This window comes from Onychomys torridus, chromosome 1 (assembly GCF_903995425.1).
Source record: "Onychomys torridus chromosome 1, mOncTor1.1, whole genome shotgun sequence".
Taxonomy (NCBI): Eukaryota; Metazoa; Chordata; class Mammalia; order Rodentia; family Cricetidae; genus Onychomys; species Onychomys torridus.
In genome coordinates, this window is record NC_050443.1 from 179,463,449 (window position 1) to 179,535,537 (window position 72,089).

At 39.2% G+C, this 72,089-nt stretch overlaps 1 protein-coding gene across 4 annotated transcripts; it reads right to left on the bottom strand.

Annotated features, from left to right (window-relative positions):
• Positions 1–3,158: 3,158 nt before the first annotated feature.
• Rab11fip2 (RAB11 family interacting protein 2) lies at positions 3,159–43,249 on the bottom strand. 4 transcript variants are annotated; one of them, XM_036174227.1, is made up of 7 exons: positions 42,845–43,249; positions 37,306–37,748; positions 36,031–36,499; positions 31,420–31,461; positions 13,200–13,245; positions 7,197–7,404; positions 3,159–5,839 (listed from the first exon to the last, which is right to left on the bottom strand). In XM_036174227.1, the coding sequence occupies exons 1-7, from the start codon at positions 43,195–43,197 to the stop codon at positions 5,826–5,828; spliced, it is 1,575 nt and encodes a 524-aa protein (XP_036030120.1). In that variant the 5' UTR covers positions 43,198–43,249; the 3' UTR covers positions 3,159–5,825. The 4 variants fall into 4 exon arrangements, with proteins under 4 accessions (XP_036030120.1, XP_036030111.1, XP_036030129.1 ...); XM_036174218.1 differs by having other exon boundaries at positions 3,159–7,404; XM_036174236.1 differs by lacking the exon at positions 31,420–31,461 and having other exon boundaries at positions 3,159–7,404.
• Between the last annotated feature and the right edge of the window lie 28,840 nt (positions 43,250–72,089).

Here is a 72,089-nt window from a genome sequence, read left to right on the forward strand (position 1 = left end):
TGAGCAAAATTTTGCTGAAAGAGGCTGCAACTACAGGTCCTAATGGAACTTTCTGAATTACCTACTCTCTTGTCTAGCACCCTAATATTAGGTTTCAATGAGAGACAAACCTAAAGAGGATACCAGAGTTGTCAACTAAGGGTTAGCCTAACTGATGTAAACACAGGTCTCTGAGTATATTCACACTGTTAATGTCACCAACATTATTGTGATGAACAAATGATGAATAAACTCTTGTCACATGTGGCTTTCATCACTTGCACAACAACCTTTTCTTTTGATGAGACATAGACACTTCATTCTATATTTCTACTGAAAAAGATTTCAACTCAGTTTTAACTTTTCATTTTTTGATTTGTATGGGTGTCGGCATGCACACCACAACACATGTGTGAAGGCCAGTGGACAACTTGCAGGAGCCAACCTCTCTCCTTCTACTTGTACATTCTAGAGATTGAAGTCAGACCATCAGGCTTGGTGGGAAGTGCTTTTACCTGCTGAGCCATCTCTTTGGCCCTTAACTCAGTTTTGATTATGAAAAGAATAGAAAGTTTTTATGAACAGGTTGCTCGACAAAATGATAGTGACCATCACAAAGTCAGGAAATGGCCATTAAGCAGAACTCCCACCTAAACTTATCAGCTGGCTTCATTGATGGGGGAATGTCTTTCTGTTTCTCTGATTGGTTGATTAATAAAGCAGTTTGGCTTATGGCAAGGCAGCTTAGAGGCAGGCAGGAAATTCAAAGGGAGAGACAAGAAGAAGACAGAGGGAGATACCAGCAAGCTGCCCAAGAAGCAACATGTAATGGGACACAGGTAAAGCCATGGAACATGTAGCGATACACAGATTAATAGTTATGGGCTAATTTAAGATATAAGAGCTAGCTAGCTAAAAGCTTGAGCCATAGGCCATCTAGTTTGTAATTAATATAAGCCTCTGTGTGTTTACTTGAGGGATGTGAGTGGGAGAAGTTTGTTACAACTGCAGGCCAGCCGGGACATAGGAAAACTTCCAGCTACACTTCATCATTCATCTTAGTGCATTTTGGATTTAAGTATATATATATTAGGTATTTATGCAACACATTTTCTTACCACATTGAATGTGGACTGTACCCTGTTCTTTTTCCTATGCTAGTATCTTTGACTTCACTTATGACCTTTTTAAGGCTGGGGAAGGGCCTGAGAATTCAAACCATTAAGTTCCTAGATGCTGATGTAGGACAAGGCTGTGAGCACCAATGACTCAATTCTGCCATATCTGCTCATCTGGGTAGATGCAAAAGTATGGTAGAATTTTAAATAGCTAATATATAAAAATGTAAAAATTCTCAAAAAATATTAAATGGAGAAATGCCTCAGCTCTTAAGTGGAGGACCTAAATTCCAGCAATCTATGTCAGAAGGCTCACAACCACCTGTAATTCCATCCCCAAGGGATCTAATGCCTCTGGCCTCTAATGCCCTCAAGCTGAACAGTTTCAGAAAAGGGGTTCTGGTTTGTCACTGTCCCCATGATATCTATGCTCTTACACTTGCCTTGTCATGTGTCATAACTTCCTGGCCCAATGTGTATGGTGTAGTTACTATACTGCTGCTATGAAGCACTGGTGAGTACATTTGCTGGGTGAGCCTCAGTCTCCTGTGCTTCTACTATTAACAAGGGTACAGCAGAATCTGAGTGACATTATAGCAGTTATAATCTTTGTTATGCTCATTTCTTTAAAATAATTCACCAACTTTGGTATTAATAGCACTAACCAGACATTATCTTGAATTTGACCACCACACAGCAAAGTTGAAAACACCTAAGAAATTTATGATCTTGTTTTCTGCCATGAATTCTGGCATATGGTGGGACTAATGAGTAATGAAACCACTGAACATTTAAGCATGAAACTTTAGTATGTAAGAAATATGAGAATATGAAGCACTTTGGGTTCAAATATTTCACTGTGAGCAACTGTATATTCACAAAAAGATAAAAGTGTGAAAATGTGTTATGCAAGATTACTTGAGGAAAGCATAAAATGTGAGGCATTTGGATGTATCATTTCTGAGACAGGAACTGAGACAAAAACTACCATGAAAAATGACCACTTCATGCCGCTGGCTTTCGGCTTCCAAACTGCCCTCAAATGTCTTTGTCTGTGCAGACTGAGAGTAAGACTAGAGAAAACACACCATCCAAGAGAAGGGGCAGGTTAAAGACCCTGCAAAAATCAAGAACTATTAGAGTAGGAAGATATGCCACTTTGCAGAGAAAGTTCTTGCTCTATAGGGACCCAACTGACAACTAGGAAAACGCATGATTCACATCTCCTAATCTAGACTCTAGATTCTAGAGCTTCACAAGTGCTAGATGCACTGCTAGCGACATGTTCAGACACACATGTGCATTTGCAGGTACAAGAGCCAGTCTCTCTCAGATGGAACCTCAGATGGACTGGTGTACATTTAGACGGCCATGAGGAGAGCCCTGGACATGTGTGGCCTCAGCCATAAGTGGAGGTAAGTAGTTAGAAAAATCATGTGTTTGCCAACCAACTGACTCTTCCTTGACTACAATTTCCTCCAGAACCCTGTGTCTTCTTTGCCTGGGATGTAAAGAATAAATGAAGTGGCAGAGAAGAAGAGAGCTCTTGCCTTGGGCCTCAGGCTGAATGCCAGCCCTCTCTCTGGGAGCAAGGCTCATGGCAGAGTGGATGTATCTCCACATGTGCTGAAGAAAGCTCACTCTTAAGTTCTTAGAAACTTTTCTGGGACTGGGTAGATGGCTCAGGGATAAAAGGGCCTGAGTTTGATCCCCAGAGTCCATGTAAAAGCTGGTTACATCAGTGCAAGTGTCTGTATCTCAACATGCCCCTATGTAGAGAAGGGAAAGACCTATGCACATGCATGCCTATGAATATGTTCTCCCTGCTCTACACACACACACACACACACACACACACACACACACACGAGTAAGTTAAAAGAAAAGGTACTTGACTTCTACATGACTGTTCAGAACCACATTCCCTACAAGGCAGGCCTGGAGGCCTTATTGAACACTTGCCCAACACAACCTGTCTCATTATCAAGAGACAATGAAGAAGCCTGTAGAAGTGCATGATAGGAACAGCTTTATCTACAATAAGAAATTCTGATGACTGGATTAAGTTTAAACACTTTAATCAACTATAACAAATCAATTATATATAAAAATTCTGACTCATGCATCAGATCACATAAATTATACAACTGTCACATTATACAATGTTTATATACCTTTGTACCTGCAAAAATGTATATGAGTTACTAAGCATTTACTTAAGAAGGTAGGGATAATACTCTTTGATTATAAATAATGCTTACATCATTCAAACACTTGCTAGGAACATTTCTAGATCTGCAGCATTTTTTTTTATTCCTCACAATACATACAATCTAGAAGCTTTAGAAATTAAAAGGCTCAAATGTACCATTAGGTAACAGATTTCAAGTCCATTGTAAGGGTTGCTTTTTTTTTTTTTTTTGACAGAGAAAAGTAAATGAAATAAAACGTCAACTTTAGTTTAATGCTTGAAGAACTTCTACACATCTTATTAAATACATCAGGAAGCCCTTCATATGCAGATTAATTAGTGAAGGTGCTACCTATTGCATATTAAATACTTCCAAGGACAGCATCTGGATTATTAAAGTTATAGATCTGTGAAAGTGGGGGCTTTCGGTATGTGCTGACAGACCCTCTCCAGCACCACCAGGAGCTTGCAGTGCAGTCCTCCTTCCCTCTGTTGGAAAGAGATGAGATGACTGGGCATGCTCACACCTCACCCACACAGGAGTGACACCTACTGCACCTTCAGGAAGATGAGCACGCAGATGGCAAGGAGTTTTCGCCTGATTCCCTAATCCAAGGTAAGCTGCTTTTATGTTTTAGGGGAAATAACACTATCCAGGAAAACAAAAGCTTTAGTGTAACAGTTACTATAGATACTTAGCATCAGCAAGTCTTCCTTTTTATTTTTCATTTAAGATTCTTCTTGTAAAGAATAAGCACTCACATGGGGGTGGGGGTCAGATGCAGCAGGAGTGGGTAGGATGGTAATGGGAACATGAAAAAGCAGGGCTGTCACTAATGAGCTTATTTACTTAGGTTTCCACTCGTGGAATCCTTTTAAATACAGTGACATTTTCACAGCTGGAAAATTACAACTAGATCTTGATTTACTGCCAAAAGCATTACACATAGTTATGTATAATCTATGAATGATACTACATTCACGGGGGGGGGGGGGAGCAAAACTAGGGTTGATGCAGAACGCAGCAGCAAGGCAATGCTCCCAACACTCACATTAATGGGTACACGGCATCTTATATACAAATCTGAGCAATGACCTTGGTGTTCGAGGAACGACCCTTAAGTCCCAGGAGACAGGTGATGTGGTAATACTGTCGCTGAGTTTAGAACTGGGAAGAGACTGGTTGTAAAATACTGTTGTTGTTTTAAGAAACAGTTTAATTATGTAACAGAAGTGTGTTAGCTTAAATCAGGCTCTAGAGAAGTATTGATTCTGTGATTTTAAAAAATCTTCTTGTCAGTAGAAGTGATTTTGAGCATGTATTTTTAGGCTAAAAGTAGAAATAAAATGTCCTTAAAAATCTATTGTGCATGCACTGTTTACTGAAGCATATATTTTATTTCCACTTCTAAGTTAATAAAAAAAATAAGCCACTAGAATATTCTGTGTTACATTTGGAAAATGGACCAATCATCTTCCCCCCTTCTTTCTGCAGTGCCCGGCTCCCATTTATGCTCAGGCACCACCACATGCTATGTCCACTTCTTCACTTCTAGTCTGTTATGTTGCCTGATGACAAAAGCACTAAATTTATGAGTGAGCACAACATTTTACAGAGTGTAAATGGCTACTTTTTATTTGTCTTAGACTTTTGTTTTTAATTTAGGAACAATAATCGTTCCTCAGATAAACCTCACTGCCTATAAGACTGCCACTGGACAAAGCTTCATTTCAGATTCTGAAGAGGCAAAGACCGGTTCAGCCTGGCCAGTCACTAAGGGCAGATGAGTCCACAACATGGATTCTTATGGAGGCAAAAACTGCCGTATAACTTAGTTCTCATAAAAAGGAGCAATGGCATTTGAACCATGCTTTTCAGATGAGATTTATGGAAAACTTATTCCCAAGATAAAAACGACAGACAGCTCAAGTTCGCTCTAGAAAGAACACATTTGGCTAACGCGTGTCACCGCACTTGCAGATTATCTGTCACAACACTGAAAACACAGATCTGCGCTCTTTAAAATGTTGAAGAGTCTCGACAATGCCGATGGAAATACGCTAAGAATTTTAAGAATTTGGTAACGTCTAATAAATGATAATTTTAAATGGCACCATTTAAAAAATAATATTTACCAAGACCTCACATGGGAAAATCAAATCTATATAAGACTTTGAAGTTTATTATGGAATCACTTTAGTTATAAGTGGAAGGAAAATTGACTTTAAAAGGCCATTTCTACTTCCCTATTTTAATTTTAGAAAAGTATCTAAGTTTGTATTTGGGAAAAATTCACTTCAAAGCCCATGTTTTCTAGAAAACCACAGAAACTCAGAAAATACAGGTAACAAGGGATTTTTGTGACTAAAAAATATGAAAATCAGCAAAACTATAATCTCTGCTTTCATTTAACTTTCAGTGAAGTCTTTCTAGAGGTAAATATCAGAAGAATGCGATTCACTGCAGGGCTGACGACCATCCTCAGTGTCAGTCTGTGTGCAGTCCTTTCAGTCTCTACTCAGAAGGTCAGCCTGTGTCAGAGTGTTAGGTCTGAAAGGTTAAAATACCAGCAGAAGATCAGCAATACTCTTATGTCATTGCTTTTCATTTTAAATTTTAGGGTAATTTTCTACAAATACACAAAGCTGACCCACAGAGGAACTTCCATTCTATGGAGGCGGGCTTAAACAGAGAGCCCATAACTTGGTGACAAACCGATTCCTCAGGAGTGGACATGGGGTGCTCCATGTTGTGATGCTGGTGAAGGGCTGCTCTCAACACTCACTGCCAGTGAGTTTCTGGTTCAGGGCTCAAAGGCAACCATCTGTTCTACGACTAATGAAATTGAAACCAAGCCCTTCATTCCTAGAACTTGCCGTTGCCTTGGGTTATTGGGCAAAGGACGATCAGCCCTCACCCCAGCTCATTTTCAGATATAACTTTGCTATTGTCTTTGTTCATGATCCACAGTCGAACAAACTGTTCTAGCCTATCTCCTGCTTATCCTTCCCATAAACTCAAATACTAAAGCACTGGCTGAAGGAATCTATGCTTCTGTGGAAAGAATAAAGAGCCCTAAATTTTGTCATTCCTTGAAAAAACTTGAGATCATCACATTTTGGGGGACAGGGCTTTGGTGGGGGTGATGTTGGAGGCTGGAGGTGGAATGTGGTGAACCCCTTCAAAACCAGGGTTCAAAGAATCAGGAGTGGATTGAAGCAGCTTCGGCACTGAGGTGGGGGTGGTCCTGGTGACAAGCAGTCCTGGGTGTACACTGCAAATGTGCATATTAAACTATGAGATTGGTATCTTAACCTTAGAGGCAACCACTTGTTTTTAAATGTCATAAAAACACATGTGTATATGAGGTATATGCATGTACTTTATACACAGAGACACTCGAACATACATAGTCATAGATATATGAGGAACTTGCTTTTTTTTTTTTTTTTTAGTAATGATTTATAATGAGTAGTGTTCCTGATGCTAAATGTGTCTAGACTGACTTCTAAGAATCCAACAATAGTATCAATTCTGCTTTATGGAATCTATTCCTGAGGAATAACTCATGGGATGTTGAAGATATTTCTAGGCCTATGGCAGACAGGGGTCCAGAACAAGCACCCAAGTGATGCCATAGAACTCTTCACTCATCAGTACATGGCCTGTTTTCAGTGTCAGAGTGCTTCCCTCGCTCCAAAGGTCACTCTAGATAACACCTATGAATATGTACAGGACCAACACCTTTTCTTAATGATGGAGGGGAGGAGGTGAAACCTGACAGCGTGGTCTCCTCCAGCAATGCACTCCCTCCCTCCCTCCCACCCTCCCTTCCTATTCCCGCTCACTCTCTCTTCTCAACTATGAATACAGTCCTGCTGGCTCCACTAGCTAGTGGTGAACTTGCCAGCTTTCCTGGATGGCTCGTAGGGCACTCGCAGGATGCTAGGTGTCTCCTCCATCACCCTGACAAGGAGGTTGTCAATGTAGTCCTCTAGTTCCCGGATGTGGGTGTCCTTCCTCCGAAGAAGTTCTTTGTGCTTCACCAGCTCCTGCAGCACCTCTTCGTAGGTCAGACTCCGGTACCCAGCCGTGGCGTCGAAAGGATTGTTGTCCTGGAATTAAATGCAGACTTGCTTTAGCAGGTAGGACGCAGGGACAGACATTAAGAGCTACTCAGAATTTCACCTTCTGGTTTTGCTGAGGCTGAAAAAGTTTCTCTCCAGCCATAGATAGAAGCAGGGTGTCAGTTCCCAGGTGCCAGCTAGTTCCATGAAGGAAAGAGAGCAGACAGATGAAGCCTGATTCAGCTCTGCACTGGAAATTCCTTTTTACACTGGAAACAACTTCCAAGTGCAGAGCCTGTCCATACCAGTGAGTACAAAACCACAACCAGAGGCTGAGGTATGGCTCAGTGGCAGAGTACTTGCTTAGCATGCAGAAGGCCCCAGGTTCCATCCTCAGCATGCTGGAAGGGATAGATGGCACATGCTCTATAATTTCAAACTACAAGTTAGCCAATGTAATGAAAATAGGTTAAAACTAAACAACTGTAGGGAGTTAGCCAAAGGACTGGCAAGAATCTACAGAAAGTGAACATGTAGACATTGTACATATAGACACTTCCCATACAGACACTGTGTTCACAGAACCACTCCACTAAATTCAAGATTCCCACTTCTACCTGAGCTTTTTACTGATGATGGCTGAAAAACAGAAATACAATCCTGCTTCTCTAATTTGTTGAAAATGATGAAGGCACTAAACCAATGATCATGGTCCATGGGTATAACTTCTGTCTTAGCTGATCAGCAAGGTGAGCTTTTTCCCCTGAGTAATTTCCCATAAACAACATTCATTTGTTTGATGTTGTTTCCATTTTTTTGCCCTGTTATCAGGAAGCTCAGAGCTCAGCTACAGCCATATTAATACTATGGTCAGGACAGCTACATGGCCTCTCATCTCACTTATTTATTTTGCTAACAATATTCTAGTGGCCAAAAAAAGAATCAAGCAAAAGTATAAACATAATCAAAAGATATCCTTGCTTTAACTTGTTTTAACAGTGTTGTGACTACAAAATCTGAAGAAAACAACTTGTGAGGATGAAGATGAGACCTGCAATACTCGTTAGATCCCAATGCTTGGGATTTAGATCTCCGTTGTGTATATATCTAGATACAAAGCAGCACATTTTATGCCTTGAAAATACAGTTCTATTCCTAAACCCAACAATTAGGATGATTTGCATTACTGTTAACCAAAACACTTCCATTTTGCTTTAAGAAAATCAACTAAAATATTAAGAAAACTAGTTTTCTGGTTCCTAAGGCAGGACTCGGTCTGTCCATCACAGGATGGGCGAGGCCTGGGGAATGCAGAAAGATGCTTGTTCTCCCATCTTCAGCATCCTCTTTGACTCTTATGTGTCTGGAACTTTCCCATTAAAGCCAAAGCCAGAACTTCACCATATGCTCCTACTGTGAGACCCCAGGCAGAAGCCAGAGTGACATCGCAGTCATCGAATGTGCCTCTTCTTCCTGGATATACAACTTTAGGCTGAGAAGCTTCTCAAATACCCAAGGCCTCAGGGCTCGGGTGGTGACAGCTTGCAACAGGCTTCACACTCTCCAGACAGAAATGGGCAGTGTGATGGGCATGGACAATGACCAAACAGGGCTCAAGATCCAGTGGCCCGCCACAGAGAGACCAGACCAGAATACAAGTAAGAGAGGCTCTGGTGATACCCACTGTGCCATCAAGCATGGGCAATGTCATCCTTGAAGACCTGTAGCATTTTTCCTAAGGGAAAAATACCACTGAAGGTTTCTAAGCAGAAATGAATCATTTCTTGGCTTTTCTGTTATGATCAACTGTAAAGCAGAAATATCTTTGAGGCAATGTTCTAGGAAACTAACATGGCAACTACGGGTAAGATTGTCTGGGGGAGCAGAGGCTATTTCCAGAGCTATTGAAATACTGAAAACATGAATTTGGATGCTATAAAAACCTTAACCACCTCTATAATGCCATGATAAAATATGCAAAGAATTTTTTAACATTTAATAAATGTTCATTTAAGATGGTACCACTTAAAAAAATATTTACCAAGACCTCAAACAGGAAAATCAAATCCTTTACTAGATATTAAAGTTTATTATAAACTTACTTTAATAATGAGTCAATAAACATAATATTTAAGAAAAGTGAGTTTCAATTCTGAGATATATTTTAAACAACTTATTTTATTTTCCCTTAGCAAATAGGAAAAGTTGAAACTTTCTGAATTAAATTATATATGCTCCAACATTTCAAATGTTGGTCTTATAAGGATAATTCTGGGGTTAAGTGGTGGTTGCCTCCTTCTGTCTTGGATCAACTAAGTGTATAACATAGTATATCAGTCACCAATTGTTTAGAGGTAATTATAAATTTGTTAATTATATTCTCATAAAATATACATTGTATTATGCATTTTTCTATAGTAAATATAAGATAAATTATAGAGATATTTTTGATTTGTCAGAAATAAGATAATCTTTGTACCTTAGCACAAGTAATAGTATATAAAAATGAGGCTGGAATTAGCCAGAGTCTCACAGCCCTTATTTGGTGAGTTATCTCCACCCCCTTCCAACTCCAGAATTCTGTTATCTACTGACTATTTTTTTTTTTTCTGAACTGCATTTTAAAATAATAAAGTCCAATTCCTGTGATTTTACTTCTCTAACAAAATATTTACGGGAAAATCTGAGAATCCTGGGGGTCATGAAATTAAACTAAATGGGCTGTGTTACTTTCAGGTTTCCAGCTTTATGTTATTGTTGTTTTTAATGAATTTAACAAAATGGCATCTGTTAAGACTCTCTAATTTTAATCAAATTATATATAAATACAATGATTTTTCAAATTACAAGTGATGACATACATTTAAAAATCATTCCCATGGTTACATTTAGTACTGCACTAGTAATACTGGTTTATGTGGTTAATATTTTAACATTTATTTAAGGAAGACAAATGACATGCCAAAAAATTTCCATTCTGATATAAGTGGTCTAAATGCCATGACAGGAATCATCTTAGTCTCACAAGATCACCATTATTTACTGTTCAATACTTTACAGCCAGAATGAACAATACATACACATATTCTTTATCCCCTTCACCCCAATCTACTTCCTAGAATAGTTTCTGTTATTAGTAAAGTTCTCCTGTCTTCTTTTTAAGTGGATTATTTTACCCAAAATTCAACCTCAGGTTCCTGAACATGAAAACATCTTAGAGACACATGTACCATAAACTACACTCTGGTAAAGAATAAAATAATTAATATAACTCAGCCTTGGCTCCAGATTTTACTCAATATTTGAGAACCATGCAAATTTTCTAATTTTAGGCTTACAGTTCTTAAATTGACATGTTACTACACACACACACACACACACACACACACACACACACACACACATTTACAACTTCAAAAGAAGTAATAAAGATTAATATTAACTAATATAAACAATGTTAAAATGTTTTCTGGTTACAAAAAATAGTTTGCTTAAAGAGGAATAATACTCTCAAGCAAATACGGAAAGAGTTTTTCAAAGGTACATTTATCTTTGAAATATCTAGGAAAACCTGAAAACTCCAACCTTGAAACTGGGGGAGAGCAAATGCAGCCTGCAACAGCACTCCCACGAATCCAGTATTTGTTCCCACATTTCACAGCACACGTTTTGAGAGGTTTTGAAATTTAACATAAATTTTCCTTGTCTCTTTTCTTTCACAACTAATCCTTTCTCTTCTCTTCCTCATGTCTGCTAAAAGTCAAGTCCCTGATGCAGACACAAAGACAGAGGGCTAGGTAAGAGAGGAACAGTCCTCTATGAAGTTTTTAATCAGAATGTTAATAATAATGAGTCATGTGGAAGATTCTCAGAATTATTAGCTATTTTTACCTTATACACAATCTAGCCTTTTAAACTAGGAAATATATGTGTGTGTATATATATATATATATGTAAATCTTACAATATTTAAATCCAGACAAAAGCAAATTGTCATGACTCAAAATAACTGAAGATTTAAAGAAAGGTTGTCCTGGTAACCAAATATTGGTGGGGTTCTAACTGACATCCATGGTGACTGGGGGAGAGAGAGAGAGGAGATGAAGGCCTGGTGTTCTCGGATCATCTCATTATTGTCTAATGAGGAACTCTGCTCTGGGAACATCATCTCAGCTACTTTCACATCTTTTGTCCTCCTCTCTTCATCTCCCTTTCAGTTCTTAATTAGGCCTTAAAGAGCTCACACTGCCCTTTCAACTGGCTACTGCTCCTGCCTAAACACCGAGCCTCCACAGACAGGTGTTGGCACCAGTATAGCCGACATACAAACCTAATTACACAATACTCCGTCCAGAAGGAGAGAAAATAACTTGGTGGATAGCTATTACTAGAGAACTTCATGTAAATTACTTCAAACATCTTATAATCTTCAACATAAAAATTGTTCAAATACGTCTCCTGAAAACTAGTCTGTAAGGACGCTTTCTCCTCTTAATTGTATCTTGCAGTACATTAGCAACACCTAGTAATCCTTTAACTGTCATTTAGAATAGTTAGATTCCAGAGAAAAATAATCACACATCAAGGATTCTTTTATCACCTTTAAATCCTTGAACTAAAACAATTTTCACATTTTATTCTTTAAAGATGTCTGAGGATGTTTTAACAGCAATAAATTATAAGATTTGGAAAAGTATATCTACAAGCACACAAAAATTGTAATTAAGGTTACCTAATAAACAATAGCTACATATTAAATCGATTTTTGATGTTGTATTTTGTTTGAGATTAAGTAACAGCCCAGTAGAATTTATTTCACTATCTGATCAAAGGCTGACTTCATATAATCTGACATTGCTTCAACACTGCCATATTATAAAGACTTGAGTATTTATGAAACATCAAAACTTAAAAATCATTTACATAAAACAGCAAAAGCATTATCTAAAGTCTGTGCATCCAAAGTGTCTTCTAACATTCTTTAGACACACATCTGCACTTAAAATGGCTTATAAAATAAACTGTAACCCCACCTTGATTTCTTTTAGATAAACAATATACTGGAAATTGTAATATGCAATTGTTAGACAAATATTTAAATACACTAGGATCACACACATTAAGGGCAGATGGTTGAAACCACCAGCCTCTTTCTGTTACTCAGTAAGAATGTAATTTTCCAGCAAGAACAACTGTCTATATTTTTATAAAGTGATTTTTCCCCAGGTCAACATATTTAGAACACTCAGATGCAACTGAACTTTCCTGTACAATCCTGAACTTCAGATAACAATAAAACGAAGTCAAACTATCTCAACAATCGCTGCAAACTACATACATCCATTTAACTGACTGCTGCCAATCCTGGGATAGCTCTGGTTTGGATCTGACTTAGAAGGTAAGTATTCTTAAGTATCTGTCCTTCCAAAGCCTTGCCTGGTAAACTCTGGTCTCTTATCACACTGCTTTCCTGATGTATATTATAAGCAGCTTTGTTTTATATTCAATCCCTGTCCAAACAACAAATGTCAGTCTACTATTACAACTATAATATTGACTCTGATATACAGCTTTCACATTGAGGTTACAAGTGGTAAACAAACATGTATATACTAGATAGATGTTGACTGTAACTACATCAGCTTGAACTGTCTCTGAGCACATACAGAAGTCACACTTGCTTGTACAATAAAGACAAAGTCTCAGTTTCACATTCTTTTTTCTCCCCAAATCACCACACTGATGAACAATATTTCTGCCACTAAGGAGGTAATTTGGGAAATGTGTGCTATGGAGAAGCCAGGCTTGCTCTCTGGAGATCTTGTAACCCCTTGTCAACTTACCGGGACATTCCTGAGGTCTTCACTGCTTGTTGGATTCATATGAAAACTAAGTAATAAAGCATAAAATAAAGGTTAAATGTGGCACAGTCTGTATGGTAAGAAAAAAGCCAGAAACATTTTAGGCCACACAGCAACATATCTGTCTAAAGTCCTAGCTTAGGTAAGTGAGATTCAATTCAAAATGTAGAAAGCAAAACAGTATTTACTTAACATCCTTAAAGCATTTACAGGTTTAAACCATAAAAGAAAATCCCCCAGTTATCAGAATCAAAGAACTATCAATCTTAAATACATAGTTTCTAAATATCTTTAAGCATAGTGACTTTACCAGCAAGTTACTTCATAAAAAAAGAGTTCTTATAATATATTCCTCATCTTATATAGACATACCCTCAACCCTTTTGATATATTACTATGGAAAGCTGAGTAAATTTAGGTTTGGAAAGGTTATAAAATAAAAGAACTCAGGCACCCTTTGTTTAAAATGTCAACTTTCAAACCTTACCTTGTCAATGAGAATGAGTCCACAGTGGCAGAAACTATTTCTGTCATTAATGTGATTCTAAGTATCTAGCTTCCAAAACTTAGTCAGAAACAGACCAAAACAAAAGAAATCTTGTTCATTTGGAGACATCACAGCAGAACGCCACAGCCACTTTCTCCTTTGAAACATGCCCATTAGGAAGGAGACTGCAACCACCCCAGAGAAGCTCAACTTCAAAGCCAGCTGATGAGTAAATATGTCATCAGTGCTCTTCCACTTTAAATTGTACCCAGCATCTAAGACACTTATCCCCAGAACAGCTACAAAGCATATTAATGTCCTAGGAGTCTTTTTTATTCCACATATACATACTAAAAAGAAGACTTAACTATAAGACATATTTTCCATTATCTGCATTCTACATAAAAAAAAAACAAAACAAAACAGACTCCTCTGAAGACTTAGGGAATTCGCTTTTAAGATCTTGACTGTGAGACAGAAAGTGTGGACACTGGAAATCTTGTCTGGAACATATCCGTAATTATAGGTCATGTCCCACACGACAACCCTAAAAGGCATGATACTTGCAGAACCACAGCAAGAAAATTCCTATGTAGTCATGATACACTCAGATTTGCACAGCTAGATTATAAAAACTGGGTGTGGACCTTTCCCAGGAAGAGATCCTGTGGAAGCATTTCAACATTGCAGTGGGGCTGAGTGACTAGGCAGACAACCATGAGACATGGGCTGAGCACCTGCAGTGCACCACTGACAGGCTTATGTGGCCACCACATTTCCCCACCCCTGTATGTCACCATCTGGTGTTCTGTAAGGTCCTTTACTAGTGTCATAGAATCATGCATGCCTCAAAACCCTGACCAGAAATGAAACAATAAGAAAAAAACCTACAGTGTTGTACTGTGGTAGCAACTGCTGATGGGTGGTTTCTTACTTTCTCCAGTTCTCAATCTAGGCTAGTGGAATGAAGGGGCCAGTGAAAGTAGTGTCTCCCTGCTCCATGACCTCATACATGCTTCCCGATAAGCACAACACTGCACTACACCCATATCCACTGGTAGACAGTCCTACAGGTATCATCGTTTATACTCAGGGGTACCAGAGAAAGGGTCAAGGGCTCTGGCGCTGTGGCTTTACCCCTGAACCTGCTGCTCTGTGACCTTGAATAAGTTACTTTGATTATATCTTGGTTCCTTCACCTGTAAAACCATAATGGTAAAAGTGTCTCTCAAACAAGACTGCTATGAATAGAGAACATGAATGGACTAACTCAGAAAACAAAGCAGAAAGAGCACGTTCTGTGCATGATTTCATGAATGTCTCAAATTCTTTATTAAAAATAACTGTTATTTTTCTGCCAATTAAGAGCGCCATGTGGTACCATATTCTATCTTCCATAACTTCATTTTAAAAAATAAGGGAAAGTAGGCAACGGGTATGAGTCCTTCAACTGCTGACTGGTGGAATCTGGCTCTGAGATCTGCCCTAATTGGGACACCAGCTCTATGCCTTTGCTAGTGCTGACTGTACTGCCAAAGCATCACACAGGCATTTTGGATTAAATGGCCAATCTCACTTTATTATGGGATAAAGCCTCATTCACAGGATGGAAGGGTAAGGTATCCTAAAGTTCTTAGAGCAAGTGTGAGAAAGTCACGTTCTCTCACTGTTTCATGGGAAAAGCAGGACTGACAGAGAGGCTTGGCTGTCTAGAAGAGGGCTCTGTGGAGACTTGGGGAGAGAGAGCAATGTGTGCTAGACAGTGCCATCACTACAAGACTTTGGAGCACAAACTGCAGGGGTAAGATGTTCCTGAAGGGTTCTAAGGCCAAACTCAAGAACATCAGACCTTATCCATGAAGCAGTAAGCACATGTTTCCCAACAATATTAGCCTCCTCTCAATAAGATAGCAATGTTCCACATTTGAGGTTCTGTTCTACTCTACTCCAAGAATAAAAGACCATGACTGTATCTAGTCAATGGTCTGTCTCAGGCAGCAATCATTGAACTGAGAAATAAAAGAAGCATGGGCATTATATTTTCAAAAGGATTTTTAAGGAACACATTTAGATCACAGATTTTTATCAAAAATTGCAAAACAATATGCACTGTTGAGTAATTTTTGCTCAGGAAGCTAAAATGAAACTCAAGAACCCAAGAAAGGGCTGAAAATTCTTGGAAATTTACACTGTAAGGGCTAGAAGGGCAAGGTATTCAGGGCAACAGCCCAGTCCCTGCCCTCTGTACCTGAGGATGTGCATGGGTATGAGCTTAGGTCCCTATTCTACACCATGTGCTGAGTATGCTACCACACTGGCATTGTCTGAAATCCAAAGGCTGAGCCCTCCATTGTGGTCTGCTTTGTATACACACACTGATGTGTCAAACACATGACCAACTCAGTCATTCATGACTGCCTTTTTAAAAATCTGTCCTTACATGGGAGAAAAAAAGAGTTAACTGAAATGGATTGAATTAGTGTGATGCAAAATAAAATGTCTCTGTTTATTGAAGTGTGGCACCAATTTGTGATATCTGTTTCTTTGGACTGGTATCCTCATGTCAGACAAGATATTGAATAACACAGTTTGACTGCTCAACTGAGCTGTTGACAAGTTAGGGATTTCAATCAGGTAGAAAATAAACCTGGATACGTTCATGACGAAGAGGAAGTCTATATGAACTAAACTCCAGAACTGAAGTTTAACTTTAGAAAAAGACTTGAGGAAGTCTGAAGGAGCCGAAGGATCCTAAAGTACTTTTTAAACAGATAAAGTATTTTAACTCATATGCTTAAACATATTTTAAATGGATAAAATGTCTTAAGCTTAACATAATCAAGTTTTCAGGTAAAAGTATCAATTTTTTATCTGCAAATTCATTTTAAAATTCTGAAAAATGTTTACAAGTAAACTCTAAATATTTGAAATATAAACTATTGTGCTTTTTAAATATTATTTTTATAGAAATCATTAACTTTCCCACAATATCATTTATTAATTTATCTTAAAGTTAGAGTAAGGAGTAAATAAATAATTGAGTAGAAATTGAAGTCTGTGTTATACTAGTCTTCCATATATAGGCACTAAAAATAAACCTGTCGGTATGAAGTGATGGGCAGTTGTTACAGTGGTGATTTGGGCTTCTGGTGGTACTCAAAATGTTTCCTTCTTAAAGCAAACACATTTTTTAAATTCTTAAATTTGGCACACAAATGGTGGGGAGAAATTGTTGTGAAGATTTTCTCTCCTAGAGAACATTCATGGTTCTGAGAACCAGACATTTATCAGACTGTGATTGCTTCAAACCACAGAGGAGGCACAAAAAAAAAAAAAAAAAAAAAAAAAAAAAAAAAAAAAAAAAGAACCATAACCATGCCTAACAACAACTTTGAAATTTTCAAAAAGATGACAGGATTCCACAATGATGATTCCACATGGACTATGGTAAAGCCATTAAGCTGATTAACACCACAGAAAGATTGACTTTGGACTACAAACTGCTTAGGACAATTTTGAGATGGCTAGCTGAGATGATCCAGCTTGACAGACTGCTTGAACAAGGACTTGAAACAAGCCCTGCACTTTCTCATTATGCATCGGCTGGACAAATGATACAGGACTTGACAATTAACCCAAAAAATAGTTTTTGTTTAAAAAAGAAAAAGGAGAATATAGATATGAGGTAGATTACTGAATCTACCCTGAGTAAAAAGATAAAGAAATAATAGGATAAATGGGTAGATCATTGAATCTACACTAAAAAAGCAAAAGGGAAAGATATAAAAATGACAAAAGGTAGATTATTGAAACTTTTATGAAAAGAAAAAAGAGAATATGAATATGATAAGGAAAAAAGATCAATTTTTGAATCTACTTTTAAAAAGGAACTACTTGTTTTAAATAGGATAAGTAATGAAATTTTTTTTGTCTGAGTTTATCAAATGTTACTGGACTAGACATTGCTAATATATATAATGGAATTTTTATCTAAATTTGTCAAATGTTAATGGTCTAGACATTGTTAATGTAATTCTTTACTGTATATATTGTATATACTTATTGGACAGTTTTGCTTGTATTAATTATAACCTTGAAATGTGGTGGTGGTATTGTGTTCCCTAAAATATTGTGCACCCTAGTAAATTTATCTGAGGTCAGAGAACAGACAGCCACTAGATACAGAGCCAAAAATGGTGACTAGAAAATGGGACAGAGCAAGCCATAGCAGAAGCTGGGTGGTGGTGCATGCCTTTAATCCCAGCTCTTGGGAGGCAGAGCTAGGTGCATCTCTGTGTGTTCAAGGACACAGCCAGCAGGGACACACACGCCTTTAATCCCAGAAACCCAGACTTTAATCCTAGGGAGGGACGGCAGAAAAAGAAAGATATTATAAGGAGTGAAGACCAGAAACTAGCAGCATTTGGCTGGTTAAGCATTTGGCTGGTTAAGCTTTTAGGCTTTGGAACAATACAGTTCAGCTGAGACCCATTTGGATGAGGACTCAGAAGCTTGCAGTCTGAGGAAACAAGACCAGCTGAGGGACTGGTGAGGTGAGGAAACTGTGGCTTGTTCTGCTTCTCTGATCTTCCAGCATTCACCCCAATAACTGGCCTCGGGTTTGAATTAGTAAGACTTTTAAGATTCCTGCTATAGCAGGAAGCTCTAAGAAAGGGGAAGAGCTATTCAGAATGTTAAAGCATGAAGCACTTGTAAAGACAACAGAACACCTGAGAACAAAGGTCTATTATAAGCAGATACAACTATGTAACCTCCAGGCTTTAAGATGGGAAACCTTCCAAGCAGGAGGCTATCACTTGCATGGACCATGCTCTCCAAAGCTTAGGGAGCATCTCATACTTCCTACTCTCTTTCTAACACTATCACTGCTCAAACGACAAAGTCTAGTTTGTCCTACAGCTTTCTGCATTTTTCCATTTAACATGTGAATCCAAATTATTGAAAACTTCACAGATATGATACCTGGCAGGGAGAGGAGGGCAGTTTCTTTTCTTTTTTTTTTTTTTCTGCCGAGGGCAGTTTCTTTAGACACTGGTCAGTATCTTACTATGTGAATAAAGCAAATGTAACTCTAAACTACCAAAGGAGAACTTCTAACAGTAATTACTTTCCAAGGTCAGCATCCTATTGATCCTGTCCTCTAAGTGAAGGGAGAAAACTCTAGGGACCCAAGCTTCCCTCAATGGCAAGGGTGGGTGGGAAGAGGTGCTACAAGAAGCCATTATGTATCATTAAATCTTTAACATGTATAAGAATATGAAAGAAACATGCTTCACAGCATTGGACTGGTATATACTGGAGAGTAGAATACAGACACCAGCCCTCAAAGCAAAAGGAAATTACTCTTCCACACTCTGTAATCCCCACACTCCCAACATTGCTTCTTTGATGACAAACTTCTTTTACCAGGGCAAATGCCTCACTTTCCAATCTCCTTCCATTTCACCAATGGCTACTCTTTGTTTTTGAGACTTTTTTTTTCTGTTCAGCCTGCTAGCCTGTTTACACCTGTACTCCCAATGCCCCTTTTGTTGCCATCTTCCTTTTTCTGTCCTTATGTGGGAAATGCCAGCTACTTCCTAGGAAAGTGGCCAGACCTCTCTCTACTCTGCCTTGATGGCTTCACATCGCCTGATGCTTTAGCTGCTACCACATCATGGATGAATGACTGAAATCTTTTTCTCTACAAACACAACTTCTTTATCCTCTAGAATACTGGGCTTACAGATGTCTTGCTACAGATTCAGAACAAGAAATCTACCTGCACCTCAAGGTGAATGTGCCTAAAGTATCTACCCCTTTGCCTTTTCCATCAACTGTCTCCTGGGTACCCAAAGTGAAACATCAGTCTTTAGCTGGCAAGTCCCATAAATCCATCCTCCTTGGGACTCTCAGCCTAGATCACATCTCCTTGCTGCTCACATGTGTGCTACCTGTCTGATCACAGGAACATGATCACACCTCTATTTATCCCATCTTATCAAATCTAGACAAGGCTCTGTTGGCAATGGTGGTATCTCAGATGCAAGTCTAACCTAATGATTTTGCTGTCAGAATCTCTGGCTTGGATATTCTGCTTGAATAATGATAAATTCTTTAGCCAAGGTTTCAATCCTACCACATTTTATTCAGCTATCTTTCCAGTACTCAGTGCCCAAGTACAAGCCACCTAACTATTCAAAATTTCATATTTTTAAATTTCAAAAAATTAACATTAGAAGAACAATAAAAGAAATTAGCATGACTATTATATACAGGAAACTGAAGCTCAACAGCTGCCTTTTCTAAATCTGGTCTCACCCCAGGGCTTCCCATGCCTTTTTACTGGAAGCCACTTGAAGGAATCATATCTCATTAACCTTTCCAGCCTTACCTCTGCCATGGTGTGTAAGGCATGGTAGGAGCATAAAATATGGATGCTAAATGACTTTTTTTTAACAATTTGTAAGAGCCAGGATGGTTGGCTGAGTAAGTCAATGAATGGTAAGACAATACAATGTCTGCCAACAAGACAGCAAGTCCCCAAGGTACAAAGAAAACCCTTTTCCTAAATAACAAAAGTTACTTAAGTTCATATCTGAGAGGACACTAGTAGACTGTTTTCAGTTCTTCTTAAGATGGAAAGATATATTCCGGCATTTACAGCTACGTCCTGATTAGCTTTTGTCAACACAAGCTAGAGCCATCTGATAACAGAAAACCTCTACTGAGAAAATGCCCCATAAGACTGTCCTGTAAGCAAGCCTGTGGGGCATCTTCTCTATTAATGCTCATCTTGGAGGCCTGTTCACTGTAGGTGATGCTGCCTTCTGGGCAGGTGGTCCTGAGGTATATAAGAAAGCAGGCTGAGTAAGCCACAGTGAGCAAGTCAGTAAGCAGCACCCTTCCATGGCTTCATTTCCTGCCTTCAGGTTCCTGCCCTGAGTTCCTGCCCAGCCTTCCCTTCATGGGGAACTATGAGCTGTAAGCTAATAAACCCTTTCCTCCCCACAATGTTTTTGGTTATGGTCCCTATCACAGAAAAATAAATAAATAAATAAATGAATAGGTAAACCAAGACAAAAGAGTTTAAATAAGTTCCACATTAATGGACTTTGAATGAAATTAAAATTAACTGGTTGGCTTATGAGCACACAACCTGCCACCACTTTAGCTGTTTGACCGTAATACAAATTAACAGAAGAACCCCTGGTAAATTCTAGAAAGTTACTCCTGTGCTTCTTATTTCATGTTCCAGAGTGGTTTCACACTAAAGGAGTTCTAAAAAAATTGTTAATAATCCTCTTCCCAAAGCTCAGAAACAATTTTTAATCAAAGTGGCCAAAGAGATTCTTTAGTAAGCACATTTTAATTATAATTATGTCTGTCACACAGGCAAATAAAGCTGAGGAGACAATATGAAACAGTATTTTTCTTTCTTTTTAGGAAAAAAGCAAGCAATATCGTACTTAGTCAAATTAATGACAGAATGGCACCAGGAACTACATGCTCTCTCCTGGGATGGGGCACACCCAACTCTCCAGTGACAAACCGAACTAATGCAGAAGTGTCTGTGGGGAGCAACAGCAATCTGCTTATTAATATTCTCATGAGATATCTTTTAGGAGATCTCAGAGGCAAGACAATTAAAAACCATGGTCAGTAACACCAAAGGTCATGGACAGCAAATCTAGACCAGCAGTGACTCTATAATGAATACTAACTGCTGCTGGAGGAAGGCCTAGAACATAAGGACTTGTAGATATCTGCAAAGGAAAGTCAGGCTTCGAAACTTAACAATCAAGTTTATCAGCCATGTTCTTCTGCTGAAGAAAATTACTAGGAATTATTTTATGTCTTTAAAATGTCAGTACAACAGTTCACTGATTCCCACATATAAGCCCATGGAGGCCAAACCCCACTCCATTAAAGCTAAGCCTCTCACATGTTTTTTCTCTTAAGTACCCTTAATACAACAGAAGAATAAACCCAGCAACACACATACAACTTTGCTGACATGTCAAGATGAACTTTAAAATTTCAGGCATTTTACTTAATAATTCTATCATGCCTCTCTTGATGTAAGATGATTCTTCTGTCACTGAGGAAACTGTATTGCTTATCTCTGTGCTCTGAGGAGACTTTGGCCTGCTACTGCTAGTGCCACATATCCACTAATAGTGGTGGCTGTGGGAGGGAAAGTAGTCTCTTTTAGTTCAGAAGCAAAACGGAATTAGGATGAAGTGATGAAAGCAAGGTACCAACATCCCCTCACTGGACTGGTACACTATCTCCATCTGCCTATGAAATCAAGGGCAGCTCAGTCTCCCTAAGCTGCCTGCTGTTCTGGGGAGGTTTGAAGAAAATCTGAACTCCTGAGGAGGAGCAGGAGGAAGCATCTGCCATCCTCTAAACCAGATTAGAAAGGCCACACCACTCTTGGCTGAAACACAAATTTGTTGTCTATGGCCGATACAAAGTCATATCTGAAGAAAAGCCGTGGTACCTCCTGGTTTCCAGGAAGGCTTCAGGTGTTCAAGAACAGCATGCAGGGAGGGTGTCTGCCCATAAGCACTCAAGGCTGCAGCCATCTTTGCAAAGCCTTCAAGAAGGGCTGTCCACAGCAGTGAATCCTCAGAGCCCCTTCCTTGGTGACAAAGCACAGCTGCGGGAACAACAGAGTTCTACATGCTAAGCTCCCAGGCTGAGAAGCCCAGCCCCTAAGGCATGCACGCTGACCAAGTTTGCCTCAACAAGATTGTAGAACTCCATGTCTGCCAGAAAAGAATACAAGGTTTTGCATGAAAAATAAAAAAAAAAAAAAAACCAACAACAACACTCGTTGCCCCTACAGACATATATAATCTCACTAGAAATTATACATTATTCTATCCCATTCAGATTTTCCTAAATGTTTCTTCATTCAGAAAACAGTTAAAACACTGCTTCCCACCAGTTCAAAGACTGCAGCTATAACCAATGCTGACATCTAAAGTTTCTTATGCTACAGTAACTTTCCCACTGCTGGGCTCCTCTAAGTTTTCTAATGAAAATTACACTACACCATACAATGTTGCTTTTTTGGGGGGAGGGGTTGCTTTTTCCAGAATCTAACACTGCACTTGAAATGTGGCCTCACTGGAACTTTGAAGTTCCTGTGTTTCTTCCTACTCAGGCCCAGGTGGCAATTTCCTGAGTTTTCCTAAATAGGATCTGGGCACCTCCTCCTGTGCTGAAGAATCCTCGCTCGATAGAGAACTGGGTGCTAAAAATCAAACTATAACATGCCAAATTCCCAGTAAGCCAGGCCCATGCACCACCACCTCCAATCACTGGCAGTTTTAGACACACTGGGTCCCTGAGAGCACTTTAAAGCATTTATCCTTCACCAGATCCCTTTCCCCATCTCTTTGCATACACCTATCCTTTGAGACTATTCATTCCCCCTTTCTATCATCCTCAGACTGACTAACTCTGCTCATTTACACTTCTGCACTTTTATTTTTACACAGGGTCTTGCTATGCAGACTCACCTGGCCTTGAACTCATGATCCTCCTGCTTCTATCTCCTGAACCTGGGATGACACATGCACTGGGACTCGTCTCACCTGTGATTTTATTTCCAAAAACACTTCCCAACTGTACCATGCATTAAGACAGTTTCACACTATGAATCCACCTGCCTACAGCCTTACAGACAGACTTCAGCTCATTTAGCCTTTGTCTCTCGGTAGCAGTCTCCTGTATGAGGAGAGAGAACCATCATAGCCAAGTAAGAGCAATAATCTTCCTTCATCCAGTGTGAAAACAAACATCTTTCTTTTGGAACTCTGGTAATCTAAATGAGCAGGCCCAAGAAGATAACATTTTAAGATTCTACTGATTCCTATAAAATGACCACAATATAAGCATATTTAACATTCAAATTCTCATTTTATATGTTTTCTGTTTGATGAGAAATGCTTATTATTTCTAAAAGCACAACAATAACAGAACATAAAAAATATAATCACCACTACACTAGTCAGATGAAGGAATTTTGAGTCCTGAAACTCTGTAAGCAGTGTAAGGGGACATACTGGTGCTTCCATGGATTTCGTAAAGCAGGGCTCTTCTCAAAAGGGACTCTGAAATGTTGCAAGTCCTCAATAAATGTCTTTTATCCTTCTTCTTATGACAGCTGGAGCTGCCTTCTTTAATAAACTCTAATATTTCTTTCAAGTAGAGCTTATACTCTACTTGGAGCATCTCCACCTAATACAGTTAGCACAATCGTTAAGTGTTCCGTAGACGCTGTGTGGTGAGATCACAGCCAGAGTGACCATTTCCAGTTATGTGTCCAGCACTGCCCTCAGCACTTTGTGTGCCACGTTAATGTTAATCTCTTCCCCATCAGGTTACCCATTTCACAGTGAAAGGCTAACATACAAGGCCCTACAACTTTTTACCAAAGATGTAAATAAACCCAAACCTGACTTACAATTCTGAACTTGTACCTATCCCATATTTTCAAAGTGTTCTATTTTCATAGTACATTGTGAAATCCTTTGCTGAAGAATCAAATATAATCCTGAATCAAAATGTAAATCACATTCAGTGTGATTTTCATTTTTCATAGCTTTAGACAATTCATTTCTTTGAAGATAAAGAAATATATGAAAAACCACATTTGTTATGTCTCTGATAAACAAAATACATGACTGTCTGGACACTCTCTTCCTACACCAAGCTCCCTAACAAAGTGTCCATGGTGCTTAAAGCTGAGCTGCTGCACCTACTAAGTGGAGCACTGGTAGTCTGCCGTAGCAAACCTGCTTCCTCAGGAACCTACCAGGCAGCAAATGACAGACATGGAATACAGCTCCCTAACTCTAGCTAGAGAAGAAAAGTGAGATTGCTCTGTTTATAATAAAGAACTAAAAATTTAATAGTATAAAAACCACTATTTAGAAACTATTCCTTTGAAACCTATCAAATAACCTTTGTTTTCCTGTTTGCTTTACTCATTTAGTTGTTTTTGAGACAGAGCCTCATTATGTGGCAAAAGATGGCCTTGAACTCATGATCTTGATGCTTCAGCATCTTGAGTGCTGGAATTACAGGTGTGTACCGCTACACATGGCTCTCTAAATACTTTCTATATGGTCTTCACTACTGTTTACTAAAATGGATGTGTCTATCCACTCACTTCCCAACTTATAAAGTCCATGTTCAGTGGTCAAGATCAAGGCCAAAGACATTTGCCATGAGGAAACCTTTCCCCAATTTTCAGTACACTGAACTGCTCCTTTCTCTACCTTTCCATGGCACATTTCCTGTACTTCTGTAGGGCATGCTCTATATTCTGTGTTGGTAACAGGTCATTTCTTTAATGACCCTCCCAATTACCTTGGCCATATAAATCATGCCCTCAAACTTCTACTCCTTGCCTTAGTGAAGCTTTACACAAGCCTGTAAAACCACACGGAAAATCTGGTGACATAAACTTTAAGAAAATCAAGCATGTTCAAGCATCAGCTATTTAAATGGTATTAGCTCCTTCATCAGAACAATTTCTAAATGTAAAATAAGTATATAAAGCACATTAAAACATCATTCAACATCTAATAAACATTTAGCTATTTATTCATAATTATATAACATTATACTCAAATTAATTCAAAGAAGAATAATTTATCTTTAAACAGTAAGTTCAAAGACATCTATGTCATATGCTCAGATCCTAATATTTCAATGGAGTAAGTGAATACAGTAACAATTTTTGGTCTATTTTATACATCACCATTAGATATTTAGATAATCTGGCTACAGTAGTTACTACCATAAATACATAATACATACATACATTGCCTGCATTTCAAAAGGGAAAGCGTTATCATCAATAAAATGAAAGCAGTATCAGGTGACCCAGTCACAGAGCACAGCTGGAAATGTCCCAGGCACAAAAAACAGAATCCTGCAGAGGAGGTGTGCACAAAAATAAATGAGGACTATAGGTGTAAGAAGCAAGGTTATTCCCACAGTGAAAGACTCACAGGAGATTAAGAAGGGCAAGATTTGGAAAAGCCAGAACCACTGGAGAGAAATGCATATAATCATTATAGCGATAAGATGAAAACACTTTAAATGCAGAAATCTTTAAAGTTACTGAAATTTGCATTCTTGTGTTCAAAGAAGCCAAAGATTATTCAAGTGTTGGAAAACAAACTTGCAAGAGCTGTTAATGTTTTCATACTAGCTTGCTAGTTTTAATTCAAAACACACAGTCCCTATTCTTGAAAAAGAAAAAGAGACAAAGAAACACCACCTTGTAATAAACAAAAACTAAAACCTAAAACCTCTCCATCAAGACTAACACCCTAAGTCTGATTCAGAAACCATATATACCTTATACTGTTCTATGAAACAAGACAGTTTCAAAAATGCTCTATCTTGTCAAATTTAGGACACACCATAGCCTGGGGAGTCAATTCAGGTGGTAAAGTACTTGCCACCCAAGCATGAAGACCTGAGTTCTGATCTCCAGCACACTCATAACAGAGGGGCACAGTCCCAGAATGTGCACCTGTAACTCCAGCACTAGGAAGGCAGAGATGGATTGCTGGGGCTTGCTGGCAAGCTAGTCTAGCCAAATTGGTAAGCTCTAGGTTCAGTGAGAGACCCTGACGCAAAAAGTAATGTGGAGAGAGATTGAGGAAGATACCCAGCAGTGTGGACCTATAACACACACACACACACACACACACACACACACACACACACACACAAGCACACGAAGACACGCACGCATCCTTACATCTTGGTTCCTTTTCTCCTCTTACCAATCCTTTGCCAATGTCTCACTCAAAAGCAGGAGAATGCACAGACGTGTTTCTCAGAAGGCACTCCCTTCCTTTCCACCCAAAGCACCACAATGTTCACAGCTTCCTAACTGACTAGTCATCTCCAGCCTTAGTCATCCCCTGACCATTATTTCCCCACAGCAAGTCCATGTTAGCTCTGGACTAAGACATTAATTCCATCCTATCACATCCCACCTTAAAATGCTCTAGAAGCCTAAGTGCATTCAATTTATGCAGGGAAACATAGCAGGAAGCCAAGAGCTCATCTCAACCACAAGCACAAAGCAGAGAAAATGAAGTGGGAGCAAGGCAAGTCCTAAAGCTTTCCAAATCCCACCCCCAGTTACACTTCCTCCAATAAGGCCTCACCTCCTAACTTCTCCAAACAGTGTCACCAACTAAAGACCAAGTATTCAAGTATCTTAGCTAATGGGATATATTCTCATTTAAAACACCACACTCTATCATGTGGAAAATACTGAAAATAAATCATAAAACTATCTCATTTAATTATCAGAGTTGAAATTCAGAAACATATTCATCTTGACGGCCTGTAGGAGCCATACTGAGACAGGTCATGCAACATCAGAAACTCATTAGATTTTAACCTTTGCAGGCACATCCAAGGTTTTGACATTGAGACATGATGTCATATACAGAGGTTGTGCTCAAGAACCACATAGTTAAAATTCACTCAGCCTACATGACCTGTGGCCACTAGTTGAGACATACCTACCAAATACAACATGTTTGTAATAAAATGCTTACCTGGGAGTTTTCTGAATTAAATCTACAGACACCAATACCAAAGTTACATGGAAATAACCAGACCAACTGGTAACAGCCTCTCTCAAACATGAAGGTAGAAGAGAGCTGAGTGAAGGAACCCAGGTTAGGATGTCAAAACTGACTGTCCCCACTGTGGTCTCATCTCTTTCTAAAAGCCTGGCTGTTTAAAAGTCATCAGAGGAGCAAGAAAATCTAGAATAGGTAGTTTTAGACAAGAGGACACAAGTGAAAAACAAACTCAACCAATGATGTTTAAAACAATTGAGAAACATACAATGTGTGTCCTTCTGACAGACTTTCCTCTAACTATACAGTTCAGTGCCCACCATTAAAAAAGATCATCTGCCTCCATCTAGGAAGCTCTTCTGTTTCTTGGTTTTATAAAGAAGTAATTCTCTCAAATTTTATCTCCAACCAAAAAAGTTTATGTATTGATTTATGAAAATTAGCATGCCAGTGTCATTGGGATATAATCTTAATACTTTCCTGTTGGAAAGCTCCAAAGGATGTACAGGCTCTTGCTTGCATTTGGTCATATCATAACGACCTGCTCTCTTTAACTATCGGACTCACCACGTGTTATCCTGTGTCCAGTGCCTAAGAGCTCGTTAATTACCTAAACTATATCTCCATAGGTCTTGTTAATTACCCGTCTCCTGTCTCGGAGGACCTTGTTAATAACTTGTACAGTCTTTCTAAAGAGGTCCTAACAACACATTAAAATTAAAGATGCTTTTCTTTTAGCACCTGTCAAGTGCTGTAAATTGAGAAATTTTCACATCAGTTTATTAGCCTACAGTAGTTTTCGTGGGGGTTCGTGGTGTGTTTGCTTCCTTTTCTCTCACATATAATCTCTCTGTATCTTAAGCTCTCATCTTAAAAAAATAAAGAAAAACTTAGCAAAGTTTGTCCTTTTTGTTACAGATTTTCTTTTGTTTTAAATTTTAAAGACCATAAATATCAGGTTGCATTAGAGAGTTAAGAAAAGGATGGCATGGATGGTATCTGCAAATTAGCCCAATGGGAGATGCGCCAATTAATGAGACCCATTATAATGAGTATTAGGATGACAAAGGGTAAAAAGTTTCAGATCGTCTCTGGGGAGTCACACATGAGTTCTAGTCAGTGCTGTGGGAACTAATCACACCCTTGCCTCTCACTCTCAGTCACTATTACATGGGAAACCCTGCAAATCCCTGGCCACTAATGGATTAAGGGCTCTAAAAAAATATCATCCAAAGTTGACATTCTCAGTCTCATCAACGAGACTGCAAGTTTTCAGACCCAGAAACGATATACAGACTAATAGGCAAGCCATCTTCATACAAGTATGAACAGAGTAAAACCTTATACACAGTAACATTTACAATACTGAGGTCTGCTTTAAATTCTCTCTCTCTCTCTCTCTCTCTCTCTCTCTCTCTCTCTCTCTCTCTCTCACACACACACACACACACACACACACACATACACACACCAAAAAAAAAAAAAAAAAAAACTGTCCATAGAAGACATTGGAAAGGAAGATGTAACAACTATGAATAAGACATTTTCTTTAGGATCACTTGTTTATTTTTTCAAGTAAAAAAAAAAAAAATGTAACCTTACAATAATAGTCCATTTTTATAGGCATGTTACAGCTTCCTGATAATGGCTACATGCAACAGTTTATAGTGATTCTTGCTTGGTCTGTGGAAGTTAGACACACTTAAACATACATTCTGGGTATCTAATTTTTTTTTGTAGTTCCTAAGAATGATGTGACACAATCACAAACAGGAAATGACCAGTTAATGTAGCTGGAGACCTTCTCTCCAGCCCCCGCCAAGCCCTGTTATTCTGACAGCCCACTTATAAAATAAACACACAGACATTTATACTATTTAAACTGCTTGGCCATTAGCTCAGGCCTACCATTGTCTAGCTCTTACTCTTATATTTAGCCCATTTCTATTAATCTCTACTTTGCCACGTGGCTCGTGGCTTACCTGTACCTCACATCTCGCTTGTCATGGCAGCAGCTAGCAGCTCTCTGCCTCAGCCTTTCACTTCCCAGAATTCTCTTCTCTGTTTGTCCCACCTATACTTCCTGCCTGGCTACTGGCCAATCAGCATTTTATTTAGACAGAGTGATATCCACAGCAAGTTAAGGGGTTACGGGAAGAAGGGAGTAAGGAATAGAGAACTACCTGATCACAAAAGGAAAAGGTATACTGTCAATTAAAATTGCAAAATATTAGTGATAAATATGTCTTCATCTTAGATACTATTTCTATACTTTCCTAAAAAATAATTGGTTTGAGCTCACTGGCAAAGAAGGACATGGGAAAGCTAGGAAGGCTCTTTGATAACCAAATACAAGTAAAATACACCACCTGATAAAATGAAAAATCCCAGAAATAAATATAAAGCTCACTACCAAGGAATCGTACAGCAACTGAGCAAGGGCTACCAGTGCTTAGGGTTCCAACAATACAAAGGAAGGAAGGAAACATGTTTTCTGTGCCAGTCACAGACAGACCTATGTTTCCAAGACAAACACAAAATGCCTTGCATCATATCTTGCTCTGACTTCATTAGCTCTTCACATGGAGCAGATTTTTATTATTTGCATTTTTAAAAGCTCAAAGTACCATCCTGATAGCATAGGTCCATAACCACAGCTACTCTGGAAGCTGAGGCAGGAATGTCACAACTGCAAGGTCAGCCCGGCCTGAAGGAAGCTCAAGGCCACCCTGAGCAACTTAATGAGACCCTGTCTCAAAGTAAAAAGTAAAAAGGAGGTCAGTAGTGGAGTACCCGCCTAGGATATAAGAGACAAAAGTGGGTTTTGTTGTTGTTTGTATGTTTGTTTGTTCATTAAAGACAAGAAGTAACTTTCTCCACATAATTAAAGAATTCCCAAAGCTAGATAGAGGTCTTACATTTTTCAGACCTCCTCAGGAAAACACACATCATGAGGTATACACATCATCTCCTCAATTGACTAAGTATGCTTTTGAGTCACTGAACACAACTTCACAACTGATGCCCAGTTTCATCTGTATCCTGACAAACAGTTCATCCCATGTCACAGGTCAGCTTTGTCTTCAATGCTCACTACAGCTCAGGTGCCTACCTATTTCAACATATGGAATCTCCTATTTGTCTGTGGATCTGTTTTAGCCAACCTGCGTTCCCTGCTGTGTTCTCTATCTCAGGTAGGGTTCAAATCTGAATTTATCAGCTCAATCCTGACTCCCAGCTGTCAAAACTGAATATGTATGACTTAGAGGGATACAATTTAGATCAGACTGGTCATCAGTGGGAAGTTTTAAAAACACTGATTTTTCCTTCAAACCCCACTGATGAAGATTCATACAACTATAATTTAAAAACAAAATGAAACAGGAGCCAATGTTGGTGAGTACTAGCCCAGGTGGGAGGAGGCTAGGGTTGGGGGCAGTCAACAAAACTGGCATGACACTCAAGAGAACATCCTAAGACCCAGACACAAGCACCTGATGGCAATTCCAACTTCTCTATCTGAACAAATCCAAAGGAGAGGAAACACTAGGATTCTACTTGGGAGATCATGAGTTCTTAGCACTGTGGACAGAAGGGTTTGTGACATTCCCTCCTGCCTGAGTCCAAGAAAGGAATGCATATGGCTGATGACATTCTTGGGGTAGAAGTAGAGAAGTCTTCTAAGGAAAGGAACTTCCTAAGATAAGTAGGGAGGTTCAGCAAAAAGAAAAGTCAGGAAGGAAAGGCTAAAGTATGATAAATACTAACATTTATAAAGTATTTGGAGTTGCTGTTTGGATCCACACTTCTTAAGCATTTCTGACCTAAGTTTTCTTAAACAGAACAGAAGGCATTTTGACCCACTGCTCACAGAGAAAGATAAATAATGGTAAATGTGACTGCATGAGAACATCTTAGCGACTTAATTCTGGGAGCATCTGTCTTTCAAAGTCCGACTGGTTGTTTCAGGTCTCCTGCCCTTCTAGGATCCAGGTTGATCTCCACTCAGCTAGTATGGATGTCAACATACTATTTCTGGAAAAGGTCAAAGAATAAAGTCCAGTGTGATAGTGCATACCTGTAATTCCAACAGTGAAGAGGTGCTGGAGACCAGCATGAACTGCACAGTGAAAGCATGGAGGTTAAAAAAAAAACAAGGCCAAAGGATAAATATTGGTTCTGCAGGACATAAGTTTCTGACACCTATTATTCAGCTCATTCATTCTTGCACCAAACATCCACACAAAGATGAGGATGGTTGTAATCCAACAAAATGTCATTTACAGAAACAGTCAACAAGGCAGAGTGATCACAAGGCCTCTTTGGCCAATTCCTAGTCTAGGCGAGGAATCAAAGATGGGGCAAGCAGGAAGCTGCAGAGAGGGAAGTTCATGTGCAACGCTCATACCACCTCTGTCCAGAGCCAGAACAGTTACATGCTCAACATAGAAAACACTACAAACTGGTGGCTATGGAAGTATACAGGTATAGTCTCAATGCTTGGGAGGTTGAAGAAAGAGGAGCTCAAATCCAGCTCATCCTGTAAAACATAGTGAGACTTGGTCTGAAAAACAACATTGATTGGGTGAACATATCTGCCCATTTCCACTCTTCTGATCATTTATAATGTTTTTAAAAAACAATATGTAAACAACCTTTTACAAAATCGTAACCCTGAAGGCATATCTGCTTTTGTAAAAATGTTTTTGCTGATAACGAAAAGGGCTGCTTTACAATTAAGAAGACAAAACACAAATTAGTATTTAAATCTGTTGATACAAAAATTTATCAATACTTTCTTTAGAGTTTTGCCAATAAAAGGCAAGAGGAACAATTCTGAAGCACAAACAATACCATCTGACATTTTCCTAAAAGTGACATGAATTCTAACTATAATTTCATGGTCATGAGCAGTGGAAGATTGGCAGATGCTAAGTGCTAGATGGCATCCAGAATCTCAGTGGAAACTGAAGATTTTCCCACACTATGCTGTATACTAAACCAACTCTATTTCCCTCTGGGCATACAGCTAAACCCAATTTCTTAACAGTTTGCTGTAAGGATGGGACCTAAATAAACTCTGGCCAAAGGGCCGTATGCAGACTTATGACTCCAGTCCTAGCACGTGACAACATACTATGATGGATGGCCCCCACCTCTCCCTGTATGCCTCACTGATGTTTGAAGGGCAATAACAATGGTGGCATTACAAGAAGGAAGAAGCATAGCTCCAGAGAAACTTTGTAGGGGCTGAGAGACCCCATGGAGCACTTATTTATTCCATTCTCCTAGGAATGTCCTGTACAAAGTCATTGAGATCTGTAGTGATTGCAGTTGATAATCTAGCCTACCTACCATATATACCTAGAAATGTCTGCTCATGTCATAAATCTTAAATATTAGTGTAAAACTCAGCTTCTTAAGTTAATGCTGGGGACTTAACCCAGGACCTTGTACACACCAGGCAAATGCTCTAACCAATGAGCTACATCTTTGCTCATTTATTTAAACTTTTTAATTATGAAATAAGATCTCATTGAGTTGCCCAGGATGCCTCAACCTCCCTAGTGCTAGGCTAACAGGTGTTTATTGACACACCTGCTTACTCTCTTAGATTTTAAATAGTGTTTATGTAAAATATGTACATATCAACCTTCTTGGATCCATTTTCAGTCTATTAGAAAGATCTCCACAGCTCACTCTGGGCTGGAAGCAGGAGACAGTCAGAACGAAAAAAACATTTCTAGAGCCTGTTTTGTTCTACGTTCAAAATCTCTACTGTGGACTGGAGATTAAGGTAAAAAAGACGAATGAAATGCAGGCCCTGCCCTTCAATTGTCAATCAATGACAGTGGAAGGAAAAGTGACTACGCGATTCCTTCAGAAGGTTAGACGATATCAGAAAACACTGAGCTCTGAAAGCCACTATTTCCTTGTAGCAGCGTGGTTAAGGCTTCAAAGAACCAGAGGAAGTCACTAGGAAGAACACTGAAAGAGTGACCATCAGGGAGGAACCTTGCACTCTGCTGAATCAGATCAGCATGCAGCCTGACTAATTTCCTCATCAGATTTCCACAAGGCTATAGGAACAATTTCAAGACACAAAATGAATTGGGTTTTGTGGTTTCCAATGTGATTTTTCCTCAGGCAGATGTAACATACACAAAAACTAAAAACTTTTAACTTCTAAAAATTATGTTCTTAGTTACTGAGATGGAGGGACATAAAGAAAATTCTCTAGTTCTAGTCATAGGCTTAATCACTTAGAGGACATTGCTATAGTTCCAATGCTCCTGCAATCCTAGGCATGTCAGTTCACATACCAGTTTTATGACAATTCATTGTGCTTTGAATTGACTAAGTAGTCTCAAAACTATGGGTCACAAAAGTCCAGGAGATCTCTAAGTAAGTTTTATATACTTTACATACTGGCTTCAAAAGCCCAGGTCTGGATGCTGTTTGATCCAGCTGAAGGATGATACTGGAGGAGAGGAATTCTAGACACTATGCTGGCAATATCCTCTTAAATTCCACCCACGCTAAAACGCTGGCTGGGAACTTGGAACTGCAGTCTTTTTATTCAGTCCATTTATATCCAACTGTTTTCACTTTAACTGGAGCCACCCATTAACTAAAAATGTTTTAATTTACCAGAAAGACAACTTGTGACACAGAAAAACAAACTTCCAAGAATGTATATTTTGTCCTCATACCTATAGCCTCATAAACACACACAAAAAAAGTCTTAAATTTAAAGAAAAAAACTACTCTTCTATAGTTGTAACTACAGAATGTGCAATACAGCCCTAACTTTGATAAAAGTGCTGTTAATATAAAAGTAGGGCAATATGAAACTGAAATCTACTGAAGACCGTCTTCCCTATTAAAGTCCACAGCAGCCCAAGGCACAAAAAACTTGAGGATACTTATTTTTTCATATGATAACATAATTTTAAAATACTATTTTCCAACTAGTTCCCTTTTCCTGCTTTTCACTGACTCTAAAATTACCTGGATTAGCCAATCTCTAAATTATCTTGAACAATTGTATTCAACAATCCCTTCAAAAATTAAAAATGTTCAGAAAGGGGGTGGAGCATACTCCTATTTATGCCTGTATTTAGGATTTGATGAAATATGAAGGAGACTACACTAACATCAGCATGTTAGAGCAGCACATCCACATTGTGAACTCTTCAATGAACTACTAACACCACAAAATAAAAAACTGTTTCTCTGAAGTATAGTCTATAAACTTAAAGAATGAAATTTTTTTTTCTAAAATCATAGCAAATCCCCATCTAATAATAAAATTAAAACAAACTAACAAAAAATGAGCACTTCCCTCTGAACTTGGCTGATGATGCTCCATCTTCTGTTTGTAGTGGAACAGAACTAAAAGCACTAATCTTAAAGAAAATAATACAGACAATACATCAAACGAGATAGAGGTCACCTGTCCCTTACTGAAAACTTCTGGGACCCAACATGCTTTAGAGTTTGGTTTGGGGAGATTTTAGAATATCTACACAGACTTTACATACAAAAAGCCCAAATCTGAAATGTTCCAAATCTGAAATTCAAGAGTTCCATCAATGATGAAAGCATTAATTCTGATGCCATATTTCTACATAAAAGTGGATCAGGTTTCAAATCAAGGATGCTCAGCCTGAAGCAGTGACCATCTACTGGTTCTCTATTTGGTGCCTGGCTTTGTACTGTGTAATTTATGCATTATTTACCCTCACTTAATCCTACAAAGTATTGTTTTCTTTGCCTCAAAAGATGTAGATGCTGATATCTACAGGTGTCATAGTACTACAAAGCAAGGATTCCCACTCAGATCTATATATTTATTACAGAAAAGCTTCCATTATGCAGCAAACACTCAGCCTCTACTATGTTCTTCCACAATTACTTAAAAGTTTGAAGGCCATCCTCCTCTTTGCTTGAGGTTCCTTAATCAGACCCTCCATCACTCATATCTGCAGAACCCCTGATTTTAAGATGCTATGGAGTAAGTAGCAGTACATATGGGAGGACCCAGGACTTTAAAACTTCAATATTTATCAGCTGATTATACCTATGGCTACTTGTCATCCCAAGGCTCTGGTTAGTGTATTCACAGTACCCACAAGGGTCACCAGATTCCAGAAAACATTCATGAATAAAAGCTATTTCTGATCAGCCATTCCATAAAGATAGTTAACATCTATTACAACTATATTAATACTCCAGCCAGTATTTGCTAAAGAACAGCATGTTGACTGCTATTGGCCTACTAACATTCTCCAGGCTGCCCATTATTTAATCCCTGGGATGTACCTAGAAACACATTTCTGGATTGAATTCATACCCATGGTTTATTCACTCTCACTGGGTCTCATCAAAAGCCTTGCTGCTTTCTCCAAGAACTATCTATGGTAGCTTCCAGGCTCCCATAGGTAGGAGTAGACTAGGATAAAAGGAAGAAGCCTTTGTCCTTCCAAGACAAAACATCCAATTTCAAGTACACATGCAAGCTACAATGTTTAGGTCTATGATGAATTGTTAGAAAAAATTAAGTTAAAAAAATAAAATGAATATAAAATATCCATGCATCTAAAAGTCCATGTATCTAAAAGGAATATTTATTGCTTTCAAGTACAAGGTTCCCCAAATGGCACACACTCCTCCTTGGTGAGCTTACCTTGAAGATGACATTATAGTTGAAGCCCTGAATTTTGCTGTAAACGGATTGGTTGACTCATAATCAAAATAGTCCTGCCGATTTTCATTAAACGCACTAGGTGATTTCAAGTCACAGGGGCTATCAGATACCCCATTATTAAGCTTCTCAGATCGTCTGTTATCTTTCTTCCCGGTCACTCTTTCAAAGAGGCTCACTTTCTCTCTTTTCTCTCTCTTATTTTCTTTCCTTACTTCAATTGGTTTTGAAAATAAATTCATGCTGCTGTCCCATGACTCACTGCTTTCTTCAAATGGATTCTTCTTTCTTGGCAGTGTTGCAAATTTTTGGGGTAATGAAGCAGTCACATTTGTAAATGGGTCACTTTGTCTTCCAAAAGAGGGTTCGCCTTCATCCACAATGCTGCCAGGTTGGTTCAATTTAGAAGTATCAAAGCTTAGTGTTCTTCTGTGTGGAGATTTGAGACTTCCTACAAACATTTTTTTTTCATTAGTATGTGATAGATGACATATGCTATTACACTATCTGACACATTCTGCTGCTTCAGAATGAGAGTAATTAGCTAAAGATATTAACCCTCAAAATAATCAAAACAATCTTAAAATTAGGTGAGGTATATTATGAAGTAGATGTGCTAATAATAGTGTGTTGTGAGAAAATTAGTATCTTACTGGCTTAGAAACCACCACACGAGAAAAGTATAAGGTCAACCCAAAGGACCTGCTGTCAAAACTTTTCCATCACTAGAATCAAATTTACTTTCCTCTGTATATAGAAATACTTTCTAGAAACACTTAGATGGAATGGAATACATGCTGCAGGTTTGTTTGGTATGGTTTGGTTTTTGGTGTGTATGTGGATGTTTGTGAAGGCCATAAGTCAACCTTTACTGCCATTTTCATACCCATCTTGTCTTTTGAGACAGGATCTCTCACTGGTGAGGAATTTGTCAAGTAGTCTAGGTTGGCTGGCCTGAGAGCCCCAGGGATCCATCTGTCTCTACCTCTTAGACACATGATTACAAGCTGTGCCACCACCTGCCTTGCTTTTTGAATGTGGGTTTTGGAGACTGAACTCAGGTTCTCATGCTTTCCAGGTAAGCGTTTTAACATCCTAGCCCTGCTGCAAGCTTTTGAGAAGGAGAAATGACAGAAGAAGAAAAAAAGAAAGGGCCAGGCCATGAGAGAAGACTGGGATTCATTTCATTATCACCTATAATATAAATACAAATACATAAGATACAGGGGAGAATAAACAGAAATGAGTGCCACTTACCACTTTCTGGAACAATTCCAAAGGAATCTATCTGGCGACTGAGGAGATGTGTTGCACCTACAGCACTGGACTTCAGTTTTTCAGAAGGTAAATGGGACCCAGTTAAATCAGACATTGAATGGGCAGAAGAGAGCCGCTGAGGACCCAAAAGAAAAGGCTTTTTTGGTTTGGATTTCATCTGTATTTCACTGCTTGAAAATTCAGTATTGGCATCGGGCATGTGCGTGCTTGGAATGATTGCAGAAGATGTATCAGAAAATGTCCCGTCATTTTTTCTCCCTTTCATCTTATCTTTTAATTTTGCAAAAGGCGATCTTGTCTTATCCTTCATTGACAAGTCAAACATACTTGCTGTCATATTGTTTCTCATAAACTGAATATTGACCTTTATCTCACCCCTGTTTTTGATTCTCTTTCCTTGTTTGGATTCTAATCTAAACCACCTTCAAGAGAAGAGAAAAAGTTGATTGTAAGATATAATGGTAACAGCAAGCTTTGTTATATCCAGGCAGCTTTTTAAGTAAAGTAACCACCCACAAATTTCTAGTTTAACTCATTGTTTAAGAAGAAAACAAAGCAAACAAACAAACTGGTTCTAGATTCTGTAGAGTGACACACACCAAAGGAATGAATCTTTGGAGTATGTAAAGGGTTTTAGATAAACTTTCCCCTCATAATTCAAAAATCATCATAAAAAATTCTTATCAACAATAGCTAATTATGTTTCCATATGGGACAAGTGTTACTAATGGCCTAAGGATATGTTTAACATTCAGAGACACTGAGCCAGGAACTTATAATGCATCACTTTCAATTATTTCTGAGTACCATAAAATGACAAATAATGATGACATTTAAATAAAATATTTAACCCCTATCCCAATATATAAATTTATGGTAAAAGAATTTTATTAACAATGGGGATAGTACATAGTGTGCTAATCATTAAAACTCCAAGTACCAGTACTTATATTTATATAAAATGAATCTAATCCTTTTCCTAATAAAATATGAAAAATGAATAAAATGTAAGAAGTGATAAACAATAAATCTTGTGAAGTTTTCAAAGAATAAAAAGATCAACTATTTCCTGCCAGAAGCTATTGATTTTGTGAAGTATAAACGACTTTACAAACAAAGCCAGACCCCAGCCTTCATGCATCATGCTGCCGATTTTGAAGTGAACTATATAAGTAGCAGGGCCTATTTTGGTTTTGTTTACAGTATTTTTATCCTCAAGGAATCCTCCCAGTTGTTAGTGTCACTAGTGGTCACTCTGCAGGGCAAACAGCCTCAACCTGCAGTATGTTGCCCCAATGTTTTTACATCGTTCACATCATTTAACACAGAGCCTGAGCCCCATTCTGAAGACAGGCTGTTATATAAATATAGCTCTAGTAGATGCAATGAATTTTACTACGAAGCAACTCTGACCTAATTTTATATTACCTTTTTTTTTTCCTTGTTGTTTGCCAACAGGATAGCTAAAAGATGGCTGGATTTAGTATATCAAGCCAAAGACTGGCACACAGCCAGGACAGAGAGCCCAATATACAACCTATATCAGCTCCATGATGGTGCCATGCTTCCTTAATGAACTGGAATGATTCAATCAATTAAGACATACCATACAGGCCAAAACAAGCAGTTTCTTACAACAGAACAGTTTATAATAGAATGCAGTACTCTAAGAACCTGAAGAAGTTATACAATGATAACATCAAAACAGGACTGGGAATAAGAAATGGCAGCAATGAACTGTAGGATGGAGGACACCAAACAATACAAACATGAGTTCTCAGAACACCTCCAAATGAGACAAAGCTGTACACCCCAGAACTAACTTAGGGCTTTGGAAAAGAGCCATTTTCAATGGTCTGAGAAATGCTTCTGATGGGTGATATCTGAAAAATACTCCAAAACCTCAGGCTATGTGAAAAATGAGCGAACGCTCTTTATAAGAATGTTACCCCCCCCCAAAAAAAAAAACAAGCAACAAAAACATGTATGTGGAGTTTATAACAACTTGATGATACCCAAGTCGAGGACAGTATCAATGCTCACCAAAATGGAAGGGGGAAGGTGGTCAAAATTCAGAGTTTTTGCAATAAGAGCAAATGAATTCATCTACACTCTTACTCTGGTGATAAAGAAACTGAGGTAAGAAGAATGACAAGCCATTTCCCCAAGTCAGATAGAAGCCAATAAGGAAAACATCTAAAGCTGATGAAAAACATCTGCAGAAAATACAAGCTAGTCCTTATTTGATGAAGCGCATGTGTTAATAAGGTTAACCACATGGCTGCCACACGTTACAGAACACTGTATTTAACTAGAAAGCATGGGGGCGGGGGTCTTTCCTCCAAGAGCGCTAGCTCCTTGAAGACAGCTTGCTTTACACTAAAAATTCACTCTATTTTTTATTTCTAGAACCATCTTCATCAAATCAACAGGATTCAACTCCAAACATGCATGTCTTACACCATTTTTGTAGGAAGCTCTAAACACCTATGCAAGCTTTAAAGAATAAAACAATGCATTTGAATACAAATGTAAATACAATGGACTTTTTTCCCTTTCTCCCCCTATAAAAACAAAACAACAACAAACAAAACAAACCCCTGCAAAGAACTCTGATAAACACACTGATTTAAAGAGATGTCTGACAAGTAACTTTAGCTATTCTGTTTTGAAACTGATCTTAATGAGAACTCCAAGAATCCTGAAATAGTGTTTGTTTTCCCAGGCTTCACAGGGACAAATGAAGACACAGAACTTGGGAGTTGCTGGATTAATGCCTATTCTTTTCCACTTCTGGAGTGCTGGGTTGAAATGGTATATGGCTTCTGTTCAATTTTCAGTGGGCACAGGTCCATGTCCAAAACTATCACACATATGGGAATGATTCCCAAGCAATCGGTGCTGTGTGGTCAAGAAATGGGACAAGACTGGCAATAAGGAGACCAGAGGCCAGAAGGCAGGTGCAAGGCAGACATACACACACACACACAGACACACACAGGCGCACGCCCTAAAATCTACATATGTGCAAATCACACCTAGTTCTAAATACTCTGATTATTATTTCTTTTGAGAGCATTAAGAAAAAAAATGGACATCACCTACTTGGGTTATTAAAAAAAAATCAATGGCTATTTCATAACAGCATCAATGATTTTCCCATTCTATTATTAAACATTGTGTTTTTTCCTTAAATCTCATGCCAGAACCAACCCAGACACCTATTAAAAGAAGGCAAAATCGAAAGTTCTCTGACTGCTCAAAGGATTTGGCTCAGGCCCTTCCTCCCACCCCCTTCCTTAACACATACATACACACACACACACACACACACACACACACACACACATAAATATATATATATATATTGTATATATATTAATATATATTAAAAATTAAGTTAAAATAATAATTTTGAGCACAATACTTTTTGCTTCTCATGACACAACTGGAAGACAAGATGTAAACATTTGTCTTTTCACTGTCAAAAAGTACAAAGTGTCACACCCAGCAGTTCCATGGGACATCTCAATCAGCTGGTAGCCTTAATCACTCACTCCACTTTTCCAAAAAGCACTTGGGAATACACTGACAAGGTTTAGCAATGTGCAGCATATTAAATACCTTTCTTTTAATACACTGGTGGCTCAAGTCTGTCTCTTACTGTGCCACATGTGCAGCTGGGCTGGAAAAGGAAGCTATTAAATATATTAAAAATCTAGAAATATTACCAATAAAGATACCTCATCAAATACACAGTTCCCATTTAGTCACCCACACAAAGTATTAAGAGTTTAATACCATATGAAAATCCCTTTGTATGCAGTAACATCACAAGCTCTTCGAGAGCATTTCAAAGCATCTCCCTCCAAAAGCTCTCCTTGGTTTTATAGACAGACCACGATATTAGAGATTGTTCATGGTCTAGTTTATTATAACTGCGAAGCTGCCAAAGATTGAAATAAAACAAGAAATTTTAAAAGGCTATTTCGTTCTCAGGATCTTTGTATACACACTTGGGCCTACTTAAATTTGGAGAATTTAAATTTGAGGGGTCTGTAGTATATTATCATTAATATTAAAAGTACTGTTTAAAGCATGGTAAGAAATCTGAAGCTGTACATACTTAAAAGCTCACAGTCAAAACACTTTACAGGGTAAATACAAAATCACCCCAAACTGACAATTTGGGACAAATTATTTGTTTATTATTCATTTTTCATTTTAAATCCCATGAAGAACCCTTCAGAGGAAAGAAAATGCTACTTGTTAAATATCAAGAAGTTTAAAATCATTAAGTATGAAATTCAAACTTTTTCTCCTCTCCTCATTGAATATTTGCCTTTTGTTCTTCTTGTATGTCTAGTATTTTATCTTACATACACTAAATCTTAGCTAAAGACTTGATTCAAACAAAACAAAAACAATTCCTATTAAGTGAAGTCTGCTGGCAGGTTTTACAAGAAAAAAAAAAAAAGATCATTATTTTTAAAATATAGGAAATTAACATGAACTTAAAATTATCACTGTAAAAAGTGCTCTAAAGGGCAGATAAACCTGCATAAGGGCCAGAAAAAAAAAAAAAATGGGAAAAGTGATGTCCTCTGATGAGTTCCATCAGCCATCTCAATGAGCCTTCCGACCAGAAAAGCATGTTAAGTTAAAGGATGGAGCAAGAGACCACCTTGCCAAACATGCTACTTGTTTCGACTTAGGGCATAACATCCTAGTGTTGATTTGTACTTTGGTTTCTTAAATTAAGTACATCTAACTCAAGCTTGAATGTTCTATTTCAAAAGCCATGTTTTCATTGAAGAAGTCATTAAATCACTGCATCACAAGACTTTAATCACTGTCTCCAATCTTACAGTAGTTAATTCGGTCTGAACACACCAGCTTTGCTGAACTGATTCTTCAGTAAACAATAGCTCCACTATACTGCAAATTCAAAAGGAAAATGTCAGTGGGTTCAAGACTGGAGATGTTTGTGCAGACTTCCAAAACTTTTTTTTCCCTTTTAACAACTTTCTACTCTGTCAAGAAGTACTGACCCTGAAAACTGGTGGAGTAAAAATAAAGGCCAACTGTTTACAATGCTGAAATACAGAGTTCTCAAATCGGTAATTTACTTTTTGACAGCCCTTACTGGTAATTTACCTTTTAACAGTGCTCAGCAAACATAGACCATTACATGCATAGATTTAATTTTCTGATTTTCTAGTTCATGCCCAAGTAGGCTTCTTACAAAAAGTATCTTAAAATCCACTGCAATATATTCCACTGCTTAAGAGCTGTTTACCTCACAGAAATGAGAAAAACAACGGATCACTAATAACTTATTTTTAAAAAAATCATTCCATAGCAAAGGCTATTTTCTTCAAAGTCATGCAAACAGAAGTGCTTAAAACTGGGTCTTGTTTCAATCCCAAATGCCAATGCCACAGATATATTATGTTCAAGAACAGTAAATCCATATATATTTAAATGCCCAACATTTAAAATAAATTATATAACTTACTCTGTTTTCCTCCTTTGTTTGTCCTCAAAGATGTCATTGAGATTGATTGCCACCTGCCCTAAAAACTTATCCAGTCCCACTAGGGACCTGTGCATCACTATAAGAAAAAGAATGTATTTCTCTGGATTGCCCTGCATGAGCAACCCAGGCAGCTCAAAGGAGGCTTCCTCCTTCCAGACAGGCTCCAGTGTTTTCTCTGCTACAGATGTAGAGTACTTTTCTTTGCCCAACTGAATTATGGTGTACGTATCATTGGTTCCACTTTTGCCTTTTGGCTTCAGATCTTTAGCTTGGAGCACTGTGACCTGCACGTGGGTTGGAAACCACTTTTGGGCTTGCTCGGACAACATCATTCTGGGATTTTGTTTTGTTGTGTTTTTCGGGTTTTGTTGTTTCTTTCTTTCTTTCTTTTTTTTTTTTTTTTTTCCTCTGCACAGAGTCCGGAAACGCAGGCAGTGCCCCTCCCGCAGGGAGAGCCCTATTCCCTGATCACTGCATCCTTAAGGGCACTTGAGCAAGCTGGGGAGTGGGGCTGCCCCAAGGTCCCTATGGGCTAATGTCAAAATATCTGGTGAGGTCGGCCGGGGCCGCTGCCACTGCGGGGGTCCCTTTCTTCTGCAGAAGCACAGGGGTCCACATCACCTGGCCGCGCAGTCCAGGCCTCCGCGCGCAAACGGACGCCTCGCGTCGCCACCGTCCCTAGGCCAGCGCCCCTGCGGCCAGGCCTCAGCCCTGTGCGGCCCGGCTCCTCCTCCGACCCGGTTGATACGAACCGTCGGCGGCCCCCGGGGCCTGGCTCCCGCCGCCCGCGCAGCCTCGCCTCGGCCCCTCCCCCGAGAGTGGCGTAGGCCAGGGCGAGGGGGGCGGAAGCCGCCGTCCTGGATCGGCGCCGGCGGGACGCAGGGCTCCGGCGGCGGCACGGGGCGAGGCCTGGCTAGGGACTCGCGGCTCCTAGCGCCCGGCGCGCGGCGGCCGGGCCACTTCCGGGTTGGCGGTCTCCATGTTGAGACCCGCGGCGCGAGGGGCGGGGCCGGGAGGGTTTGGGGGTTAGCGCCGCCCTAGTTGCCGTGACAACGCGCAGCCGTGCGCGGGACGCGGAGGCTGGGACCGGCGCACTGGTCTGTGGGCGCTGTGGTTCAGGCCTGGCAGTTGCTGGGTGCCGGATGTGTGAGCCTGCAGAGGCCGACAGGAGGATCCTGGGAGGCAGCACTGAGCCCTGCTCAACGCCTGCACTTGGGAGAGAACCCATTTCCATCTTGGAAGGCAGGAATCTATCCCAGCTGTATTCTCTGTGCCTGGCCAGGCCCTGGTGGCCTCAAATGGTGGTGTAGCACATAGCTCTTCTTCAATGTCAGATACACAATTCATCTAACCATTCTCCATCCGTCTTCAAGAGGAAACTTTCAGCTGACTAAAGGGACCTCCTGAGCACAGACCAAAAGCGAAGGACACAGATTCCAAAGCTACCATTGCTTAATAAAGAACATAGACTCGGTTCTGGCCCCCGTGCCTGTTGCCATTATTCTCTGTGAACTGTTGTCAAGTCATTTTCTTTCCCTAAGTCCCACTTTTTCACAGTTTAGGGTCTCCAAAACTACTCCAACCTAAGTTGTGAGTGTGGTGTCCAAAGCGTTCTTTGAGCCCTCTTGAGTGCTCCTGGAGACCAAGCCCTTGCATCATAGGTAGGACTATAGTGGTATCATAAATGGCATTTTCCTGCCAGCACTGTGAAATGTGCTCTATTTTTCAATCGCAGAAAACACTTATGTAACACACTTATGTACTACCTCTGTTGACTTTTCCATCCATGTCTTCCTAGGAAAATTCTTAAATTCTTTGGACTACCTGGCAGCATGTCCAGCCTGCAGCCAACAATAGTTATGAATGAGGCCGAACACATTATAAACTTACATGTTATGTGATTATTTAACTTCATGGTGCTGTTCTCCAGGGAGAACTTTGTAGACAGATAACAGTATCTTGTAGCATGTCAAAAGGATGGACATCCCTAAAGGCCTTCAGAGAACTAAGCATTAAGTAAGTGTGCTAGCCAATCTATTGACTGACTAAATGCCTTTTCCCTTAGAAGACTAATTTTGAGAATAAAACAATTTGATAGATGGGAATGTGCTTTTTCCAACTTAAAATGGCCACAAACTATAAGGAATTGTGTTTATTATTTTCGGGCAAGGTTTAAAACTTCTGTTGTACAGGCAGAATTTTCAGCCCTGTGAGACAGTGTTTGAAAAGGCCATGTGTACAGAGCAGAACAAAATCATCACACTACATGCATAGCATCTGGATCCCAGAGTGGGCAGTTGTCAGGGTTAAAGAAAAATATTCTCAGGGATTTGAAAAGAGTACATTGGAGCAGTCAGTGGTGGAATTTCATCAGCATCTCTACAGAAAAATAATTTGACACCTGAAACTTGCAGAAAAACAAAATAAGCATCATGAAATCTAAGTTTAGAAGTTTTATAAACTATACTTTAAAGGATTCACATTTCTATTATAGGTTGTAATTAAACAATAGGCAATTAATTATAATAATGGATGTGTGTTTTTAAAGAGCCTAAAATGTTCGCTAAGCTTTATTAACGATTATAAACTTGTTTACAAGTATCATTTCACTCATTGTTGACATGTAACCATCTCTAGGGTAGAAGCTGGCTGCAGTAGTTCACAGCAACACAATAACAGACTCCAACACAACACAGAGACTGCTCTAAGGGCAAAAGCTGGACAACTGAGACCATTATCCTCTCTTCCATCACACCTAAAGTTGGCTTTTCTTAAAACCTAGCTAGAGCCAAAATTGTTTAATATACTATCTTATCAAAATCAGAAATCATGACATAATAGTTTCAAGTCAGAATAAGAAAATAACATCTCTCTGCTCACTGGGGAAGCACACACACAAACCATAAAAGCCAAAGAAAGTCTAGAATTGCATTATAAAAAGGAAGTAATTTCCTAGTAATTCTTTTTTTATTGCATCACTACATTCAGAATATAAAAATACATCAGCTGAGCCAAGTATATGGTTGGCTCATATGGAAAAATAATAGTATTTATATAAGAACTGAGATCAAAGTGATCTACTAATGTGTTCAGGTTTCTTTCTATGTTTTAAAAATTATTTTACTACTTTTAAAATGTATGTATTTATAGTTACTTTTAAAGATAGAAAGACCATATGAGTGAATAAGGACAACCCCCAAACTGAAGACAGCTACTTTTTTTTTTTTATTATTCTTACTAATGACTAATCTTTAGTGGAATTCCACAAACAAGGCCTGAGGTAAAGGACATATTTTATAGAAGGGATATGTTGAGAATTCTAATTTTGTACTGTTCACCACTATCCACCACACACACCCCACCAGAAGATTTCACAGATGAAAATAGTTAGCAGGTACTGTGGCTTTCAGGACATTTTCTCAAAGAAGTTCATTCCAAGCATTATGGAAGATTTTACCACTGAACATCTGTAGTAGGAATCTTAAAAGTTCTTATTAATGAAACCAAACCCGAGGTCAGTTATTGGGGTGATTGCTGGAAGATCAGAGAAGCAGAACAAGCCACGACTATCTCACCTTGCTAGTTCCTCAGGTGATCCTTTTTCCTCAGGCTGGAAGCTTCTGAATCCTCATCCCAATGGCTCTCAGCTGAACTGTGCTCAAAAGCCTGAATGCTTAACCAGCCGAATGCTTTACTCACTACATGCTTTTTTCTCCCCTAATTCCTGGTCCTCACGCCTTATATACTTTTCTCTTCCTGCCCCCACTCCCTGGGATTAAAGGTTGTGTTTCTAGGATTAAAGGTGTGGGTCACCATGCTTAGCTGTTTCTAAAGTGGCCTTGAACTCAGAGATCCAGCTAGCTCTGCCTCCCAAGTGCTGGGATTAAAGGCGTGCACCACCACCACCCAACTTCTGCTATGGCTTCCTCTTCCCATTTTCTAGCCACCAATTTTGGCTTTGTTCTAGTGGCTGGCTGTTCTCTGACCCCAGATATGTTTATTTCAGGGAACACACAATATTTTGGGGAACACAATACCACCACATTCGTGGTAGGAATTCATGAAATAGCCTCTTGCCTGTGGCCTTGTGAGCCCTAGCTCAGACCTGAGCTACATTCGGCCGGCTGTGGTGGCACATACCGGTAGGATTTACTTGAAGAAGGCAGAGGCAGGAGGATCCTGAGTTGAGGCCAGCCTAGGAGAAGTTTGGGCCGGGACAGAGACACAAACAGTGTCGGTGGGACCATGGAGGCAGTGGCTGCTGCTCCGAGTTGCAGGCTGCTTCTCATCTTGTTGGTGACTTCAGTGATACTGCTACCTGGAACGAAGAGTTTACTGCTGCTTGTTCAGAGAAGAATTGCCAGGACCAGTGTGTTACAAGAAAGCATTGGCAAAGGTCAGTTTGGAAACGTTTGGCAAGACAAATGCTGGGGAGAAATTGCTGTGAAGATTTTTCTCTTCTAGGGAAGAACGTTCATGGTCCCGAGAGACAGACATTTATCAGACTGTGATTACTCCAAACCACAGAGGAGGCACAAAAAAAAAAAAGAAGGGAACCATGATCATGCCTAACAGTGACTTTGAAACCTTCAAAAGGATGATGGGACTCCACAATGATGATGCCACATGGACTATGGTAAAGCCATTAACACCATGGAAAGATCGACTCTGGACTACAAACTGCTCAGGACAATTTCGAGATGACTGGCTGAGATGATCCAGCCTGACAGACTACCTGAACAAGGACTTGAAACAAGCCCTGCACTTTCTCACTATGCAGTGGTGGGACAAATGCTACAGGACTTGACAATTAATCCAAAAATTTTCTTTTCAGGATCCTCCAAAGATGGAAGTAATTTTAAGAAGACATGCCTACATCCCCAAAAGGTGGGATGGGAGGTTTTTGGTCGTTTAATGAGTTTTGGATATTGTCTTTGTTTATGATGATTGGTTAAAAGTTGTTAATTGTTAATGGTCAGGAAAAAAGCTGAACATGAAGATTAGATTCAGAGGTTTTGTTTAAAATGAAAAAATAATATAGATATGAGGTAGATCACTGAATCTACTCTTAGAAAAAAGATGAAGAAATAATAGGATAAATGGGTAGATCACTGAATCTACTCTAAAAAGAAAAAGGAGAAGATATAAAAATGACAAAATGTAGATTACTGAATCTGTTATGAAAAGAAAAATACTTTTTTAAAAAAGGAACTATTTGTTTTAAATAGGATAAGTAATGAAAACTTTTTGTCTGAGTTTATCAAATGTTGCTGGACTGGACATTGTTAGTATATATAAAATGGAGTTTTTATCTGAATTTGTCAAATGTTAATGGACTAGACATTGTTAATATAATTCTTGACTGTATATATTATATATATTTATTGGATAATTTTTCTTGTATTAGTTATAACCTTTTTTAATTTTAGACAAAAACAGGAGAAATGTGGTGGTATTGTGTTCCCCAAAATATTGTGTGTCCCCTGAAATAAACATATCTGGGGTCAGAGAACAGCCAGCCACTGGAACAAAGCCAAAATTGGTGGCTAGAAAATGGGAAGAGGAAGCCATAGCAGAAGTTGGGTGGTGGTGGTGCACGCCTTTAATCCCAGCACTTGGGAGGCAGAGCTAGCTGGATCTCTGAGTTCAAGGCCACTTTAGAAACAGCTAAGCATGGTGACCCACACCTTTAATCCTAGAAACACAACCTTTAATCCCAGGGAGTGGGGGCAGGAAGAGAAAAGTATATAAGGCGTGAGGACCAGGAATTAGGGGAGAAAAAAGCATGTAGTGAGTAAAGCATTCGGCTGGTTAAGCATTCAGGCTTTTGAGCACAGTTCAGCTGAGAGCCATTGGGATGAGGATTCAGAAGCTTCCAGCCTGAGGAAAAAGGATCACCTGAGGAACTAGCAAGGTGAGATAGTCGTGGCTTGTTCTGCTTCTCTGATCTTCCAGCAATCACCCCAATAACTGACCTCGGGTTTGGTTTCATTAATAAGAACTTTTAAGATTCCTACTACAAACATCAGCATCTCTAAACTCACATATGCTGATCTCCTGTAGTACAATGATGAACCCTCAGTGTTTAAATAGACCACTGGGTCCAGTGTGTTAAAGCTTCAGCATGCATTATGTAATGGGTGTGTTAATTGTTTTCCAGATGGAGATGCAGAAGCCAAAAGGAAGCAAGAAGCTTTTCCAAGGCATTGTTAAAGTCTTCAAACTTCACACACATACACACACACACACACACACACACACACACACACACACACACACAAAGTGTATATGAAACCCATCTTTGTACAGCAAAGCCCATGAATTATTTTATCAATATGTAAATCAATATTCACACAGTTAAAAAGAAAGAGCTAGGAAGATGGCTCTGTGCATAGAGTACTTGTGATCCAAGAATAAAGACCTGAGTTTGATCCCCAGACCCCCGTCAAAGAACCAGTGTAGGAAGCAGAGACAAAAAGACAGATCCACAGGCTAGCCAGCTCAGTCCAATTAGCGAGCTCCAGGTAAAAGAGAAACAGGACAGGTTTGGGCACACACACACACACACACACACACACACACACACAAAGTGTATATGAAACCCATCTTTGTACAGCAAAGCCCATGAATTATTTTATCAATATGTAAATCAATATTCACACAGTTAAAAAGAAAGAGCTAGGAAGATGGCTCTGTGCATAGAGTACTTGTGATCCAAGAATAAAGACCTGAGTTTGATCCCCAGACCCCCGTCAAAGAACCAGTGTAGGAAGCAGAGACACGATACACAAATTTTAAGTAAGAAATTATTCAGCAAATTGAAGTCCAACAGCAAGGAAGTAGTATTGAGGGTTTAGGAGGCTGTTCTGTTTCATTTTCATCACTGGACTGATTAATCGGTCTTGTGGGGTTGTGAGGTCTCAGTCTGTGATACATGAGAAGCAATGTTCTATGCAGTGTGTAAAGCCCAAGCCAGAAGCCTGGGTCTGAATCCCACATTGCCTGTTGCTGGCTGTGTATCTTCAGGAAGGAAATTTCCTTCTTTGAGCCATCTGTAAAATCAGAGTCTGTCCTAGCAAACACCAGGGCATCCCCTCACAGTCATAATTCCAACTAGTCCAACTGTAGGACAAAAAGGCAAATTGCGTTTTAATTACCTAATTGGGTGCAGAAAATACACTAAAACAGATTTCCTTTTTATGTAACGTATCAATCACGGATCCTCTAATTTGGAAGGAATATATATGTAAATATGTATGTCTCTATATATTCAAGATGTCCTGTGTATTCTTTCTCCCAAATGAAATCAATTGATCAGAAAAAGGAAGCAAATGTAACTCTCGCTAATTGGCCCCACATGACAAAATTGACACCAACAGCTCGAGATTTGGAAGAAATTACATATAGGGCAAGTGGTCTTGAAAAGTCTTGAACTCTTTCTTGTAGTCATCAGTAACTTCTATTATCGGCAGCTTCTTTGAACTGTGAAGACATGCTGGGGAGGGTAAGAATTTGTGGAGCCAAGTACACATTTGCACATAAGGATGTTTCATGCCAAAGATTCTCCATTTCTTGTTTATGGTCTCAAAATATTATGTTGGACAACCTTTGTTCCCTCAACAAAATGGATGCATATGAATTCATAGACTAGGAATGTATTTACATCAACTACTATATGGTCTTGGATAAGATGAATAAACCTCATTTGATCTTTTGTCCTTCCAAGAACATTTAAATTGTTTCCAATTTTTCAGCTATCATAAACAATGGTTTGTAGATGTACAACTTGACTCCTTATGGACTGTGCAGAGAGAGGGATTTTTTTTGTAATAATACCTCTTTTTAAAAATTATATTTGCCAGGTGGTGGTGGTGCACACCTCTAATCCCAACACTCGGGAGGCAGAGGCAAGTAGATCTCTGTAAGTTCAAGGCCAGCCTGGGCTACAGAGTGAGTTCCAGGAAAGGCGCAAAGCTATACAGAGAAACTCTGTCTCAAAAACCAATAATAATAATAATAATAATAATAATTTTATTTATTTAGTTAGCTAGTTATTGGGTGGGGAACATGCCACAACACACACGTGTAGGTCAGAGGACAACTTGCAGGTGTTGATTCTCTCCTTCCACTATGTGGGTCCCAGGGAATGAATTAGAGTGTCTGACTTGCGACAGACACCTTTCCCATTGTGATATCACATTTGCCCCTAGTATCTCTTTCCTAACAACAATGAAGCTTGTGGTGATGACGAGAAAAGCCCCTAGACCCACACATTAGAAGGCCCGAGTTGTACTCCTGGTTCTGCAAAGCCACCAGCTGCAGACCTGGCAAACCATCATCTATGTGAGCCTCAACAGCCCTCTAACTGCAGAATTCTCGAAGTCCTACTTGCTGAGTAAGAATTATTGTTCTTGAAAACCAGTAAATACTTAGATATTTCTCTTCCAATTTCAGCTGTCTCATCATGAGTCCTCTTTAATTCTTCAGCATGTTACTACTTACCTTAGTTTAGGTAGAGCTTAGCAATGTTTGCAATCTTGATTATTACTGAAAGATTTATATCAGACTTTTAACTCATCACCTTTGCTGGCAAGGTGGCTCAAGAGTAAAGTAGTTGTTGTGCAAGCCTGATGACCTGAGTTCAATACCTGGAACCTACTACTAAAGGTGGAAAGAGAGAGCAGACTCCATAAAGTTGCCTTCTGGCCTCCATCCACATGTACCCCAAATAAGTGTATATACACACACACACACACACACCATACACACACACACACACACACAACAAAAGTAAATAAAATTTGAAAAGACTGGTTCATTGTTCTTTGTTTTAAAAAATAATTTCTTTAACAGGATTTTTTTATGATCTGCGTAGTATTTCTAGAATATGGGTTAATTTGGAGACCATTTAATTGGCAGGCTACTCTAAAAAAACGTGATGCCTTTGTTTCCTACCCTACAGGTCCTTTCTGCATTTCTATTTACTGAATATTTAAAGGTAATTGTTATATTTTATCTTATTTCTTATATTTTATGATTTTATATAAAGCCTGGTGGAGATGCTATTTTGGGGAATAGGTCAAGATTTTCTTGTCCTAGGGTCAGATTTCAAACCACCACTCCTGAAGCAATTTTCAACTGAACCAAACAATGACTTATTCCTTTTGAGTGACTGACAACAAACATATTTTAGCTTAGCAGCATGTGCTTATCTTTTTACACATGTTGGGTCAGGGCACTTTCAGAGCACCTACCATTGTAAACTTGAACTACATTCCTTTTGTAGCAATCCGAAGGATAATAGACCATCTGGATAGCCAAAATTAAACACAAGATTGTCTTCAGTGTTGTTCAAGAGGAGACAGGATGCTTAGAAAGCAGGTCCTCCATATCTTTTCAACAACTTAATATACCTCAATTGGCTGTAACATTACCTGAGCATCCTTGACAGGATGCCAGGGCCTAACTCTGCTTTAATGAGAGCACAGAGACAAACGAAGATAAGCAACTGATTTGTAGCCCATGGTATACTCCAGAAATCAGAAACTGTGCTGTGATGTTTGGCATCAAAAATGGCAGAGAGACGGAAGGATATTAATGGACATTATCCATGGAACAAGAACCATCCCGGCCTTCACTAACCCCTTCTGCCTCCATGACAAAAAGATGAAATGCTAACTGACTATCTTCTGTGGGAAAATGTTGGGTTTCATTCAGGAGATCAAGGCAGATTCACCACCTCAATCAACATTAAAAATTTGTTGCAGAACAGAGAACAGTGCTGCATGGAAAAGTCTTTTATAAACAGAAAGAATTTATTTACTATGAAATTTTATCATGGTTTCAGGTTTGTATCTATTAAATATGTATGCACTAGTATTCACACATTTTCCTCGAGTGTCACTGTTTGCCTAAAATGGCACGAGTTGAACAGATTTAAAAAGCAAAAAAATTCTAGTTTGAAATCACTCAAACTATATCAAAGCCCACTCAATTTTATAAGGAAAGGCACTTACAGAAAAACAAAAAACAAAAAACAAAAAACAAAAAAAACAACAACTCAGTAGCTATGAGATAAATCCTTGTGATGGGCTGAAACTGATGTCTGTTGCAAAACCAAAGAAAACACTACAAAATGAAGGCTAAATTTAAATTTATTCTGGGAGGGCAAACCCAGTGCCTTCTTAGAAATGCATGCCTTAACAAGCTCATGCAGTTATAAGGTTGATAATGACTTGATAACAGCTTATGCTGTTTATGCCTTTCTCATTCCTAGTAATTGGCAATGTCTTGTGACCTTCCGGTTTCAGGCAAGTACAAGGTAAGTATGCTTAGAGCCACACAGATAAGGAAAGCCAATGTGGACAAAAGGGTCAGCTCTCACCTTCCTATTTCAAAGGAGACAGTAAGAAAAGAGGTAATGGCCAAAATTTATGCAATAAATAATGTGAAAGCCAAGGCAAAAGGACTTCCACAAGTTTAGTTCAGTTTGGGCTACATAGTGAGTGAGTTCAAGGCTATTCTGGACTTCTGTGTAAGATCCAGTCTGGGAGTGAGGCAGAGAATGCAATCAATAAAAGAGGCAGGTTAGACTGATTCCTCTGCAGGGGAAGAGTAGACTGATAAAGAAGATCAATATATCTATATGCAAATTGATGATGAGCCAGATGAATGTAGGCATCAAAACAAAGTTCACTGTATCTTGTTTCTCAGAAGGGACTTTGAAAGCAAATCAAGTCTGGGAGCTCCACAATCCCAAGCACCATGTTTGCTTGAAGCAGCCACAGTATTGGTGGAGTAGAAGGTTAAAGCAAGGGGGCCTCTGAGCAGAGGTCTGAGGCCTCCTGCTGAGCCTCCTATCAAAAATCACTAGAGATCCTCTGAATAGTCCATCTCCCCAGCACTGTGGGAGTGATGAAGAGGGGGCTGGTGGGTGTTGGGAACAGAAGGTCCTTGTACCCACAGTTCACCAGGGAAAACAGGAATGTTAAGCATTCAGGATTATCCTTTCAAAGGAAAGGACAGATAATCTGTTTTCTCATCCAGAAGGCTGGGAATTGTAGGTGATTAACAGCTTGGCGATCTGCATTACCTGTAGGGCCAGACCATATTAAGGTCCCACAACCAGGGCTAGAGGTGGCTAGTAGTATTTTAAGTGACATTTACATTATCTGTATAGCCATGGGCTCTCCCAAGTTCCCACAACAGGACCAGGGGTGGCTAATAGACCTTTATCCAATCTGTATGACCAAGTTCTTGCTAATTCCTTCACTAGGTCCTTAAGCTAACACAGATAGCCTATCTCTAGCACCCATATTCTTAGAATAAATGACATGTATTTTGAGTTGTTTTAGTATAATTATGCCTCTCTGTGCACCAGGGATTGTATTACACCCGGTAACATTTTTTTTTTTTTTTCAAAATTGTGCTGTTTATAAATGCTGGTAATAAACCACTTGGCAACAGACTCCTGAAGTTTGATCCAACACTGAATAAATCGGGCTGAACTTAATTTTCCTTCTTGCCTCTTTGTGGATCAGTTCACTGCTGGCCATGACACTTGCAGGGACCCCCACAGATGGGCATATAGGATCCTTCAGGCTGGGATCTGAAAGATTCAGAGGATACAAAACAAGGATCAGAGACTGACTGTGATGAGTCTTCTACCTGCACTTCTTTTAATGGGATAACAGTGGGGAGAGGTGCTGGCAGATGACAGTGGCAGACACTGCTTAGGCTTTTATCTGCTCAGCTTCAGCCTTGGCATAAACCTTAGTTTTTGTTCCAGAGAGGATAAGGAAGAAGAAAGTTGCCTGAAACTACATTTGTATTATTATTTGTGGTTTAAATCCTGAATAATTGGATGTGTCCAATATGGCACTTTCTGGATTGATCTTGGTAGAAGGAGAAACAGAGGATCAAGATAGAAATTATGTTGGCACTAGGTAGGACAACAGCCACACACTTCTTTTTTTTTTTAATGTTTTTTTCCTCCATTTTTTATTTATTATATTTCTGTTTTAATTTTATGCATCAGCCATGGTTTCCCCTGTCCTCCCCCACCTTCGCCCCAGCCCCTCCCCTCCATTCCCATCTCCTCCAGGGCCAAGACTCCTCTGGGGATTCATTTAACCCTGGTGGATTCAGTACAGGCAGGTCCAGTCCCCTCCTTCCAGGCTGAGCAAAGTGTCCCTGTATAAGCCCAAGGTTCCAAACAGCCAGCTCATGCACTAAGGACAGGTCCTGGTCCCACAGCCTGGATGCCTCCCAAACAGTTCAAGCTATTCTATTGTCTCACTTATCCAGAGGGCCTGATCCAGTTGGGGGATCCACAACCTTTGGTTCATAATTCATGTGCTTCCATTCGTTTGGCTATTTGTCCCTGTGCTTTTCCAATCTTGGTCTCAACAATTCATACTCTTATAGTCCCTCCTCTTTCTCAACAAATGGACTCCTAGAGGCTCCACCTGGGGCCTGGCCAAGGATCTCTGCATCCACTTCCATCAGTTATTGGATGAGAGTTCCAGCACGACAGTTAGGGTGTTTTGCCATCTGATCACCAGACTAGGTCAGATCACGCTTTCTCTCGACCATTGCCAGCAGTCTACAGTGGATGTATCATTGTGGATTTCTGGGGACCTCTCTAGAATTTTGCTTCTTCCTGTTTTCATGTGGTCTTCATTTATCATGGTCTGTTATTCCTTCTTCTCCCTTTCTGTTCTTGATCTAGCTTGGATCTTCTGCTCCCCTAAGCTCTCTTTCCCTCAAACCTTGCCCTTCATTACCACCACCACCCCACGTCCAGTTTGTTCATGTAGATCTCATCCATTTCTCTGTTATTGGGAGATCCCTGTGTCATCCTAGGGTCCTGTTTTCTAGGTAGCCTCCCTGGAGTTGTCTAGTCATCATTGTTTTACATCTAGTATCCTCCTATGAGTGAGTACATACCATGTTTGTCCTTCTGAGTCTGGGTTACCTCACTCAGGATGATTTTTTTCTAGATCCATCCATTTGCCTGCAAACCTCATGATGTCATTGTTCTTCTCTGCTGAGTAGTACTCCATTGTGTATATGTACCATATTTTCTTTATCCATTCTTCAGTTGAAGGGCATCTAGGTTGTTTCAGGTTCTGGCTATTACAAACAATGCTAATGTGAACATAGCTGAGCAAATGCCTTTGTGGTATGATTGAGCATTCCTTGGATATATGCCCAAGAGTGCTACAGTTGGGTCTTGGGGGAGATGGATTCCCAATTTTCTAAGGAAGCACCATGTTGATTTCCAAAGTGGCTGTACAAGCTTGCATTCCCACCAACAGTGGAGGAGAGTTCCCCTTGCTCCACATCCTCTCCAGCATAACCTGTCTTCTGTGTTTTTGATCTTAGCCATTCTGACAGGTATAAGGTGATATCTCAGAGTCATTTTGATTTGCATTTCCTGGATAATTAGGGATGTTGAGCAATTCCTTAAATGTCTTTCAGCCATTTGAGCTTCTTCAGTTGAGAATTCTCTGTTTAGTTCTATAGCCCATTTCTTAATTGGACTGTTGGGCATTTTGATGTCTAATTTCTTGAGTTCTTTATATATTCTGGATATCAGCCCTCTGTCAGATGTGGGGTTGGTGAAGACCTTTTCCCATTCTGTAGGCTGTCACTTTGTCTTGTTGACCATGTTCTTTGCTCTACAAAAGCTTCTCAGTTTCAACAGGTCCCATTGATTGATTGTTTCTCTCAGTGTCTGTGCTACTGGTGTTATATTTAGAAAGTGATCACTAGTGCCAATGCGTTCAAGAGTACTTCCTACTTTCTCTTCTATCAGGTTCAGAGTAACTGGATTTATGTTGAGGTCTTTGATCCCCTTGGACTTAAGTTTTGTGCACAGTGACAGATATGGATCTATTTGCAGCCTTCTACATGTTGACATCCAGTTATGCCAACACCATTTGTTGAAGATGCTTTCTTTTTTCCATTGTACATTTTTGGCTTCTTTGTCAAAAATTATATGTTCATAGGTGTGTGGGTTAATGTCAGGGTCTTCACTTTGATTCCATTGGTCCACATGTCAGTTTTTATGCCAGTACCAAGCTGTTTTTATATACAGTAGCTCTATAGCCACACACTTCTTATCTAGCACCTGATTGTGTGACCCAAGCTCGAATTGCTAGCTCAAGAGATATCACATAATAAGCAAAGTGGAATGATAGCCAGAGCCCAGGAAGTTGAGGAGCTTTCTGTGTTGCCATGAGATGGTGGTGGGTTTCCTTTTCTGCCTGCTAGTAGTAGGTAGCCATTCCAGCATTGGCCTGGAAGTTCCAACCCCCATTGAGGATTCCACAATGGTCATGCCTACAAGGCGGGGCTGAGAGAGGACGCTGAAGACCCAGGATCCAAATAAGAAGGATCTCTTGGTGCCCAGACCCTGGACACTGGAGGTAGACCGAGCAGAGTTCTCCAGAGAACACCACTGGACTGTGCCATACCTTTGCCAGACCCTACAATCTACCTATCCCTTCATTTGTAAGTTATGCCATAAAATAAACCTCCCTTTTAACTACGTGGAGTCACCTTAATAATTTCACCAATACCTGTTCCTCGTTCTAGGTCAGGACTAAATGTTACAAATACTCAAAACTTGAAGTGATAACACTAGTGACCTTGTTCTGAGAACTAATTACATGTGAATTGAGTGGAATTCTACCAACATAACAGAAAAGTATCTAGGCTCTCATTGAATTAGAACTGTGGTAAGAACTAATGTTTTAGTGAAGCCCCTTACAAAATTAATGCCACTTTTGGGTTCCACTGATAGCAAAATATTTCATGAAGGAACCCTAGCAGTCACCTGCTCTTCTTTCTTGTTCTGATGGGTAACCTGTCTGTGTCCCCCTCTGAAGACAGCCTATGCATGCAGGAAGGCTCATCCCTTCCTCTTCAGCTGCTGGCAACTGAAGTTATTCTTTCTCTTTTCTGCATCATCAAGGGTTTACTTCTCTACTGGATCAAACTCATTGAAACAAATACAGTCTCTAATACTTAGAGACAGTATGAAACTGTCTCAAAAAAACAAAAAACAAAAACAAAAACAAAAACAAAAACAAAACAAGGAACAGCATTCAGAAAAACACACCCAGTATTGTTCTCTCTCTCTCTCTCTCTCTCTCTCTCTCTCTCTCTCTCTCTCTCTCTCTCTCCCCTTCCCCCATTCTCTGTAGCTACTTCTCTTAAGAGCAAATGTTCTTGAAAAGACTTGTCCATACTTTTGCTTCCCTCCCCCATTCTCTCTTGAAATGCCCCAACAGATTTTTGTCTTCATCCTCCATCTATGCATCACCAACACCAATATTTGGTCCTCATCTTCCTTGAGCTAGTCTACCTCACTTGATATTTTTCTTCAAAATTGATGTTTATACTTGCAAAATAGACACCACAGAAGAAGCGCAAGGTTCAATGTCAGCCTTCTCTCATGTAATATCTGGTGTATTGCTGTGTAGTGTTATTGTGACAGATGGTGCAAAGTAATGAAGACAGAAACCAAAAGCTGTTTCATTGCGCTCATTTACGTACTCTTTCAATTATGCTTTAAATATGTTTCATATTCATCCAGTGTGCCCACCATTAAACTCATTAGGTATCTTGAATGTGTTGCATCTCTAAGAAAGAATGAGGGCAAATGAGAATGCTAACATTGGCAGCTTCTACAAGAGACTCTAATTCTGCCTTTCAGTTGTAAAAGTTTGTGTCCTGGGACCTTTCTCTGATCTAGTGACATATATAAGAACCTCTAATTTTAAAAACATAGTGTATAATATAAAACATACATGCTATATGTAATTTTTACATGTTTACTATATCATTACAATTTTATAAATATCCCATAGTAAGCTACTGTTATAATTCATGAGTTATTATGTTTAATTACACAATAATCTATTGTTATGTTTTGTATAGGCTATGTATAATTAACACATATGTATATAATTAGAGGTTCTTTAGCTGCAGGAACCTGAGAATTATAGCAACTAATTTGTTTAGAATGGTTTTATTATATTGATATAAGTGAAGCAAAATCAGACACAAGAAATTTCATGGTTGCTTAAGCCAAATTGCAATCCTAAGCTACACACTTTGGAGACCTGAGCTGGAGCATGGGGATCTTAGCAACAGGAGTTCACTGATGTGGCTCAGGCTCATCTCCTGGTACCTCCACTCTTTCTCAGAGTTCTCTGCTGTTCCTGACCTGTGCCTCATATTGATAGTTATCAGCTCTGGCAGGACTTCTGCAGTGTTGACTTTTGGCTTTCAGCTTTCACCCATGGCCAAGAAGGAGTTTCATGGACCCAGCTCTTTTTCCTGGGGCAGGCCATCCTAGTTGCTCTGATTCCACAACCCATGGCTGTGCCTGTGTGGAGGGAGAGAACTGGGGCTCTGAGTTAATGAAGGCATTGGTTTCCTAGCTGAGTTGGGATGTAAGGGGGCCGATTCTCTTTAGCTGCACGGTTGGCAGACAGATGCTTTGATTGATAAATATATAAAACACATTAAAACACAGACATCTAAGGGTTTTGGTGTGGTTCAAATTTCAGGGTCAAGCTTCATTTAGGAACAAAAATGCATTCTACTTCTCTGCTTAAGTGAAATAAAGTTCAGACTAAGGCTATGTTCTTAACATCATCCACGTTTACAGCAGGAGCACGCTTTACTCCAGTATTTCGATCCCTGCGTGTAGTGATCCTCCTTTTAACTACTGGGCAAATGCTAACTTTACAAATTCTAAATGTTAATGTTCTCTAGCGAAGTAGGCTTTTTAGATCATCTTCCAGCCTTAGTGCCTATTTAACTTTGAAAAAACATAAAAAAGGCAAGTTGTATTTGGAATTTCTGGATTTTTCCATTTGTCATGCAAATATTCAGTTCTTTTCTTTTTATGATAATATGAAATAAAGTAGTTTCTCATAGTAACCTTGTAAATCATTTACTTTCTATTACAAGCAGCTGGTTTTGTTACTGTAATGATTTTCTGTGAGTAGACACTGCTTAACATATAAGGGGCAACATGATCATCCTCTACTTGGAATTTCTGTGCAATTGTTTGCCCAGAAATAATAAGATAATTCTGGAATATAGAAATTTATTGTAATACATTTCTTTTTAATAAGTAAAGGTATTGACTGGGAAATCTAAATTTCTAAAAACTACATGCCATCTCCTTTTTGTTATATAGACTAGAGTTTTCATCTTGCTGGAAACTCCAGAATCAAAATCAAAACCAGCTGAGGTAGTTACTCGGGTGCCTTCCTTCAGCTTATTCAAAAGAATATAGGATGAACGGTAAGAATTAAGTAAACCACAAATTATTTTAGAGTATCTGGTTTGTATTATAAGTAAATTTTTTACCGATGGTTGCTTTTTTCAAAAATATAGCCTGTATTTTTGATATTCATTCTTATGATCTAATGTAAACTGTGTCTTACCAGTTTAGTGTATTGTTGGTTCATAATTATAATTTTTTTCATTACACTCATATGCTATAAATATTTTTCACTCTGCCCTTTGGATTCCTCCCAATATGGCAATGGTCTTTAAGAAGTGTCATAGAACGTGTTAATAGAAATAACCCCCATTTGTGCTGGCATATATAAACTTCACACCTTAAATAGTGTCTAACCATATCAATGACTAAGCATCTACTTTTTAGGCACTGAATTAAAACCCTTTAAGAGGCAACAACAAAAATGTCAACACAGAGTGATCTCTGGTTGAAACATTTCATTCCTTATTGGTCTTGACTAAAACTTTGAAAGATGTGGTGATAAATTATATTAGATTGTTATTTAATGAATTCACAATTGGTTAGGTTTTTTTAAATGTATAAATGTAGGTTTGGATATAGTTCTGAGGTAAAGCACTTGCCTACCATGTACAAGACCCTGGACTTAATCCCTAGCACTGCAAAAATAAAAGAATAAAGTACATAATTTTGCTGAACTTTCTTATATATTTAAAAATAGTACACTATGCAACAGCCCATTATTATAATTCTTATTACAAAGGTAATATTATCCATATAGTATATTACCTGTCAGAGGAAGAATGGAAGTGACCAGTTATTTAACATAGGCTTTGAATTTTAGTAGTGCTTCTCATTCCCACTACAATGCTGTGATGCTCTCCTCAGTGGTTCCTGAGACTCCATACAGAAGTGAGTGTAGTTTATAAGAGGAAACAGAACATGACAATATATTACACCAAGGAAGGGTTTTGAATCCCAGCAAAGACTGATGGGGAAGTTGCATCTTTAGGAGTCAGACATCACTGATGCCAATGATACCTGATGAGAGTTACATCCACCAGTGACAGGAGGACCACACATTGTTGGAGATGAAAACATAGTCAGCCAACTAGATCAGCAGCAACATAATTAAAAACCCCTCACACTGTTACCAAAAAGGCTTGAGTGTAGCTTCTTTCTTCTGAATGTTAGTAAGTCTTCCAACGAGATAGGAGTGTCTCAAACAACAGGCTTCTCTTGTCTCACCCCTAAATAAGAACACTCAATTGCCTCTCCCATTCCAAGTCACTTGAGCCACATGTCCATGATGAGCTAAGGTTGGGTGAGTGTGTGGAGGAAAATACAAACAGAATTCTATAACTCACAAGGACATATATACTGTAATTTCAGTGTCTAGAATAGGACAACACATGCTGAAGATGTGGTTAAGGGATTTATTGAGTGTTAATTCTCTTTAAACTATGATATATTGACTGGTCAAGCCAAGAGTTGTTTCTTAGATCTACTGAAAAAGAACTACTATAACAGAGTTTCAGCAGGGTCTCAAAGTGGGGCAATTTGGAAAGGGAGTGGAGCAGAGGCTGGTGACTTCAGACTGGACATTGCAAGACAGAGGTGGAGTCAGTAAGTGAGATTAGGCTATGGCATGATAGCATGGGATAAGTACAAATCAAGGCTAAGGTCTTCAAGTAGATCCTCTGACCAAGTTGCCAGCCAATCAGCTAGTTGTTTGGTTGATCAGATTATCTTCTACAACAAATCTTTACTAGTTAGTTATTTCTAAAGCCAACTCTTCAGAACTAAGCAGCCCAATTATTTTGCTTGTTCTAGCTGCACTGTATCTGAGCATAAAGTGAGAAGAGTATTCCTAGTCCCTCAGTGGTTTAAACACAGAGACAAAACATTATGAAAGCTTTAGCTCTTGAATGAGAAAAGTAGATTTGTTTTCCCTCCAAATATTTCTAGAAGTAACAGCCACACAAAAACCGAAAGTCATTCCCTGTTGGTATTCCCAATTTACTGAGGCTTTGATGTAAGTCAATTGCATCATGTCATTGTCTTCATTTGGAGTGAGATATACTCACTGGGGTTAAAAAGGAACTCATTCTAAAATCACAAATTTAATGAGTGGAGAAATTGGAGTTCAAACAGAGGTCTGAGGAAAGATGAGATATTTGCAGCCCTCTGACTGCCAGATTAGTGTTGAGCCATGTTCTTATCCCACTACAGCATAGAGCTTTCTAAACAAGGTAAAGATAAGTTACTTTTCATAGCAGAGCTTTGGTACAAAGAAATCTTCCTTCAGGGCTTAAAATAAGAGTGTCTTTGGCATGACTCATGTTTACGTTTAATTACATACCATCTTGATGATTCTATATTTCTATCTCTTCTCTTGGGAACACTAGGGGAGTGGAGGTGCTTTTTACACTTCTAGGATAAACTCTATTGCTCAATGCTTCATTGCATTGAAATGCATTATTTACAGCTTTCCTCTGCAATACCTCCATGCTGGTTTTAGCTACTATTTTAGAATTAGTGACTGTGCCAAATATTTGTTGTGAGGAATAAGCAAATATTTCCCAAAATGTTCACGCAAGCACATTGCCACTGCAAACAGACTCTTCACTGGCAGCCTTTTCTGTATAAGTCTTCGCCAAAGAGGAGAAGAGGGGATTATGGATTTTCATATGCATCAGAGATACAGAGACATCTCCAGAGTCATCTAAAACAAAGATCAACTAGCATTTTAATCCCCAAACCTAGGATGCATTTTGTTCACTAAGTGTTAATCAAAGACCCTTAACTGTTTCAGCTCCTTACCCTATGGTACTAAAACAGTTTCACAGAATGGTGGATGTGGTTCACCTACATGTTTAAAAGATAAAATCTCATATCACGGGGAGTTGAGTTAGGTGAAAGACAAGGCAGGGCATTTAGTTGTCTGAGAACATTTTCCATTAACTCCAGTCTGTTACCATTCCCTCATCTGCCCTCCCTCTCCTCCACAGACCACCTTCAGACTGATTTTAGGTTGCCCACAGAGAGCCACAATGCTTAATTTTTCACCTGGATTAAAATGTTGGTAATGGGGGCCCATATCCAGTTTTGTCTCCAAGGGTCACATATTCAGATCGAGACAGCACTATTGTGGTGGTATTGTGTTCCCGGAATTTTGTGCACCCTAATAAACTTATCTGGGGTCAGAGACAGAAGAGCCACAATATTAAACATAGAGGATAGGCAATGGTAGCACACGCTTTTAATCCTAGCATTCGAGAGGCAGAAATCCATCTGTTCAAGGATACAGCCAGACTTGGTGACACAAGCCTTTAATCCCAGAAAGTGAGCCTTTAATCCCAGGGAGTGATGGTAGAAAACAGAAAGGTATATAAGGCATGAGTACCAGAAACTAGAAGCATTTGGCTGGTTAAGCTTTCAGGCTTCTAGCAGCAGTTCAGCTGAGACCCATTCTGCATGAGAACTTAAGGATTCCAGCCTGAGGAAACAGGATCAGCTGAGGAACTGATGAGGTGAGGTAGATGTGGCTTGTTTGCTTCTCTGATCTTCTAGCATTCATCCCAATAACTGCCCTTGGGTTTTATTTATATTAATAAGATTCTTTAAGATTCCTGCTACTCACAGTCATCATTTTTATTGGAATGGCTTGCTCTCTATAAGATGCTGAGTTGTTGGAAAATAGAAGAAATGAATCCAAGGTCACTGGGAGTTGCTGAGTGTTTTCCATGGTTTATTTTGAAGATGGGTAAGACAAAGTTAGACTGATTCCACCATTCTGAGGCTGTATTCTCTAGACAGAGAAACTGGTGTCATTAGACTACTTGTGATGACATTTTATTATTGGCACTGAAGCAATTCCTTAGGTTATTCAGCAAACATCTTTCATTTTATATATATATATATATAAAATGTGTGTGTGTGTGTGTGTGTGTGTGTGTGTGTGTGTGTGTGTGTGTGTGCTAAATGGATGCCATAGTCATATAATTCAGAAGATACACAACCCTATATAGGTATAATCTGCAAACCTCTGGAACAGAGGCATATTTCTTCAGTCATCTACTGAGTGAGGCACATGCCCCAATTTCTGAGAGGAGAGCTTCTGATCCTCTCTTCCTTCACCTCCCCTTCCCCCCATCCCCATGCTGGTGCACACCATTGCTCTTCATTGTCATCCCCCTCCTCCTTCTGAGACAGTGACTCATTCATGTGTAACTCTGTATGTTTTAAAGGATGACCTTGAACCTTGCAAGGGAATATAATGTTGGGATTATAGATTTGTACCAAGATAGTCTGTAATATTTCATGCTGGGAAGTAAACCCAGAGTTTCATCCATGCTAGTAGGCAAGTCCTCTGCCAACTAGGCACATACCTAGCCCTCTTTGGTTCCTCTTTTTTAAAATTCATTTATTATTATTGTATATGTGTGTGCACTTGATGTCTAAGTTTGGAGACAAGGCCATGGCATACATGTGACCAACTTTGTGGAATCATTCTTTCCTTCCAACTTTACCTCGGTTCTGGGAATTTAACTCAGGTCTTAAGGTGTGTGTAGCAAGCTCCTTTATTCATGGAATCATCTTGATGGCCATTTCTTGATTTTTTTTTTTTGTCCACTTACCCTGTACTTCCTATATGAGCTCCCTGTATTGCTGTTTCCTGTTCAGAATACTCTGAAAAATATACTATTGTTTGATCTAAAAATTCCATTTTTATCCAAGGTAACTTTCAAGTTGCATAGAAGATTATAATGCTTCTTCTTTACATGTTTAACCCTTTGGGAGTTTGATTTCAAGCTATAGTTTTTTTTTGAAAACCAATGGACTAAAATTATTAGTCCTAGGTGGGTCTGGAGGAGTAAAATCTTGTCAAACTTGTTACTGCAGTGTGTCCTGGGGCTGTGTGAATTGTCATAACCCCTTTCCAGGTAAGATGAGTGGAAAGCAAGAAGCTCTACAGAGAAAATGTCCCCTAGCCATGTGATGACTGAGCAGCAACAAACACCTCCATGAGGAACAATGTCACCTGTCCCCACATCTATCAGCTTTTATCTGTTTGGTTTTCAGGCAGTGCTGGTCCCCAGCTTGATAACAACAGTCTTTGTCCTTGCCTCCTGATCCCTGCTGCATGCCTTCTCAGTACTCACTCTCTCCCTTGCTGTGACCTTGAAGTATTAACCTCTTTAGCTCCAACTACACAGACCTTCAGTAACGACCAGCCGCACCCCTCAGGCATAGGCTGCCCCCCTGATTCTGACTACTGCTGACCTAGTCTAGCTAACTGGGAACAGACACCTTCACTTGCTGGCATCTTCCCTCGGGGAGCCAGTGTTGAGTTCAAGTAGGTTAAAGCAGTACATTTGTAAATTTGTGAAGGATCAAGTTGTGAAAAGAAGGGCAACTCTTGTTCTCTGAGACTTTATTAGGCAGTAAATGCAATGTGATACATTTATAGGAGGGAAGACCCAGATCTTCTGAACTTCATTGAGCCTGAAAGATGGGTTTTATTTCATAGAATTTATGGAATGAATGACTATTGTATGGGTATGCTTTTACAAGGCTCTATGCCGATTTGATGTAATCATAAAGTAAAAATGAGCAAGCAATACCTTCAGATTGAAGTATAATTTATATACACGTTTACTCAATCAAATGTGAGACCCAGACAGAGCCATATGTTTTGAATTTTCAGTTTATTTTTTAAGTTTTTCTGTTGCTTTTTTTTTTAATGTAAAAGAAGTACAATGGAGTTTTTAGAAAATGTTGCTTCGTGTTGTCCACAAAGCTGTTATGATGATAAAATGTATCAGCCACACCAGCAAACACCCCTGACAACACAAAGTAACAAGGTGTAACATTAAATAAATCAGGACTGGAGAGAAGACTTCCTACAGCTTATCATTTTGCTGAGAAAACAGGGCCACTGGAATCCTTCTTAGAAGGAAATTAAACAGGGCAAGAAAGACTTCCCATGGGCTTCTGAGTCCTAAGCACAATTCTGAATGTGTCTCCAGTTTCTTGTTAGAGTGTGGACTTTTTAAAAAAGAAATGCTTTGAGAGGAAGAAGGGAGAAAATTAGGTCTGGAATGTAGTATAAATGATTGAGGACAAATAGAAAATATATCTAGCAATGATACAGGAAAAAAAAGAGAAGATAGAGAGTTCTGACTCTCTTATTTACATTTATCACCAGTCAGATGACTGACTCAGAAAGTAATTTATAAGAAAAGACATTAAATTTAGGCGTTTGGTTTTTTAACTTGTGTGTGTCTGTGCCCTGGTGTCAGAGCACTCCTGTGGAGGTCAGAGGAGACCATCAGTGTTCTTTCTTTCCAGTTTGTTTAAGGCAGGGTCTTTGTGGCTCACTGACGCTTATGCTAGGCTAGCTGGCCACCAGCTTCCTGGAATGCCTCCATGTCTACTGCCAGCCTCACCCTGGGAATGCTGGAACTGCAGACAGGCCACCACATCAGCTTCAGGTGGGTTCTGGGGGTTTAAACTGAGGTCCTTTATGCACTGAGCCATCTCCCCCAGCCTCTGGTTTTTATTATTTAAATGACAGAGAAAAAGTGGTGTCACTCCATTCATCTATGTCTAGTGGGCATCTTCCATATACAGGAGCCAAAACATGTCACACAACACATGGCAGAGTTGACTCTCACCTCCTCCTCCTTTTTCTATTCCTCTTCCTTCTCTTCCTTCTGACAAAGCTGAGTAGTTGATGGTCTCAGGTCTATCTTTTCCATATATGTGTGTATTTCTGCACAGGTCTTGTTTATATAAAGATTACACTTTATTGTTCAGCTTTTTCTCTATGTATCACAAGGTACACTAAAGATAACTCCGTGTGTTTATTGGTTCACAGGATTTCAAGGCACTCATATGTCGTATTTAAATTCTCCATTCTAGTTCATTGAAGAACCTTCCTATGTTTCACTGTTACTCTCTGTGTATATGGTATTTTGAAAAGTAAGTTTTTCTTTCAGTTTCCTAGAAATGGGAATGATGGGCCAAACAGTATTATTTAAAAGATATTTTTAGGCAGTTATGTCCTTGAAGTTTGTTTATGTCTTTTTTTCTGGTATAAAAGTGGTTATTAAAATATATTTCATGGAAGAAAAAGAGAAACAGCTGTGTTTTCTCAAAAAATGAAGTATTCTTTCCCCATACAGTGCCATGGATCCTTTTATCACAATCACAGATGTTACTTGGTCTTAGCTCTGGTCATTTGTGTAGGTTCATCTTTACTTGTGCTCCAGCTACAACAGATATCACCAGAGTTTCATCTATCAAGATTCCACCAACCGAAATTCAGTGAGTATATTATCTTCAGCTTGATAGAAATTTCCAGCTCTTCAAACTGAAGTGGACTTGTAAAATTCTAGAATAGGTTAAGAAGTGGACAATTAATGGAAAGAGGACTTCATGATGCAGCTTCCATGAGGATGTCATTCATGGTGGTGTGAGGAGACATCAGCACACACTCACATTAGTAGTTACTCGTGATCCATTCTCACATTTGCTTCAAAATGCAAACAGCATAGATGTCTATCAACTCACAACTGATAGAAGAATACCAAAGGAACCAAGAGATGTACCATAAGTACCAAAAAAGCATCCGGTGTTGAAACTTAAAAGACATCAACTGCAACTGTCCCACCTCAACTCAAGTGAATCTCAAGAAGATCATTTTCATACCCTGTAAATTATTTGACTTTGCTGACTGGTTGTAGTCATGGCCTCAGAAAAATTAATGGTAGTGACACTCTTTCTACCTCCTCTTCCACAGGGCTCCCTGAGCCCTCAAGGAAGGAATTTGATGGAGATACCCCATTTAGGGCTTAATGTTCTAGGTCTCTCACCCTCTGCATATTATCTGATTGTGAGTCTCTGTATTTATTCCCATCTGCTGCAGGAGGAAGTTTCTCTATGATAGTTGAGCAAGGCATTGATCTATAAGTATAGCATAATGCCATTAGGAGTCATTTTATTGCTATTGGGTTTTTTGTTGATGTTTGTTCATTTAGAACAGTTTTAGTTTTATCCTAGGTTCCTGGGCTGTCTAGTCTCGGGTTCTTGCTCACCCAAGCAGTGTTGGGTATGGGCTCCATCTTGTAGAGTGGGCCTTAAGTCAAATCAGGTATTGGTTGGTTCCTCCCACAAGCTTTGTGCCACCATTGCCCTACCATAGCTAGCATGAAGGACACCATTGTAGATCAAATGGTTTGTGGCCAGGTTGGTGTTTATATCCATCCTTTGGTAACATACAGAATACCTTCTTGTACAAAAGACACTAGAACATAGAGGTGAAGGCTCTATGTAAACATCAGCTTGACTTCTCTAACTCTTAATGTTCAATGAGTTGTGTAGATGTTGTCTTCAGCAATGGGGCCTTGCAACAGTCTTGGCAACAGTCTGGGTTGTTTGTAGGTTCCCAAGGAACCCCTTAGATACTAGAAGTGACAAGAGATGTCTAGTTGGGACTCTGTCCCATTATTTGACAGTTTCATTTGGATCACTTCATATATGTACGTGTTTTAGAAAACTTTTACTGCATTAAGTTTCCATGCAAGCTTTTTTTTTTAAAGATTTATTTATTATGTATACAGAAGAGGGTGCCAGATCTCATCACAGATGGTTGTGAGCCACCATGGGGTTGCTGGGAATTGGACTCAGGACCTCTGGAAGAACAGTTGGTGCTCTTAACCTCTGAGCCATCTCTCCAGCCCCTCCATGCAAGCTTTAAATGGCCCTTAGTCTTAACTGTCTTTCCCTGTATTCCCTCCCTCAACTCTTTCTTTCCCATCTCTCCCCACTTGATCCTCCTGTTCAAATCCCCCTACATCTCCCTCTCTATTTCCCTTCCCTAGAGAGATCTACCTGCCCCCCAGTTCCTTACTCAATATCTAACCTCTGTGTTTTAACAGATTGTAGCATGATTATCATTGATTTAACAGCTATTATCCACATGTAAGCAAATACCAACCACATTTGTCTTTCTGGGTCTGGGTTATCTCACCTGGAATGTTTTTGCCTAGTTCCATCCATTTGCCTGCAAATTTCACAATGTCTATTTTCTTAAACAGCAGAGTAATACTCCATTGTGTAAATGTATCACATTTTATTTATCCATGCATCTATTCAGGGGTACCTAGGTTGTTTCCAACTTCTGGATATTATGAATAGAGCAGCAATGATCACTGTTGAGCAAGTGTTTCTATGGTAGGATGAAGCATCCTTTGGGTATATGCTTAAGTATAGCTGAATCTTGGGGTAGATTAATTCTCATCTTCCTGAGAAACTAACACACTGTTTTCCGTAGTGGCTGTACAAGTTTGTACTCCCACCTGCAATGAATGAGTGTTCTCCTTACTCCACATCCTTATTAGCATGAACTGTCATTTATTTTATTGATCCTGACCATTCTGACTGGTGTAAGATGAAATCTCAAAGTAGTTTTAATTTGTATTTCCCTGATGATAAACAGAGTATGGGAAAAGTTCTGGGGTATTATTCTCTGGATTATATAATATATAAGAATCCCTCTTGCTGGCTGTCACTCAGGATGCTCCTGAAATAATAGGCTGCCATTTTCTGACCTGCCAAAGGAGAAGTCCAAGTAACAATTATTTCTGGAGAGCCTCGAGGAATGAGAGACAATCTACCACTACACAGGGATAGATTATTGGTGAAATTATTAAGGCCACTCCATGTAGTTAAAAAGGAGGTTTATTTTGTGGGGTAATTTACAAATGAAGGGATAGGTAACAGGGTCTGGCAAAGGTATGGCACAGTCCGGCAGTGTTCTCTGGAGAAATCTGCTCAGTCTACCTCCAGCATCCAGGGTCCCAGAACCAAGAGAGAACTCTCCTCTCATCCTGGGTCTTCAGCTTCCTCCCTCAGCCCCGCCTTGTGGGAGTGACCATTACCAAAGCCTCAATGGGGGTTGGAACTTCCAGGCCAAGGCTGGGATGGCTACCCACTACAATAGATTTTGCCAGAAACCTTTGCAGTTTGGAAGTAGAATTTTCCTCAACTGAGCCTCCACATAAGAATGCAGCCCATTCAATACTTTGGTTCTTAACAGAGGACCCAAGGCAGCTATGTCCATACATCTGGGACCACATACATGTGAAGATAATTGAGCTACCCTTGAAGTATGCAAAAAGAACAAATTTAAAAAAATGTGGCATCTGCATTTGGAATATTCCAAATATCTTTAGGGAAGAATAATAGTAAATAAATACTGAAGAACTTAATCGTTAATGTTCTTTGGCACTATAAATACTGTTGTTTGAAAAACGTGTCATAAATGGGTAAGGGCACTTTCTGATGAACCAAGTTCATTCCTGGGACCCACATGGTTGAAAGAGAGAACTGACTTTGACATGTTGTCTGCTGACCTCTGCATGTGCTCTGTGGTACCTGTGCACACACAAGAAAGAAAGGAAGAAAGAGTGAGAGGCAGGGATGGAAGGAAGATGGGAGGGAGGGATGGATAGACAATGGAAAGGGAGGAGGAAGGGGGAGAAAAAAGAAGAAGGGAGAAGCTGTGAAGTGTGTCACCCAATACAGAAGTGTTAAGGGTTTCTAGCCCCCATAAAGCAGCCTTGAGATTTCCCTATTATGTTATTAATATAACAAAGGAAGCTATTAGAAACTAGGAGAAAACTCTGGAAATATACCTGATTCAATGCTAAGCATAATAACCATGGCTCTGATTGCTGAAGTTTTGCCAATGCAGAAAATCTCCAAACACATAATTACACATTACATGAACAAAGATCTGTCAATAACAAGCAAAGAAGCATAGATTCCTCTCTCCCCACCTTTGTCTGCTTTTCTTTCCTAGTCTTTGCAGAGACTAGTGAACTTGTCTCTTCGTTCACATTCACCTTCTCTTCCTTTTCAAAAGTTTATGCATCATTTATATCCATATATTAATATACTTTTATTGTGTACTTATGAGTATGTGTGTGTATGTGTGTTTCTTTGTATGTGCATACAAGTGCAGGTGCCCATGAAGGTTAGAACCCCAGAAGCTACTTACCCAATATGGGTGCCAGGAACCAAACTCAGGTCCTCTGGGAGAGCTACAAGCCCTCTTAACCACTAAGCCATTTCTTCAGCCCCTGGCTTTAGGGGTAAAATTTTTTTTAAAAATCTATTATCATCAGATTCTATATTCAACTCAATAGGTTTTGTTTTCAGATACATTGTGGAAAAATCTTTCATTGTCAACCTCAAAAACAGACAAATGTCCATTTTCTGTATGCTGTCAAGAATCCCTTAGATGAATGTTCTGTTCCTTTACACTCATTCAAGGTTGGAGCAGGTTTATTTTAAACATAGCAGACTATGTCTTTCTTCAGCTTTCACTCTTGTCAGTCTTGACATATGACTTCTTTTTGATGGAAAGACCCAGCCATGAGTTTCCAGCCACTTGACATCTCCATTCTCACTTTTTCCAGCCTTGCCCGCATTTATAGGTGTCAGAATAAATTCCCAGTTCATCTTCCCAACTTCACAGAGCAGTTTTCACCTTCCACCTTACATTATTATTTCTGTATCTTGTCCTCCACCCCTGGAGGAGGACTCCCAGAATGCCTAGGATGGGGCTTTGCAAACAGGAGGTTTTGAATAAATGACTAAGCTGATGAACAGTTGTTAGGATGTAAATGGCTTAAAGACATGTGATCTGACACTTTTTCAATTGATGAAGTCAGAAGTAAAAATGAGAATAGTAGTTTCAAATTGCTCGTTTCTCATCTGCCAGAGAAGCTTAGACAGTTATCTATCACCATTGTGACATAGATACATATATGTATACAAATGCACACATATAATAAAACAATAATAAGAATAATGTTAAGATATGTTTATAAAGCTTAGCATGTATAGACAGAACCCAAAACAAGA

What these genes read in the sequence shown, in the direction of transcription:
- Rab11fip2 (XM_036174218.1), bottom strand. Translation starts at nt 43,197, where the DNA reads ATGATGTTGTCCGAGCAAGCCCAAAAGTGGTTTCCAACCCACGTGCAG. An exon ending in TGGAATTGTTCCAGAAAGTG is followed by an intron (nt 36,500 to 37,305) that starts GTAAGTGGCACT and finishes AAATGTTTGTAG; the next exon opens with GAAGTCTCAAATCTCCACAC. An exon ending in ACTATAATGTCATCTTCAAG is followed by an intron (nt 31,462 to 36,030) that starts GTAAGCTCACCA and finishes TTCACTGTGCAG; the next exon opens with TTCATGCTGGTCTCCAGCAC.